Source organism: Pantherophis guttatus, chromosome 6, assembly GCF_059756535.1.
Source record: "Pantherophis guttatus breed Tessera chromosome 6, ASM5975653v1, whole genome shotgun sequence".
Lineage (NCBI taxonomy): Eukaryota > Metazoa > Chordata > Lepidosauria > Squamata > Colubridae > Pantherophis > Pantherophis guttatus.
The window spans coordinates 69,835,213-69,907,301 of record NC_142068.1 but is presented as its reverse complement, the minus strand read 5'-3'; the positions used below and the strand labels follow the sequence as shown (position 1 = coordinate 69,907,301).

General features: G+C 38.0%; 1 protein-coding gene across 6 annotated transcripts; it reads left to right on the top strand.

The window, feature by feature from the left end:
* The first annotated feature begins 24,000 nt into the window (after nucleotides 1-24,000).
* On the top strand, nucleotides 24,001-59,342 carry PCGF5 (polycomb group ring finger 5). Of its 6 annotated transcripts, none has more exons than XM_087871722.1 (10): nucleotides 24,001-24,079; nucleotides 43,994-44,299; nucleotides 45,426-45,522; nucleotides 48,267-48,322; nucleotides 48,424-48,480; nucleotides 48,970-49,118; nucleotides 50,214-50,312; nucleotides 51,483-51,572; nucleotides 55,336-55,395; nucleotides 57,908-59,342. In XM_087871722.1, the coding sequence occupies exons 2-10, from the start codon at nucleotides 44,188-44,190 to the stop codon at nucleotides 57,953-57,955; spliced, it is 768 nt and encodes a 255-aa protein (XP_087727848.1). In that variant the 5' UTR covers nucleotides 24,001-24,079; nucleotides 43,994-44,187; the 3' UTR covers nucleotides 57,956-59,342. The 6 variants fall into 6 exon arrangements, with proteins under 6 accessions (XP_087727848.1, XP_034286275.1, XP_087727849.1 ...); XM_034430384.3 differs by having other exon boundaries at nucleotides 48,421-48,480; XM_087871723.1 differs by lacking the exon at nucleotides 24,001-24,079 and adding an exon at nucleotides 24,470-25,050.
* Nucleotides 59,343-72,089: the final 12,747 nt, after the last annotated feature.

Below are 72,089 nucleotides of genomic sequence, written 5' to 3'. Positions count from 1 at the left end.
CTCCATTCCCACTCCACTCTGGGGCCAGCCAGAAATGGTATTTGCTGGTTCTCCGAACTACTCAAAATTTCTGCTACCGGTTCTCCAGAACTTGTCAGAACCTGCTGGATTTCACCCCTGATTATTACCATAAATTTCCGTACTGTTGTGATTGATGCTGCAATTGTTATAAATGTGAAAAACGGCCATAAGTCTTTTCTTTTTTTAATATAAGTTTCTTTGGACTTTAAACACAGACAATTATTCCCAGTTCATTCTGCCACCATAAATCTGGTTATATAATGTTCCAAGAGTCATTTCTTAAAAGTATTTGTTTGCTCCATACACAGAGAACCTTTCCAAGGAGAAGATGGCCCTATTTAATCCGGATTGCATCAGAACGGGAGTGACTGAAGAAAAAGAGAATTGTTGTTATGGAGAAAATTATGAAGAGACTTCCTGAATAAAAGGTGGAATGCAAATCAAAGAAACAAACATTTCATTACAGCTTTGTTAGGCAAGAAAAACAAAATACACAGGTACAACATATGTGGTACCTTGCCCAATAGTAGTAACTGTGAGAGGGATCGTGGAGTCCTAGTGGACAACCATTTAGATATGAGCCAGCAGTGTGCAGCAGCTGCCAAAAAAGCCAACACAGTTCTAGGCTGCATAAACAGAGGGATAGAATCAAGATCACGTGAAGTGTTAATACCACTTTAAAATGCCTTGGTAAGGCCACACTTGGAATACTGCATCCAGTTTTGGTCGCCACAATGTAAAAAAGATGTTGAGACTCTAGAAAGAGTGCAGAGAAAAGCAACAAAGATCATTAGGGGACTGGAGGCTAAAACATATGAAGAACGGCAGGAACTGGGTATGTCTAGTTTAATGAAAAGGACTAGGGGAGATAGGATAGCAGTGTTCCAATACCTCAGGGGTTGCCACAAAGAAGAGGGAGTCAAGCTGTCCTCCAAAGCACCTGAGGGTAGGACAAGAAGCAATAGGTGGAAACTAATCAAGGAGAGAAGCAACTTACAACTAAGGAGAAATTTCCTGACAGTTAGAACAATTAATCAGTGGAACAACTTGCCTCCAGAAGTTGTGAATGCTCCAACAGTGGAAGTTTTTAAGATAATGTTGGATAACCATTTGTCTGAAGTGGTATAGGGTTTCCTGCCTAAGCAGGGGGTTGGACTAGAAGACCTCCAAGGTCCCTTCCAACTCTGTTATTCTATTCTATTCTATGGGTGTCCTTCCCATTTCCATATTCATAGCATAGGAGCCTTCTCTCTTAGGACAAGGAATTGGTCCTTCACCATATATGGAGAAGGTTTGGTTAAAGCACTGTTTCTCAACTTCAGCACCTTAAAGATGTGTGGACATCTACTCCCAAAATTTCCTAGCAAACTCTGGCTGGGGAATTCTGGGAGCTCGGGTAGGGTTATGTGTAGCCTTTCTGAGCTCCATTTTCGCTGCCAAAGGGTTGCTGGAGGCCATCACAGCCGAAAACGGAGCTCGGGAACCCATTTTCACTGGCAGAGTGCTCAGGCCACCACAGGCGCTCCCAATATGAGTGACGTTGAGTTGGCCATGCCCACCCTGTCCACACCCACCCTGGCCCCCCAAGGTCAAACACAACCCTGATGCACGGCCCTCAATGAAATCGAGTTTGACATCCCTGATGTAAACTAATAAAAAATGTAAACTGTAATGAGAGTCACAAATGTATACTAATATCCACATATTCAAAGAGTCTCTTTCATCAATCAGCAGCCTATAGCACAGCATAGCACTGTAGTGCAGCATAGCAATTGTGTCAGAAGCATCAAACACTTCTGGGTTGAAAGGATTATCCAGTCGCATCACTGTTGCCCAGGGTAATGCCCAATAGGGGTTCCTTTAATGTCCCGGCAGGAGCTGGAGCGAAGGACAGGAACTCAACCCCAACCCACAGAAGCACTTGGGTCTCAAACACAGGCTTGCTAACCTCAAACCCATAACATGACCCACCATGCTGTTTGGCAACCTATAACATAATGAATAATAATAACAGCAAAGAACTGAGCTCTATGAAAAATTATTAAAGCTCATCCCTATAAGGAATCCTTTGCTCTTCAAATTCCTGAGCAACTTATTACTAAAATGTTTTTGGCTTACTACTGCAAAAGTTTTGGCTAGAAAAATGAACAAACAGAATTGCAAGAAAAAATGGCATTGCAACACTTTAAAGAATAGACCACAACCGATCAATTTCTTCATAACTGGCAGATGTCACAGGTCTTTGAAGCCAATATGAAATAATGAGGACATTCATTATTTCTCAATTTCCTCTCACAGACTTTGTGAATGAAAGCTACTCATGGTCATTAAAAAAAAACAATCTGGCAGCATCAATTAAAAACCACATATCCAAATGGAATAAATTTAGTAAGTCACAAAGAAATGTTCATCTTCCTCCTTCTTTCTGCATTCTCGCTATGCTGCTTCCTGTTCTTATCTTTATCTCATGCTCCTGCATTCTACTTCCTGGTTTGTTTGTTTTTTTACAATGTTATTTTATGTTATCTGCATGCTCAAAACTGCATTTACCTATTTTCAAAGTCTCAAAGCAAAGGATTTGCAAAGGATTTTTGCAATACATTTAAAACAAAATGACAAAAACATTTCACCATATTACATAAGTCAGAATTTTGGCAAAATTCACAGGGAAAAAAAATGCAACACTGATTGAGTTGTGTCCTATTCTTTTCTACCAATCTAAGGAAGTATACTTAAAACTCTACCCTCCACAACAAAAATCGGAGAATTTGGCTGAGCTGAAATCTAGCGTTTGGCTCAAAGTCATTTTCTCAGCTTTCATGGCTGGTTCAGATTTGAGTTGAATTCTATTAATAGCAATTGTTGCTGTTCAACCCATAGTTGAATTCTATTAGTAGCAAAAGAAAGTACAGGTAGTCCTTGATTTACGACCACAATTGAGCCCAAATTTCCCTTACTAAGTGAGACATCTGTTAAATGAATTTTGCCCCATTTTACAACCGTTCTTGCCACATTGTGAAGAGAATCATTGCAGTTGTTAATTTAGTCACAGGGTTGTTAAGTGAATCTGGCTTCTCCCTTGACTTTACTTGTCAGAAGATCACAAAAGGGGATCACATGATCCTGGGACACTGCAACTGTCATGAATATGAGTCAGTTGCGAAGCGTCTGAATTTTGATGACATGACCATGGGCCACAACTGTCACAAAAAGTGTGGTAAACACTAAGTCAAGTGCCGGTGTAACTTCGAATGGTCACTAAATGAATTGATGTAAATCAAGGACTACCTGTATCTATTTTATGATGTTTGTGTGTCTATATTTTTCTTGACTGTACACCGCCTTGAGTCCTATGGGAGAAAGGCGGTATAGAAATATAATAAATAAATAAATAAATAAATAAATAAATAAATAAATAAATAAATAAATAAATAAATAAAAAATCTGTGGCTGGGGTTGCATATCATGCTAATCTTAACCCAGGTTTCTGATTTAGCATGTTGGGTGAACCCATCCAAATGAGATGCCTTTAAGAAAGAATGCTTAAATAAGCCATGGTTAATCACAGGCATAGATCCAATCTATTTGTAACCTTGCTGTCTTGCTCTGATAAACTTTGGCTGCTCCGAAGCAGGGGTAAAGAATCAATGGTTATATAGAGATGGTTGAATTGAGGCTCTAAGGATCTCTAAACTTGGGATATCATAGGGCAGGAGGTAATTATTAAGGGGCGTTTTCCAGGAATTTGGGATTATAATTCCCATAATTCTTTGCTAATGCCAAGACGGCTGAAGCTGATTGAGCTGGAATCTATACTATCTGGATAGTCCCATATTGCTTAGTCGCCTGTTAAAATATTCAAGATAAACCAAGTAAGATGGATTCACAAGGTAAAATCAGCATTTATGCCAAGTCCTTTAATAGTTGTGCACGAAATTATCACTATAGAAATACAAATATAATAAATGATATGATTATATTTGATAAATGACATATTACTACAGTAATAGTTGGATAACAACATAAATTAATGATGTGGAAATGCTCTTTGTGATTTTGGTGAAGGAACTGGAGCCCTGATATTATATAAAGATGTCAATATCTCTATTGCCTTCAGAAGTCTTCAAGGATAACCCCATACAGACATTTAAACTCAAAGCGTGAAAGTCTGAAAATCTGGAGAATGGTTTTCAAAAAAGGGATAAAGGCTTTGCTAGAATAGGGAAGAAATCCAAGAACTTTCCAAGTAACTGTGATAAAGAGTTGTAAGAGCCTTGGTGGCGCAGTGGACTAAAGTGCTGTTAAGTAGCACATAGCTGCCAGCTGCCTGCAATTACTGCAAGTTCAAATCTCATCAGGCTCAAGGTTGACTCAGCCTTCCATCCTTCCAAGGTAGGTAAAATGAGGACCCGGATTGTGGGGGCAATAAACTGACTTTGTATAAAAAGAACACCGCTTCGGGGGGGGGCAAAAGTCCTACTAAGCAGGTATATACAAAAGTATGAAGGCTATTGCTTAACGCATTGTAAGCCGCCCTGAGTCTCCGGAGAAGGGCGGCATATAAATTGAACCAATAAATAAATAAATAAAATGGAGATCAGGGTGGATTTGATTTAAATCAAGTCTATTTAAATCATGATTTAAATCACTAGTAAAAGGCTTGATTTAAATCAACTCAATTTAAATAATAATTTTTAAAGAGCAACTGTCATCTCTGTCCCGCAGCAGCTCCTCCTCGGACCTGCTGTTGACTCACTGACAGTCGCAATATTGCAGAATATACAACCTCGTGCTACATAACTAAGCTCCATTTCATGCTGAATAAACAAAATTATTAATGTATCTTAAATAGAAAACTATATTTAGATAGATTTTTGCTCCAAAAGCATTTTATTAAAATAAATTTGATAAAAATAAAAAAATTCCAATTTAAATTTAAAAAATCCATTTATTTATTTATTTATTTTTAAAAAATCATTGATTTTTATCCACCATGTTAGAGATGTTATTAAATACTGCATTTATGAAGAGGCAAAATGTTTAAGTAATCTGATTATTTTCCTGGATTATTCTGGTGTTCATTAAGAAATGGGGAGAAATGAATCTAAGAAAAAAGATCCCCCTACCAGGAGGTAACACTATCATTGCTAATTTTATAATGACTGAAAGGTTTTCCTCTACATGAAACCTGCTGACCTTAATTTAGATTTTTTCCACTTCTGCAGATATGCTTAATGTGCCTCTAAAATCAAAGGGAAAGAAAGCCCTATTGCCGTGATGGCAAACCTATGGCACGTGTGCCACAGGTGGCACGCGGAACCATATCTGTGGGCACGCAAGCGTTGCCCTAGCTCAGCTTCAGCGCGCATGCATGCTCCAGCCAACTGATTTTCGGGCCTTCCAGGCCCGCTGGAAGTCAGGAAACGGGCTGTTTCTGGCATCCAGAGGGCTCCCAGGTGGGTGGGGAAGGCCATTTCTGCCCTCCCCAGGCTCCTAGAAAGCCTTTGGAGCCTGGGGAGGCAAAAAACGGGCCTACTGGGCCCACTGTGCCATCACGTGCCAAAAGTGGGGGGAGAATGGGGGGGGTTGCGCACACATGTATGGGAGGCGGGACACATTGAATTATGGGTGTGGGCACGCACGCACGGAACCCCCCCGCCCTACCCCCTCTTTTGACACACAACGGCAAAAAGGTTAGCCATCTCTGCCCTATTGGTTATGTTGGCATTGAGAATAAGACAGGGAATCACCTGAACACTTCGCCTATTCAAATCTAGGACTCTGGACCAGTGGTGAAATCCAATTTTTTTTATTACCGGTTCTGTGGGCGTGGCCTGGTGAGCATGGTGTGGCCTGGTGGGCGTGGCAGGGGAAGGATACTGCAAAATCCCCATTCCCTCTCCACTCCTGGGGGAAGGATATTGCAAAATCTCCATTCCCACCCCACTCTGGGGCCAGCCAGAGGTGGTATTTGCTGGTTCTCCGAACTACTCAAAATTTCTGCTACTGGTTCTCCAGAACCTGTCAGAACCTACTGGATTTCACCCCTGCTCTGGACAAAATTGTACAGTGGTCACCAGGATACTGATGAATCATTTTACATGAATTGTATATTTGAATCACTCTAGGTGAAAGTGGTGGCCTGTGCAACCACCAATTTTAGAATTCCAGTAGCACAATTTGAAGTGTAGGAATCATCTTTTAGGTTGCACACCGCATAGCATTGAGATAGATCAAATATCATCTTGCCTGTACAGTTTGAAGTAATTGTTTCCCTCTTCCTTCCTGCATTCCACAAAGCAGGAAAAATGGCTTTATTTTATCAATCCTTTGACTCAACTGAATGACAATGTGTAATGTCTTTGGAGATTATCAGTCATCTGGGTCATGGTTGTCTCAAAGGTGCTTTTTCAAAAGACAACTGGACTATGGTGCGTTTTTTTCCTTTGAGGAAAAAAGAAGACATTTTGCTTCTGAAGCTTCATCAGTTCTGGCTGGCTGGTGGGGTGGAGGTGTTGAGGGAATGGAAGGATTATTTCCCACCATCTAGCCAGAAATGATGGAGTTTCTTGGATGAGAAGCGAAACGTCTTCTTCTCCCTCAAGGGGAAAAACATAGTCCAGCTGCCTTTTGAAAAGCACCTTTGAGACAGCCATGTGTAATGGTAAATGGGAATGACCTTGGGAGACCAGGTGAAGAGATGCTTCCTCTGGAATGGTCAGATAAGACAGATGGCCAGATAAGAGACAACATAGCCCCCAGCTTCATAGTGGGCATAGCAAGAGGCCCAGGAGGGACCCTCTCTAAATTATCAGACTGTAAAGGAGGCGGCAGGAAGTTTGTATTTTCAGACTTGCAAGATTCTACTAATGTAGCTTTACAATAAAGTAGAATTAGCTTATCTGATCATGTTTCCTGTCTTGTCTACCTGGTAAGGCTGACACCATGCTCACTCAGTTGGGGCATGTCTGATTAGTTTATTGTTGTTTTTATGTTTGTTCTCGCTTTGCTGCACACCAACCGAAATCATCGTTCGAAGAAGTTTGAAAATCAATCATTCATAATAATTTTTCATATACACACACAAACATTTTCTTTTGCGGAATGAGAGCTGTCAAAGAGTCCTTTTAGTAAACTGCCTCACATTTACCCTCATATTGGTCATAAAGGGAACATATGACTAGGATTGTGGGCAACGACTGAGCATCGTCTTCATCTGTTTGTGAAAGAAAAGAAAAGAAAAGAAAAGGAAAAGAAAAGAAAAGAAAAGAAAAGAAAAGAAAAGAAAAGAAAAGAAAAGCACAGGTTGAAGCACATTTTAAAAGGACAATAATGGACCAATAAAAAGGACAATAAAAAAGACCAATAATGGAAAAGTGTTCTAAAGGCTATGTGCCTGTTAGAAATCACTACATACTTGTGTATGTATATTGATGAAGATATTTCAGGAACCCACATCAGAGTAGTGGACAGCTCAACTTCAGCAGGAAAAAACAGTCATTGAATTTAGGTTAAAAAGAAAAAAGAAAAATATCACTCTAAATCCCAAACTGTAGAAAATGTTGAAGCAAAAATCATTGTTAAATAATGTACTTTATATTAAATTTGAAAGTAACTCTTAAATGGAGAGCGGCAGAAGGAGGAGGGAGCAGAGGTGGGTTCTATTTACTTTACTACCGGTTCGCAACGGGATCGCGCATGCGCAGATCGCTTCTGATGATGTCAGGGTCAGTGGGCGGAGCCTCCCACCAGTTTTACTACTGGTTTTATAGAACTGGTCCGAACCGGGGGCAACCCACCACTGGGAGAAAGGGAGGGAGAGGGAGAGAGAGAGAGATCATTACTATAGGCAGTTGTGTTAAAGGGTTGTTGTATTTTCTTTAATTAATCTTAGTCCAGTCCATTATTTCTCAATCATGGTATCTTTAAGATGGGTAGACATCAAGTCCCTGAATTCCCTAGCCAGCAAGCTAGGGACAACACATAATTTTGTGACTTCTGTTTATTTTCTGTTCTTCACAGAGACCAGGTATTAGTCTTCAGTTATTAGCTCATAGCAATGAAAACAAAGCATGTTTTGCTTTCTATAATGCTTTTTTTTTTCTTACTCAGGTACATTTTCCTCCTCGCCTGCAAATAAAACTGAAAATTTGCCCACGTCTGTTGTGCTTTTTTTGATCTTATAATTGCATCACGACATTTAGACAGGTGTGTAAACCAAAGGCTAAAAGGATTCTAGTTTGGGATTTTAATTTGGGATTTGTGAGCGAAATCGCTTTCTATCAAAATACAAAGCAATATTTTTTTTCCCTCCACCACATCCTTAGTCAAAAGGTGATTTGAAAAAGCTTCCATGCAATCCAATTTGAATAAAAATACGAAGTAGAAAAAAGGAGAGCAGTGACAGGTTTATTTTGAGAGAGACAACAGGTTCTGCCAATTTCATGCTGCTTTCTTAAATACTGATCAGCATGGTGGGGGGGAACATAATTAAATTTCTAGTGCTGCTGTTTTGTTTAACATGCATGCTTCATGTTTTGTACTTTATGTCTGACAGGGAAGTTAAACATATATTTATTTAGTTAGATATTTGATATTTTAACAAAAAAAATATTAATAAAAGGCTGGGCAGCTTATCAAAGCTTTCTTCACCTTGTTTGAACAGGACTTGTGCATATTTATCTTGATTATTGAAGACAAAAGTCAATTAAGACTGGATACATGATATCTAATGTGACAGTAAGACATTGTGCTACGATAGTTAAGGTTGCTAAAAGAACTAACATATTGTGAAACCGGTCAGGATTTTTTTTTTTTTTTTTGAATTTATATACATCCGGGTTGCACAGGGTTTCAAAAAGCAATTCTCGCCAGTAGAAATTTAAGTGAAACACCTTTATCAAATGAAACCCACTTTGTTTCTACCTGCAACAATGATTTCTGTACATAAGCCATGCAGATTCAGCAGTTTCTTTCATACTGTAGCCTTAAAGGTAAAGGTAAAGGTTCCCCTCACACATATGTGCTAGTCGTTCCCGACTCTAGGGGGCCGTGCTCATCTCCGTTTCAAAGCCGAAGAGCCAGCGCTGTCCAAAAAAGTCTCCATGGTCATGTGTCTGGCATGACTAAACGCCAAAGGGGCACGGAACACTGTTACCTTCCCACCAAAAGTGGTCCCTATTTTTCTACTTGCATTTTTTACATGCTTTCTAACTGCTAGGTTGTCAGAAGCTGGGATAAGTAACAGGAGCTCACCCCGTTACGTGGCACTAGGGATTCGAACCGCTGAACTGCCAACCTTTCGATCGACAAGCTCTGCCTCTTAGCCACTGAGCCTTAGCCACAAGTCAATAATTAATTTCATGTTTTATTTTTCCAATTTACATAGCCATCTATCTCACAAAATGAGTGACTATTTATGTTTTTTATTAATGTATTTTTCTACCACCAGTGACAATGTTATCTGTTATATTGCAGATTTGCAACATGTTGCCCTGGGATTCTTCTTTGAAGAAAAAGCTAAAGTACTTGAAATTTAAGGCTGTTCTGATGAACAGGGCTTCCAGGTTATCTACGGGTAGTCCTTGACGTACGACCACAATTGAGCCCAGAATTTATGCCGCTAAGTGAGAAATTGGTTAAGTGGGTTTTGCCACATTTTACGATTTTTCTTGCCACATTTGTTAAGTGAATCACTGCAGTTGCTAAATTAGTAACACGGTTGTTAAGTGTCTTCCCCATTGACTTTGCTTGTCAGAAGATCGCAAAATATGATCACTGCGGGGGACACTGCGTCATAACTATGAATCAGTTGTCAAGCATCTGAATGTAAATCACGTGACCACGGGGATGCTGGAATGGTCATAAGTGTGAAAAATGGTCATAAGTCACTTTTTTCAGTGCCGTTGTAACTGTCACTAAACAAACTGTTGTAAGTTGTAAGTTGAGGATTACTTGTACTTCTTCCTATAATGCAATAATCCATGATCAGATTCTACCATAGGAAAATGCCAAGAATTCTGGCATTAACTGGGTCATTCATTTGCTCAGATTAGTTCTTGTCCACGCTTCAAGTAATCCTCTCCTACAAGTGCTTGACAGATCTCCATCCCTAAATTTTCTGTCTTTCATCCCTCTATTGGCACTACCTATTCTACATAGGGTGGAAGTGAGACAGAGGACTATTCTTTGGGGTGAAAGAGAGTTTTTTTATATCAGAAAGGATATAATGTTTTCTAAGATTATATGGAGCATGAGTAAATAATCTTGAGGGACACCTCGATTTATAGCAGCTCATTTAGTGACCGTTCAAAGCAGTTGCAGGTTTCAAAATTTTTTACTACTGGTTCTGTGGCTTGGCCGACGTGGTGTGGATTGGTGGGCGTGGCAGGGGAAGGATACTGTAAAATCTCCATTCCCTCCCCACTCCAGGGGAAGGTTACTGCAAAATCCCCATTTCCTCCCGATCAGCTGGGACTTGGGAGGCAGAGCATAGATGGGGGCAGGACCAATCAGAATTTTTACTACCGGTTCTCCGAACTACTCAAAATTTCCGCTACCGTTTCTCCAGAACTGGTCAGAACCTGCTGAAACCCACCTCTGGTTCAAAGTTACAACGGCACTGAAAAAAGTGACTTATGACTGTTTTTCACACTTACGACTGTTGCAGCCTCCCTGTGGTCATGTGATCAAAATTCGGATGCTTGGCAACTGGTCCATATGATCCTTGCAGTGTCCCAGGGTCACGTGATCCCCCTTTTGCGGCCTTCTGACAAGCAAAGTGAATGGGGAAGCCAGATTCACTTAACAACTGTGTTACTAAATGAACAATTGCAGTGATTCACTTAACAGCTGGGCAAGAAAGGTCATAAAATGGGGCAAAATTCATTTAAAAATTGTCTCACTTAGCAACATAAATTTTGGGCTCCATTGTAGTCATAAGTCAAGGACTACCTGTACACTCTCAAATATACCACCAAATAATAAACTCTGTAGTTCTTATACCTAAGAAATTTCTTTTTTAACCAATATGTGGACACAAAGCATAAAAGAGGTAAAATAAATTAAGATTAATCAAGAGAGGAATTAATTAGCCTGAGGTGGGTTCTACTTACCTTTACTACTGGTTCACAGCGGGGCCACGTGCGCACGCTCGCTTTGCTCACGCGCTCTTCTACGCAAGCGCAGAAGCTTCTGCACATGTGCAGAAGCGTTTTGATGACTTCGGGGTCAGTGGGTGGAGCCTCCCGCCGGTTTTACTACTGGTTCTATAGAACCGGTGTGAACCGGGGGCAACCCCCCACTGGCCTGAACCTTAAGTATGGAGGAGGGAATTATATTCTTCTCTCATTTATTCAGTTTAGTTCTTTTTCAACAATTCAAGTTTTATTTAAGAAATAGTACTGTAGGTCTGTACAGTCTGTACATTATCTGTATAATGTGGGATACTTTCATTTAGAGGAACTGAACATACTGTTTACTTATTTATGGAATTATTGTTGACTGTGATACGAGAGGTATTCATGTTTTTGTTTTTTTCAGACAGTCTGAAATCTTTTATTTTTCCTTTTCTCCTTTTTAGTCTGTAAAGCTATTAATTGCCTTTCTTCTCTTTCCCCACTCCAAGTTCTCTTACCTTTCTATCTCCTATTCCTTATAAGGAAGACCCCTTCAGTTACTTTAGTAAAATACAAAGAATCTGCCATTTTATGACATTGGTTGCAGAAAAAAATATAGGAAGAAGATGAGGACAGTTACAGTTTGATGGAAGGAGGAAGCCCAGGTAGAGAAGAAGTACAGCCATCATTTCAAGAATAATTTGAGGGAGGAATAAATGAAGGGAGGAGAACTCCATCAAAAGGCACAGATAGTCCTTGAATTACAACAGTCCATTTAGTGACCATTCAAAGTTACAATGGCACTGGAAAAAAGTGACTTATGACCATTTTTCGCAAGGGATCTTGGAGGTCTTCTACTCCAACCCTCTTGCTGAAGCAGGAAACCACTGCAGGACCTCCAGGGTCACATGATCAAAATTCAGATCCTTGACAAGTGACTCATATTTATTTTATTTATTTATTTATTTATGTAATTTATATGCTGCCCTTCTCCTGAAGGACTCAGGGTGGCTTAGAAAGAAAACATTCAACAAAATTCAAAAATTACATAAAATTAAAATCCAATTTAAATTAAATTTAAATTTAAATAAATTTAAATTAAATTTAAATTAAATTTAAATTAAATCAATTGTAAAAATCCCCCAACGGGTCAGCCCATTTGATAAAACTGAAGCCCACGTCTTCAGTTCGCGGTGGAAGGAGAGGAGGTCAGGGGCTGTCCTAAGCCCGGTGGGCAATCCGTTCCAGAGGGTCGGCGCTCCCACAGAGAACGCTCTCCCCCTGGGGGCTGCCAGCCGACATTGTCTGGCTGACGGCACCCTGAGGAGGCCCGTTCTGTGGGAGCGCACAGGACGATGGGAGGATGGCAGGAGATGATCCTGCAAGTACCCCGGGCCTAAACCATGTAGGGCTTTATAGGTGAGCACCAGCACTTTGAAACGGATCCGAAGGACCACCGGCAGCCAGTGCAGCTTGCGCAGGAGAGGTGTCACATGGGAGTAACAAGAAGCCCCCATAACAACCTGCACGGCTGCATTCTGTACTAGCTATAGCCTCTGGGTGCATCCCAAGGGCAGCCCCATATAGAGGGCGTTACAGTAGTCCAACCGAGAAGTGATGGTTGGCCTTTATGACTGTTGCAGTGTCCCAAGATCATGTGACCCCTTTTTGTGATCCTCTGACAAGCAAAGTCAAGGGAGAAGCCAGATTTACTTAACAACCATGTGATTAACTAGTGATTCACTTAACAACTGTGGCAAGAAAAGTCGTAAAAATCGGGGCAAAAGTCATTTAAGACCTGTCTCACTCAGCAACAGAAATCTGGGGCTCAATTTTGCTTGCAAGTAGAGGAATTCCTATACGCCTAAAAATTATTGTCTTTAAATAAATGGGGAGAGGGGAATCAGAATTCAATAAAGAAAGGTTCCTGACGGAACTTGGGCCGTTTCCTGAGACCCTGGCACACAACCCGACCGAAGACCTGGTGGCCGCCGGAGCTTTGGACCGCGTCGTGCCTTTGCGGCCTCTGACCCGATGCCAATCTCAATTGGCTCCTTGGTTCTCAAGGAGCTGAGAGAGATGAAGCGTTGGAAAAGACACCTAGAGAGCATCTGGAGGACTAGTCAATCCGATTCTGACCGGACACTGGTGAGGTCTTATATCAAGACCTACCTAGTGGCAATAAAAGCAGCGAAATCTAACCATTTTTCCGCTCTTATCGCATCTGCAGAGAACCACCCAGCTGCTCTGTTTAGGGTGACCCACTCCCTTCTTCAGGGGGAGTGCGGGAAGATCCCTTGCAGGGTTGAGCTGAGGATTTTGTACAATTCCTGCATGATAAAGTCGCTCGGATTCGGGAAGGCTTGGACTCCAACTGGATGAGTCCAGGGGAGGAGACAAGGGTAGGTCTTGAGAATATTATCTGGGAGGAGGTTGATCCTGTGGCTCCCGAGGATGTGGACAGGGTTCTGGGTAAGAATAGTGCCACCACGTGTTTATTGGACCCGTGTCCCTCCTGGTTGGTACTGGCCTCCCGGGAGGTTACACGAGGCTGGCTCCAGGGGATTATAAGTGCTTCTTTGAGTGAGGGTGCCTTTCCCGCTGCCTTGAAAGAGGTGGTGGTGAGGCCCCTCCTCAAGAAGCCTTCCCTGGACCCGGCTGAATTAGCTAACTACCGTCCGGTCTCCAACCTTCATTTTGTGGCAAAGGTTGTTGAGAGTGTGGTGGCACAACAGCTTCCCTGGCACCTGGATGAAGCTATCTATCTGGACCCTACCAGTCGGGCTTCAGGCAGGGGTACAGCACAGAAACGGCATTGGTCACATTGGTAGATGATCTCTGGAGGGCTCAGGACAGGGGTTGCTCCTCTGTCCTGGTCCTATTAGATCTCTCAGCGGCTTTTGATACCATTGACCATGGTATCATGCTGCAGTGGTTGAGGGGGTTAGGAATAGGGGGCACCGTCCTGCGGTGGTTCTCCTCCTTCCTCTCCGACCGTTCGCAGTTTGTGTTGGCAGGGGGGCAGAGGTCAACCTCGAGGCACCTCGCATGGGGAGTGCCGCAAGGGTCAGTCCTCTCGCCCCTTCTGTTCAACATTTATGTGAAGCTGCTAGGTGAGATCATCCGTGGTTTTGGGGTGAGAGTCCATCAGTATGCTGATGACACTCAGCTGTACATCTCCACCCCAGACCACCCCAATGATGCCCTTGATGTGATGTCTCGCTGCCTGGAGGCCGTGCGGGTCTGGATGGGGAGGAACAGACTTCGACTCAACCCTTCCAAGACCGAGTGGCTGTGGCTTCTGGTGTCCCGATATAGTCAGCTGGTGCCATTGCTGACTATTGAGGGTGAATCTCTGCCCCCCACAGAGAGGGCTCGCAATCTGGGTGTCCTCCTGGATGCACGGCTGTCTTTAGAAGAGCATATGACGGCCGTGGCCAGGGGGGCTTTCTATCAGGTTCGCCTGATTCGCCAGTTGCAGCCCTTTCTGGACCGGGACGCCTTGCGCACGGTCACTCACGCCCTTGTCACCTCCCGGCTGGACTACTGTAATGCTCTCTACATGGGGCTCCCCTTGAAGAGCACTTGGAGGCTCCAACTGGTCCAGAATGTGGCCGCACGGGTGGTTATGGGTGCAACTCGTTGTGCCCACGACACCCCTCCTGCGCGAGCTGCACTGGCTCCCAGTGGTCTTCCGGGTGCGATTCAAGGTGCTGGTCATCACCTTTAAAGCGTTCCATGGCATAGGACCCGGGTACCTTCGAGACTGACTTCTGCCACCAATAGCCTCCCACCGGCCAGTCCGCTCCCACAGAGAGGGTCTGCTCAGGGTGCCATCGGCCAAGTTATGTCGGCTGGCGACACCCAGGGGGAGGGCCTTCTCTGTGGGAGCCCTGTGGAATGAACTACCCCCGGAAATGCGTAAGATCTCCGACCTCCGGGTATTTCGCTGTGCCCTCAAGACCCTGCTGTTCCGCCAGGCCGGGCTATCAATGTAATGATTTTAAATTGGGTGTTTTAAATTTTTGGGGTTTTAAATCTGAGCCGAAATTATTTAATAATTTTAATTATTTTTAATTGATGTCTGTCTTTGTGCTTTTAATAGGCTGTACACCGCCCTGAGTCCTTCGGGAGAAGGGCGGTATAGAAATAAAATTATTTATTTATTTATTTATGTTGCAAAAATCTAAAAGAAAGGAAAGGGACGGGAAGGACAGGAGTGAAAAGTTAGATAAATGAACTGAAGGAAGATTAATCAACAATGGACCGAGTAAGAACGAAAGAGGAAGATGGTTGACGAAACTACTTGAGTGTAAAAGACAGCAATGACACACACAGAATCATTCAAAAAAAAAGAAAGAAAGAAAGAAAATCTGGACAACAGAGAGAGATGGCAGCAGATCCAAAAATTTGCAAATAGGCTAGCTTGATTGCAAGAGTTAATCTGATAACTCCTCACTAGGTTAGGTTGGATTTCTGGAAAAGGCAATTTGAAAAAAATCACAACTTTCTGCTTGAGTTTGCACTTGAATTATGTTTTGTAGTAAGACGGTTCTCCATGGAGGTGAAGGCAGCATATCAATCCTTTCTTCAACTTTTCACTTTCACTTTTTTGAGCAAATCACTTCATTTTGAGGTTTCCTCTATTGAACTCAAAATAACTTGACTTTGTGCATAACAAATATATGTGTGTATATATATGTAACATACATATTTGATGAGACACTGCACACCATTTGAAAAAAAAATTAAGTTGCATGTTACACCAAAATAATATCACATAAATCTTAGAATTGCCGCCTTATTGTTAGCTCTTTAACCATGTTCTCTGTTTGGCAGCCGAGTCTACTTCCAGCTCAGTCACAGTTCAACAGTATTTGCACTAGAGCCAGGTTTCAAACATGTATCTTCAATGGAGAACTGTTTCTTTTTTTCTTTTGCAGCTCCAAAGGCCAAATATAGTATCCCATTAAGATTGTGGATAAAGAATGGGTGCTGGCTTTTGGGTCCACATATTGGTTAATTGAAGATTAAATTGGAGGATATATTCATGACCTCATTGGGTGTTCTGTACACTTTGAGGTTCATGTTGATTAAGACAGTTGTGAGTCAGTCTAAAACTATTTCCAAAGGCATGACAAACTAAAATTGTGAAAGTCCTGTAGCAAATGAGTGGTTTCTTTGATTTTGGCTTAGCATGTGCATGAACCAGGGGTGAAATCCAGCAGGTTCTCAGAAGTTCTGGAGAACCAGTAGCAGAAATTTTGAGTAGTTCGGAGAACTGGCAAATGCCACCTCTGGCTGGCCCCAGAGTGGGGTGGGAATGGAGATTTTGCAATATCTTCCACCAGGAATGTGGAGAGAATGGAGATTTTGCAATATCCTTCCCCCAGGAGTGGGGAGGGAATGGGGATTTTGCAGTATCCTTCCCCTGCCATGTCCACCAAGCCACATCCACAGAACCGGTAGGGAAAAATTTTAGATTTCACCCCTGGCATGAACCTAACCATTGTAGTTTATAAACCATTGTTTATGGTTTAGCTGTTTTATTTCTTCCTTAGGAATTCTGAAGGGGAGTTTGTTCCTCTCAATTGGCCTAGTTCATCCATTGTACTTGATTGCTCGGTACACATTCTGAATATTCCCTTCTCTCAATCATATTGTAACATACTGTATACTTAGCATTAAACTAGAGAGATGCCAAATGCCTTGCACTTTAGGCTCTAGGCTAGGGGAAATGTTGCCAGTCACAATTTCCATGGCTGCAAAGTCAAGTTAGCTTTGCCATGGATGACTCTTAGTTCTCTATTACAGAAGTGTGTGAGAACAGTAATCTGTTTAGAGAGAATTTAAATACATTCAAATACTTAAAAATAAATAAATAAAGGAGAATTGGAAGCTTTGAAACTGAATATCAGTACTTAGTATTTGGATCAGTGGTGGGTTCCTCCCAGTTCGGCCCGGTTCGGCCGAGCCGGTAGCGGTGACGATATGACATCACCGAACCAGTTCTCTGCCGTAACCTCCCCCTGACCCCCCGCATTATTCTTTCCTTTTATTTGGCCCCACCCCAAATCTATTGCTGCCTCCTGAGTCCCAGCTGATTGGCTAGAAGGAAAAAAACTGTTTAAACTCTTGCCGCGGGACTTCAAAGGGCCGCCCTACAGCTGATCAGTGTTAAAAGGCAGTGTGGTGGTAGAGCGGTGCCTCCAAAAACAAATTAGTAGACCGGTGCCTGCAAAAATAAACGGGTAGACCTGTGCCTGCAAAAATAAATGGGTAGACCAGTTCACCTTTGCAAGCAGTTAAAAGCCTGGTAGACCAGTACCTCTGCTAAATCCTAAAGAATTATCACATGACCATCAAGCCACGCCCACAGAACCGGTAGTAAAAAAATTTAGAACCCACCCCTGATTTGGATAGTAGATGAATGGACAAACAGATCCTGGGCTGTAATTTTTCTCAAATTGCTATGATGTATAGAACTTGGCTTGGTGTTAGCCAATTTAACACATTTCTACCCCACTGCAATCAAAATGATTTTTGGCCGCTTATGTGCAATGTATAATTTAAAACATCCCCGGTCACATATAAAACAAACAAAAAGTAACAAACAACAGTAAAATCAAGAATCAGTCACAAAACAAGATGATGCAATAAAAATGAAAGCAAAAAGTTCCCATCCATATAAATTTAGGGGGAAACCATCCAAAACAATTTGATTTAGATGATACAGTAATTCTTACTTTAAAATGTGCATCGATTATGATATTTACACATTATCATAGGAACATTTTACATATCCTTCCTTGTTGATAAATGGCTGTTCTGGATTTGTATTTATTTATTTATTATTTATTTATAGGAAATTTATATTGCAACCTATTCGCACATGGCGACTCAAGGCGGCTTACAGAGAATGTAAGAATAATACAAGAATTGATCATCTCAGGATTAGCTAGTGCAGGAGAGGTTAGCTGTCATTTCATAGGCATACAAATATATGAAAATTGTGATAAAAGGGAAGGGAAATTTTCAGCTGTGAATCAGATTCAGCCCCAAAATGATCCCCGCTAAGCCCATGAATAATTTGAGAAAATGTCTTCCCCTCTCCTTTGTCTGGTTCTGTTTGGAGTCACCTCAGTCTTGGTCTGAAATAAGATTAAGATTCTCAGATTAAGAGAAACTACATAAATGTTCAAAGTTGCAGCAGAATTGCAATGAGTGATCAAAAAGTCCACCAGAAGAATGGAGAACTTCAGATGCTGTTCAGTATGCAGTTCTAAAGGCAGGTGGCTAGATTTAGGATACAGCCAGAGGTGGGTTTCAGCAAGTTCTGACCAGTTCTGGAGAACCGGTAGCAGAAACTTTGAGTAGTTTGGAGAATCGGTAGTAAAAATTCTGACTGGCCCTGCCCCCATCTATGCTCTGCCTCCTGAGTCCCAGCTGATCGGGAGGAAATGGGGATTTTGCAGTATCCTTCCCCTGGAGTGGGGAGGGAATGAAGATTTTATAGTATCCTTCCCTTGGACTGAGGAGGGAATGGAGATTTTACAGTATCCTTCCCCTGGAGTGGGGTGGGAATGGAGATTTTGCAGTATCCTTCCCCTGCCACGCCCACCAAGCCACACCACAGAACTGGCAGTAAAAATTTTTGAAACCCATCACTGGATACAGCCATTATATAGAAGACTATTGGGTAGAAATATTCAACACTTAATATAGTGATTGTCCAAGACAACCCCATATGCCCAATTAAAGGAAGAAAACAAATACTGCAAATTTAATGTTTAATCTATATCAGTGTTTCTCAACCTTGGAAACTTTAAGATATATGGACTTCAATCTCCACAGTTCCCCAGCCATTAAGATAGATAGGGAATTCTGGAAATTGAAGTTAACATCTATTAAAGTTATTAAGGCTGAGAAAAATTGGTCTATATGTTCTTCATAATCTATCTAGTAGTAAGAAGGCAATAGGAAACTAAAACAAAATTAAAGTTTCAGCAACTATGCTCCACAGTCTTATCTAAGAATTACAAAACTTGAGCAATCAAATCAGCATTATTTTACCAAACAGCAACTTTATTTATTGCATTATGTATTATTGGTAAAATCTCTATCATACAATACTCATGTATCAGTGAAAGTCTTCTAATAAATATTTACTTAAACAGCAATATAACAAATTCAGGTAGTTCTTTCCACCTGAAATAATTATAGATTCTTTTTACATTTAAGTTTTTTTAAAAAAAATAACAGTAAACCACCCATGAAGGAAATGAAACTATTGTAATCATAAAAATAATGATCTCGCCAGATGAACTCTTCTGTGCTTTGTGCACCATGGAAATCTATATGGAGCCACAATGTAGTGTTTCCCCGAAAATAAGACCCTGTCTTATATTTTTTTGAACCCCAAAATAAGCGCTTGGCCTTATTTTCAGGGAGGTCTTATTATTTTGAGGCACGTGGAGCAAGATGGGGCTCTTCTTGCCATCTTACCTGATTTCCAGCTCTGCATTTAAATATTTTTGGGGAGGCTTATTTTCAGGGGGAGGCTTATTTTAGCGCATGTGCTCCAAAGCCTGATTGGGCTTATTATCAGGGGATGTCTTATTTTTGGGGAAACAGAGTATCAACATTTTAGTGTCCAGGATTCATAGAAAAATATTATCTGAAAATAAATGACAAGTCTAGGAACGAAATGTTTATTTGATTAAATAAATGAAGTGTGGTCATAAATATAACTTCCCTTTAGTCCCGTGCAAAAAAAAAAACAAACCTTCATTTAAAAATGTTGCAATAAACATTACTTTTCATAAAAACATTTCAAGTTCTCTCTGTATTTAGAGGTATCTCACACAAAAGAAGATGGATACTAAACAGTAAATACTTTAAAATATTTTGGAGTTCACAATTGAAACTTTATTTTCATTTCAACCTTTATGGGAGAATTTGGATGCTGAAAAGAGGAAGAAAGCAGTCTTTTCATCATAAAATAAATACAATTCGTGAAAGGAGGAAAGTCGCCTAAAAATTTAGCATTTGGCTTTGTCCACTTCAATGGGAAAAAGTTAAGTGCGTGCGTAATTTTCCCATTTAGTTAATGGGATTTAAAGGTGTTAATTCTGGCTAGAGTGTATCTGTAGCTAAACACAAGGTAAACAAACTGCTTAAACATCTCCCCTTGGAGTATTTATCCAAAAGCTCAAACACCTTAGGAATGTTTCAGAAGCTGTTGATTTAAGAGTTTTTGTGAATTAACAGCACTGTTTATAAAGGACATGAATTCCATGCTGTTTCAACCATGTACTCTTAGACCCTTCCCAGATGTTTTGAAAGCAAACCTGGCTTTTCCTTTAAGAGCTATTTGGATTGGCAACTCTGTTGGCCCGGCTCATACGGCTTTTAGAAGCTGCCGTGCAGAAATTAAACAAGTTCTGGTTTTTCAGCTGCTTTTTTCCCAGTCTAGGAAAAGCTTCTCTCACTTAATTCTTGCACGCCAAGTTCTCTTGAAAAGCACTGGATAAACAACAATTTTTAATAGCAATAGTACTTAAGACTTATATACTGCTTCACAGTGCTTTTACAGTCCTAAGCGGTTTACAGAGTCAGCATATTGCCCCCAACAATCTGGGTCCTCATAAAGTTTGCTTTTTTAAAGAAAACAATTTTAATCAATCACATGAGTATTAAGTAGGTAAGATAGTGTACTAGTATGCTTTGATTGCAACATGAGAAGGAATGCTTTATTATGAAATACAGCATTTTTTTTAAGAAATAAGAGGGGAAGTGTATTCTCATTCATAAAATATCTACTCAGAAATCTCGCTGAGCTCAATAGGAGTTACCACTAAATAGGCATGCATAAGATTTTTCAGTGGAGGATAATGGACTTCTAGATAGCATGGACTGCAACTTTCACCATGCCTTATTCTATATTCTCTCTCTCTCCCTTCCTTCCTCTCTCCCTCCCTCCCCCCCCTCTCTCTCTATATATGTGTGTGACAATAGAACTTAGACTTATATACCCCATAGTGCATTACAGCACTCTCTGGGAAGTTTACAATGCCAAAATATTTCCCCCAACAATCTAGGATGGTTATCATTTTACCAACCTCAGAAGGATGGAAGGCTGAATTAACTTTGAGCTCCGCCAGGATTGAATTCCAGGCTGGGGTCAATCAGCCTGCAATACTGCATTCTAATCACTGCATCATCAGGGCTCCTAATATATAGCTCTATGGCTGGAGACCAACATGATTTTGAGTACCACATTGTCCTTCAGCCATAGAAAGATGGAGAACAGTCAATCCCCAAAAGCCAGCAAACCCAAATAAATGCTAAAACAGAATATTCAATCCTACATTCAAAACATGGCACGAGGCTAATTAAAGATAAAAGCAGAATGGTGAATTATGCTATGTTAACTACTGATAGTGATATCCACAGCAATAGAGTTAGATTCCATTCCTGGACAAAAATTACATGCCAACCATAAACATTGCTGATTTCCTTGCAATAATACATCTCTGTGATTGGGAATTATTCGTCTTTCTTGGTTATGTGGGGTGGATGGGTGTAAAAATAGAGGAAGAAATTCCAAAAGTGGCACCCTCTAAATATGATGGCATGTCAGATCCAAAAAAGAAAGAGCCTTGGTAGTACAGTGGTCTAAGGCACCCTGTTATTAAGCTGGTTATTAAGACCAGCTGCCTGCAATTACTGCAGGTTCGAATCTCGCCAAGGCTCAAGGTTGACTCAGCCTTCCATCCTTTCTAAGGTAGGTAAATTGAGGACCCAGTTGTGGGGGCAATAAACTGACTTTGTATAAATATACAAAAGAATGAAGGCTATTGCTTAGCGCATTGTAAGCCGCCCTGAGTCTCCAGAGAAGGGCGGCATATAAATCAAATTAAAAAAAAAAAAAGAGTTGTATTCCCAAGCTATCTGAATGGCAAAAGATTGGAGAAGGTTGGGTTGAGACCAGCAACATAGGAAAACCAAATGAAAATAGTTTGCTAAAAATCAGGATTAGCCAGAAGAGCATTATGTCTGACTCTGTTCATTAGATAGTTGTACTGAATGATGAAACAGACTGTTGATGGTTGAAATATCTTTGAACAGACTGTTGATGGATTGCTTGATGGCAGTCTGTGGGATAAAGGTATTATTTATCAAAAGACATAGGAGCAATATTTGGTAAACAAATAATAGAAAAATCTACATTTCCATGCAGCAATGGAAAACAAAGGTTCAGTTAAATGTGAAATGAGGAGGCATGAATGCCATTCTTTGTCTTTTAATAGATATGCTTTTCCAACCCGAGCGATAGCAACTGAAGGAAGGGAAATGGTGGGGTGGGAAAAATGATAGGCAAGTTACAGAGAAAAAAATGTGCCCTGTCATTTGTTTCAATCTCGATTTGCTCCTTGACAGTTTCTATTTACAAAAATAAAAGAAAAGAATTCACAAAACTGTAAGATTGAAAATACAGATATAAAATCTTGCATCAATCCAGGAATATAAGGACTGGCTAAGCCATCAAGGAGCTTTGGAGACATTTTTACTGAGAAATTATCTTGTTAAAACTTGGACATCAAATCTTACCACCACTTTGAATATGCGTTTGGCTTATCTTGGACTCATGTTTAGATATTGAAACAATCAATTTTCTTTCAGTTTTATAGAATATGCTGTGTAATTAAAAGCCCTTTGGGGAAGCTAATTTGCCCAGTCAATTTCTGTCACTTGACATCCTTAGGTCTAGCTTGTCAGTCACAAATTATTTTGTGGCCAAATCCACCTTCTTTACTACCATAATAGTAGTTAAAGGCTCCGTTTGATTATGCCATTATATCTATGGGATTACATGGATTCAGGTCTCTCATCTTAAAAGTCAATTTACTAAATGCTAAGCAATCTCCAGAGAATTTATTTCACAGCCTCCAATGAGTCTTTCCTGCAGATCATCAGGTACATACAGGTTTAGGACTTGAACACACCAATTTTTAACAATACCCCGCCTGCCCCAAACTAGCATCTAGCACAAGCTATTGCATTAGGTTATATAAAGGATGAATTTCCAATTACTGATTCATTTTGAATCAAATTGCCCCCAGATGGGCAAGATCCATCTCAGGGACACACAGAGAGACACAGACAAATAGTATACCATCTCTCATATTTTGGCTCCTGGCTGCATTTCTCCAGATAGACCTCAGTGACAAAATCATCCACAATAAGCTTCCTTTCTATTGATGGGGCAAGAGGCACTTTGTGTTGTGGTTAAGTCATCAGGTTAGAAACCAGGAGATCCCGAGTTCTAGTCCCACTTTAGGCACAAAACCAGCTTGGGTGACCTTGAGCTAGTCATGTTCTCCCAGACCTAGGAAGCAGGCAATGCAAGCCACTTCCAAAATCTTGCCAAGAAAATTGCAGGGACCAGTCCGTCCAGTCTCCAGGAGCCAACACTGACGCGAACACACACATACCTCCCTAAACTCCCTATTGCTGAGCACATTGTAAGCCGCCCTGAGTCTTCGGAGAAGGGCGGCATATAAATCAAATTAAAAAAAAAAAAAAACTCCACACACTCCTACTTTGATCAGTGTACTTCGAGTTGACTCTCTAGAGTCCTCTGTACATTCACTGCTCTGCGGGGACTTTAATGCTCTACTTTCCCATGGGTAAGAAGACTACAACGATAGAGTTATCGTCCTAGCTTTTCCTTCTTAGGAACCCAACACCTTCCCACAGTTCTTGAAACGTTCGGAGCTGCAGAACTAAAGAACACCGATAAAAAAAAAAAAGGACATCTAAGGGCAGTAGTAGCGTCACCGCGCCTTCATCGAGCTTTAGGGAGCATGCGTCGGGAGCTACGCACATGCTCCTTGCTCCAGCGTCCTGGTAGCGTGTGCACGGCTGGACCAGGAAGGGTAAAAAAAAAAAAAAAAGGAGGGGGGGAGAATGCCTCGCGGGCGGAGTGGAGTGGGGGGGGAAGAGTTGAGCTTGGACCAGCGGTGGCGCGCGAACGCGCGCGTGCGCAAGGGGATGCGTTCGCTCGCGGGCCCGCTGGATACCATTGGCTCTTCGCGGCTGGTGCGCAAAAAAAAAAAAAAAAAAAAAGGGAGCTTTGCCACCTCGGGGAGCCGTAGTCCCTTCAGCGGGGCAAAAGTTGCCAGTTGTAAAGGGTTTGAGGGGGAGGGGGAGGGGGGGCTCCGAGCGGCGGCCGCACCATAGCCGTGCGAGACGAGAGGGCGGGCAGCGAAAGGCTGTGCCCCAGTTTTGTGTCCAATCAGAGAATGAATTGTGTTGTGCACCGAGCAGGGCAGCAATGCGTAAACAACAAGCTCTGGGAAAGTCCTCCGCTTTCTCTTCCCCCCCCCTCCCACCTCCCTTCCCCACACCTCCCCGCGCACCGCTCCCTCACTCCACTCCGCGGCGCGAGCCTTCCTCCTCACAGACTCTCGACGTCCTCCTCCTCCTCCTCCTCCCTCCCTCCTCCGCTCGCTCCTTCCACCCCCCCCCACCACCACCACTCCTTCCCCGGCAGGAACTCCTGTCAGCTGAACGGCAGCACCTCTCGCTCCCCCGGCACCATCCACAGGAGTCCGGCGCTGCTGCTGCTGCTGCTGCTCTCGGGGGGCCAGTTCGGGGAGGAAGGGGGGGGGAGAAGAAAGGTAAGGGACCCTTCTGCCCCGGCTCTGTGAGGGAAAGTGGAGGGGGGAGAGGAAGGCGCCTGGCGAAGGGCAAGAGGGGAACGGCTATCCACCCCCCACCCCCCCACCAACAACCCCCTGTCAGAACAAGTTGTGGGAAGGCAGCGCCTCTGCTCCGGCCACTTCGCGCCTTGTGTCCCGAGAACAGCCGCTCGTCCGCCGCCTTTGCCAAAGGACCGGCAAAGAGAGTTAATAACTTCTTTATTTGCCCCCCCTCCTCCTTTCTTCCTTCTCCTCCTGCCCCCCCCCCCGCTTAATTCGGAGTCGCTCCCAAACGGGCTGACATGTGTGTGTGTGGGGGGGGGGGTTTAGGAAACCCGAAGAGAGAGAGACCTTTGGGAGAGGTTGGCTTTTAAGCTCCGCAAAAGGGAACCGAGGGCGGCCAAGCAAACCACCCCACCCCCGTGGGGGCCGAGGGCGGCCTGGGGGTTGCTGCGTCGCTTCTTCCATTCCGGATTTTTCTAGCCCAGCAAGCAAGACAGCCGCCCGCTCGCCGGCGTCACTCGGGTTTTATTTTTTATTTTATTTTATTTTTCCAAAAGAGCGAATGAGGGGTGGCAGCATCTGCTGCTCCTCTCCGTCCCGAAGGCGCCTTTTTGCTTGCCTTCCGCTTTTGGTTTTTGCTGGGAAGCCAGCCCGTGTTGTTATGTAAGGTGGTCACAAGAGGAGGGACGCCGCAAGTTGTGACTGGGGCGAAGAGGGAAAGAGACAGACTCTCTCCCTCTCTCTCTCTCTCTCCTGTCTTTCTCGGGTGCGATGTTTCTGGCCCTGCTCAGCCGGAGGAAACCTCTGCACACGCGCAGTCAAAAATTCCCAAAAGTGAAACTGAGCAGACGATTGTTCGTGCACCTGACTCGGCAGGTGCCCGAGTCCAAAGGGAGGGTTTTTGGTTGTTTTTTTTTTTTTAAAGGCTCGGGATGGAAACGTCACCTACGGAGTGAGGTGTATTACCACCTGTCTTTTTGGGGGGCACGTGGGTTTTTTACCCTACCTCCCTCTTCCCCCCCTCCTCCCCGCCCGGTGCTTTCGTCATGGAGGAAAATAAGAGGCAAATCGATATCGGGAGCCGTGGGTGGAGTTAAAAGAACTCAGGGGCGTAATCGAATCCCGCCGATTCTGGGTAAAAGGATTTGTGGATTAGAACCCACGTGTGTTTTGCTTGTTAATTCGGCCTCGAAAAGGATGACTTGAATGGATGAATCATCAGTTCCCTGGAAGAGTGACTCACTTCTGCTACGCGCGCCCGCGAGCATGCATGCTTTAGATTAGCTTTTCCAATCTCGGATCGAAGTAGTAGAGGGTTAGCAGAGGAGAAACTAATTATATATATTTTTAAAAAGCTGCTCTTTTGGTGTTCTATTCCAACAAATTTCATTGGGAGCCGAACTGCCCTTTTGGATTTTGTCTCGGCATGTTAAATTATCTTAAGTCTCTGATTAAATGAGTATCTTGTGTCAAGATGACATTCGTGTAGTTTGCAATTAGTAGACGCTTTGAAGCTTATTCAAGAACATAGGATGTTCTTTTTTGTGCCTTAGGGAAAAGGAGAGCAATAAGAAATGATGAAATTTATTTCTCTAACATATTATGTGTCTCCTTGACAGAAGTTAACTGTTGTGATGGATTTTAAGACATTGTGGCATTTGAGCTTGTTGAAATTACATAATGTACATTTAGTTTAAATACAAAGCAACAGCTAAGCAAAGCCCCTTCATCAAGTTCTGTTATCCTGATCTTTTAGAAGAGATTCACAATAACAATTTTAGTATGAAGGTGCCGCCATACTAAACAGTATGGACTGCAGAAGAACATAATAGAATAGCCAGTTTTTATGCTTAGATATTCAGGGTTTTGAAACATTTATAGTAAGAGGATATGCAATCATTTAAGGTTGTATTAAAAATGTTTTCTTGATATGCATGAGTGCAGTGTACTTCATTGTACAAACAAAATCATTTTCTTCATTTATTGTTTGGTTCAGAGCCTTAATGTTGAAATCATTGGCAATAAGCCAGAGTGGTTTAATGGACTGAAGTAAGATCATCAGCTGTGTTGATGGACTCATCCCAATGAAATTTAAGTTACAATTACAATCCTAAACATTGTGCTATTGGAGGAAATCATCCTGAATTCAGTGAAATTTAGCTGTATAGCCATTTCCACACTATTGATTTATAATATCTTATAGCATTGTCTAGTTAGCTGCAGAGATTGGCTGGATGTCCACTATAAAACAATATAAATCATTGGTGTGAAAATAATTTAAATAAACATGCACATGTTAAGCCCCACGGAGATTTCTGAGGAAAGTTAGTCACAAATAGCTAAGTCAGCACTAATTTTAGTAAAGTACTAAGTTTAATTTGCTACAGATTGCTGCTCTTAGTATACCGTAGCTACTAGAAAATATGAGCTACAGAATTTGGTGCGGTTTGGTTTTTTTGACTTAATATGGAGTTATATAATGAGTTTATAATTTTATAACTTCATTAATCTTGGTGAAGTTCAACAATTTAGGAATTTGCATTGAATATTTCAGAAAGAATTTGTTAGAATGTATGAGAATAATGTCATTACTTGCTTGAACCAAATAAGTCTGGATCTTGTACATTACCAGGACAGAAGATTATTTGGGAATCCCCTGTTTCATTGTGGAAGAAAATGAAGTGTAGATGAGATAAGCCAATTTAATTGAATAATAGTTACTTAGTCCCAAGAATATATTGCAAGTACAACAAAAAAATTGGATTTTTAGGGTTGGTGCCTTTTGTTTCTAATGAAAATAGGAAAATTAACTTTTCTGTACTCTGAATTTACTGCAGAGCATAATAAACCAGTGATCAATCGGAGTAAATCCTGCAGGGATCTTTCTCTAGGAACTTTTGTTGTCTGTTTCTGTCTGTTATTTTATCTCTGAGAGTACACTCTAATGAAATGCCTGGCATGCCTTTGCAAAGTGTTACTGTGCAAAAGTGTTAGGCAGTTGTGCAAAATTGTTGCACATTAAGAATGCTTTCAGAAATAAAAGTGTTGATAGTTTATTTTTATCAATTAACAAAATGGAAAGTAAACAAAAAGAAGAGAAATCCAAATCAAATCAATATTTGGTGTTGCCACCCTTTGCCTTCAAAACAGCACCAATTCTATAAAGTCAGGAATTTTATAGAATTAGAGTCAGGTGCTAATTGGTCAGATTGGTCAGATTAACCAATTATACCAAGCAGGTGCTAATGATAATTAATTTCCTACGGAAGTTGAAACCAATCATAAACAGAAACAGATGCCTAGGAGCTAGGATGCTTAAAACTGGTGGAGGAACAGCCAAACCCTGCTACTAGGGTGAGGTTGTGGAACTCAGTTTCATGTCACAGGTCACACACCATGACAAAACTGAGGACGGAAACAAGGCACAAAGTAATTATACAGCATCAGCAAGGTCTCTCTTGGGTAAAGATTTCAAAGTAGACTGGGGTTTCAAGATGTGCTGTTCAAACTCTTTTGAAGAAGCACAAAAAAACAGGCAACGTTGAGGACTGTAGATGGAGGGGTCAATCAAGGAAACCATGCAGCAGATGAAAGACACATCATGCTTACTTCCCTTTGACATTGGAAGATGTCCAGCAGTGCCATCAGCATGGAACTGGCAGAAACCAGTGAGACCCAGGTATACCCATCTACTGTCCTGAGAAGTATGCCCAGAAGTGGTCTTCATGGAAGAATTGCGACAAAAAAGCCATACTTCTTGATGCAGAAACAAGGCTAAGCGATTCACTATGCATGAAAACATAGGAACTGATGTGCAGAAAAATGGCAGCAGGTGCTCTGGATTTGATGGGTCATAATTTGAAATATTTGGCTATAGCAGGAAGGACTTTGCTCACCCAAGGGCTGGAGAACGGTATAATAATGAGTCTGTAGGCAACAATGAAGCATGGGGGAGGTTTCTTGCAAGTTTTGGGCTGCATTTCTGCAAATGGACTTGGAGATTTGGTCAGGATCAAAAGTGTTCTCAATGCTGAAAAAAAAAAGGCAGATATTTATCCACCATTCCATACCTTCAGGGAGGCATGTGATTGGCCCCAAATACATTCTGCAGCAGGACAATGGTCCCAAACATACAGCCAATGTCATTAAGATACACTCTGCTAGAGAGAAGTTCCCTGAAGTTCTCTCTAGCATGGACTCTAGCATGAGTCTAAAAACTCAGAAGACTAAACCTCTGGTCCAGGTGACCAACCCAGATTGGATCCTTGGAACATAATTTGCCTTCATTAATCATTAAGAACTACCTTCAGTGTAAAAAATAACAAAAAGGTCCTGGAAATGATGGTTTGGCCCCCACAGAGCCCTGATAACAGCATCACATCTGTTTGGATTACATGAAGAGACAGAAGGATTTGAGGCAGCCTATATCCACAGAACATCTGTGGTTAGTTCCCCAAGATGTTTAGAACAACCTTGAAGGAACCTTGTCAAGTTCTTTCAAAAACTGTGTGCAACGGTCCTAGAAGAATTGATGCTATTTTGAAGGCAAAAGGCGAGCACCCCAAATATTGATTTGATTTGGATTTCTCTTCTGTTCGTTTACTTTCCATTTTGTTAATTTATAAAAATAAAGTATTAACACTTCTATTTCTGAAAGCATTATTAATTTACATCATTTTTGCACAACATCCTAACACTTTTGCACAATGCTTTAGGTGTGCTGTGATGTACTACAATTTTTGATAAACATTTGATGGCCGAGCCACAGTTAATACTGTAGGGCTGAGAACGGCAAAGTATGCATGTAGGTGTAGCAGCGTTTTGACTGGGGGCTTTGGGGTACATTCTTTATTTCTAAATTATGATAGAATGTTTCCCACTTCAAAATAGCAATGTTTCAGCAAAGATCCAGGAGCTGTAGAGGGCTAAAAAGGTGAACAAGAATATCCATACATATGTATCCAGCATGCCTTTCCCTTTCATTAAACAAAGCAAGAAAGAATAAGAAGTAGTAGGCTAAATAAATTGAAGGCAAGAGATCAGAGGAAATTTAATTCAAATATAATTTCTACTGGTACATTTTATTAAACTTTACCATGACTTTCTAACCTTACAAATCAACCTACTTCAACCATATTCATATACTGTATCATATGTTGCCTTTTCTCGTTAAATTTCTTACCTATCTTTATGACAACCTCAAAAACTCTTATCCTTGTACAAGCTGGTTAAAGCATCAACTCTAATACAATAGATTCAGATCTTATTCAGATCCTATAAGAACTTCTGAGATACAGTATCTAATGAGTTTTGTGATTTAGAAAGCATTTACGCAACATAAATACTGATTTTTTTTCTGTAATTACAACTATAACACTTTTTTATCCATGCTCATTCTCACTATAGGATTAAGTGTGGATAGATAAAATGTTACTGTAACTTTGAACTACAGTAACTAATTTGCATATCTGTAGCTTTCTTGGCTTCTGAACTAATCATCAGGATGTTTGTTTCTGCCATTTGCAGGGGAAGTTGTAGCACAAAATATAGAATACAGAAATATAAGTAGCAGTAGTTGGTTCTTTCAGGCTTAGATATAAATTCATCATGTGAAAATATTACTAACTATGCAAAACTTTGAAGACTTCCACCAAGTTACATATTGGCTATTATCATCTTTCTCGTATTCTCATTTCTCATCTTCTCATCTTTCCTACTATCTTCTCGTATTGGTATCCTATGATTTATTACTTGTAGTTTGTATCTTATGATTAATGATTGTAACTATGATTTATGACCTATCACTTTGTTGTTGTATGTTGTATGTACACTGAGAACTTATGCACCAGATTTATGATTTATCACTTTGTTGCTTGCATGCACACTGAGAGTGTATGCACCAGAGACAAATTTGTTGTGTATCTATTCCATTCCATTCCATTCCATTCCATTCCATTCCATTCCATTCCATTCCATTCCATTCCATTCCATTCTATTCTATTCTATTCTATTCTATTCTTGTCTTTTTAATTAAATTTATTTATTTATTGCTGCAATTTATATTCCATCGATTCTGAAAAGGCTCTAAATGGCTTATAAATAATACAAATTATACAAAATAAAATGGATAAATTAAAAATTGACAAACTTCCCAACCAATAACAATATTAAATCTTCCTGTTCACTAAGACACCAAGGAAAATAGTCATGACAACAATTTGCCTACCAGAAGAAGAAGACAATAGCATATTTATCAATCCTCAGAGGCTTTCCTGAATACCAGCAATTGGTGGGATTTTTCATTATCCTATGAGAGTGAGAATGCCTGGAGGGTTACTCTTGTGGGAAAAAAGTTTTATGAAAAGTAACAGGAATATGACTCGAAGTATTTAGTTATAGGAACTAGGAAAGCATTAACCAAGCAAGAGGATAGACATTGGGTGAAATCTGTGGCTGCTGCATATAAAGAATCATTACATGCAGGAAAAGAGGAAGTTGTAAAAACAGTTGGGGAGAGAACAGAGGAAAATAATGTTCACTCATGAACTGTGAGCATGAACAAAAAAGGTGTGCAGAATATTTTCCTAGCTATACTACTGTATGGCAAAGACAAAAGGAAATTGAGATAAAGGCTACAATGTTCAGAGAAATATTACAAAATTGGAGGAAAACTAGAGGGTATTAAAACATAAAAGCCCCAGGAAAAGTCCTTATCCCTTGGTAGGTGTTCCATCAAGACAAGTTGACTCTTAAGTATTTTCAAAGTTTGTTCCTATAAATTATCATTTTCAATTTATAGGAGTAACTATACCTTAATAAAATGCAAGCCATTGACTATGAGTGGTCTCTGGAAGCTTCTGTTCCTAGATCATCAAAATTCCTAATGTTATATTTTGTGCAATTTTAGATTATTGTATGCCATAATAATTTAGTGCTTATGAAAGAAAAAATAGAATATATATTGTATTGTGCCAGTATTTAGGATATGCATCTGAATGTGAATTTATTTACAGTTAGTCCTCGATTTATGACCACAATTCAGCTCAAAATTTCTGATGCTAAGTGAAACAGTTCTTAAGTGAATTTTGCCCCATTGTACAACCTTTCTTGACACAGTTGTGAATCGCTGCAATTGTCAAGTTAGTAACATAGTTGTTAACTTTATTTGTCAGAAGGTCACAAAAGGAGATCACATGATCCTGGGGCACTGCAATGGTCATAAATATGAGACAGTTACCAAGTGTTTGGATTTTGATCACATGACCCTGGGGTTAGGGTTGAGCAGGGGATTGCTGCTAGAACCATGATGGCGAACCTGCTGCTAGAACCATGATGGCGAACCTGTGGCATGTAGAGCCATATCTGTGGGCACGCAAGCGTTGCCCTAGCTCAGCTCCAGCGCACATGTGCATGCCGGCCAGCTGATTTTCGGGCCTTCTAGGCTCACCGGAAGCCGGAAAACAGACTGTTTCCAGCCTCCGGAGGGCCTCCGGGGGTTGGGGAAGGCTGTTTTCACCATCCCCAGGCTCCAAGAAAGCCTCTGGAGCCTGGGGAAGACGAAAAACAGGCCTACTGGGCCCACCGTGCCATCGTGTGCCAAAAATGGGGAGTGCAGGGGGGTCACGCACACATGCGGGTCACCCTGAATTATGGGTATGGGCACGTGCGCATGCAAGCCCCCCGCGACCCCCCGCTTTTGGCACGCGACGGCAAAAAGGTTAGCCATCACTGGACTAGAAGATCTCCAAGGTAACTTCCAAATCTGATATTCTGTTAAAAATTTAGTTAACTTTGAATGGTTACTAAATGAATTGTTATAACTTGAGGACTACTTGTATTCATTCATTCATTTAAAATATAGGCATTCATCTTATATTAAACTCTGGGTGGCTCTCAATCAACAATATCCGACTTATATTGCAGTTCTTAACCTGAAATAAGGAATTGTCCAAAAGCTTGTTTTCCTATACGTTTCTTAAACTGGGTTGCAGCAATTTCATCAGTAAATAATTTTTGAGAAGTAGATGAAGGCAATGTCCACCTATAAACATGCACATTTTATGTTTCTTTGTCTACCTGTTTTAAAAATGTAAAGGCAGATCTTTTTTTTAAAGAATGGCACCTTTAATTTTTTTAAAACAAAGTGCTTTAATCACAAAGGTCAAAAGCGGCAAGGAAAAAAGATAGAAGAAATGTAATCATTCCAAATAATCCACATCCAGCCTTTTATTCTCACAATGATTTCAAGATCCTACAGAAAACTCATAAGCAGGTCACAAATGTAGCATCTTCTGTAATTGACATCAAGAAACCAGATGCCTCCAACAATGCTATTATCCACAAGTAACCTTAATCTACATGACTTGAACCTCTCTTAAGCAGTTTAAATTGGTGGTTTGATTTATTCTGGTAGTACCAAAAATAAATTATGCAGTGTGAAGAACAGTTTTTTAAATTTGAATTTTTACAATTTCAATTCAGTGGATGATCTGAGATTCTTAATTATTTTTCTATATGTACATATATTTGTACATATATGTACTGTACATATTTTAATCACACAACCTTTTTTTGGAAGAACTGTCCATCTGGGTTCAGTTCCAAGTGGGAAAAAAGACACCAGAAACATGAAGACTGCTTCGAAAGATGGTTTAATGGTGGACAGGACCACATGGTTTGAGGTCCTGGGCAAAAAGAGCACATGGGTGAGAAAGGAAAAGAGTTTTATACCCTCTGTTGGGCTTTGAACTTGCTATTCCTGTGGCAAGAAATGTAACCTGATTGGTTGTCAGACTCCCATGGAGCCATGCAGGGGTAACTTTGTAGGTTGTCTTGAGTCCCAGGCTTGGTTGAATCTTGCTGGGTGTTGTATTCTTCTCAGGTGTCATGTGTTAAGATGGGTAGAGGGCTAATCCTATTATGTCCTGAGGGTGAAGGTCTTTTGTGTTGTAGATAAGCTGGCCCAGCCTTTCTGTGGCTATTATAAAAGGTGGGGGCTTCTTTCCAAGAGCATGTTTCTCCTTTTCTCATCCAGGGAGGTGGTATATTCTGCCTTTTTAATATTTCCTAGAGTATTTCATTCTTCTAGGAGAGGGTGGGTGCTAACTTCCTACACCTTATTTGTCTTTTTTTCTTCAAAGTTAAAGCTTCCTAATCATTGTAGTCTTCACCATTATAATGAGAATTGCTGAAGCTGTTTGATCACTGAATGAATTTTTCTGCCTTTTTTTAGCTCTTCAGTGTGTTTTGATATTTAATGATCAGAATTTTTCACAGTTTTAAGTACAGCTATAATCACTCCCATAAGTGTATTGTCTTGTCTCTGAGGCATTATTATACTGTGTCTTTACATCCTTGGATACATCATACTACAAAATAAGAGAATATACCGTAGTTATTTCAGTGTGCCCCAGAGCATACTGGATTATTTAGGACAGTGATGGCGAACCTTTTCGGCACTGAGTGCCGAAAAGGGAGCACACGCATGTGTGCTCATCTGGGCCACAATCCGAAATAGGAACTGCCCAGGGCGCATGCATGCGTCCGGCCAGCTAGTCTTCCAGTTACTGTCGCTTATGTGCACATGACAGTCAGCAGGCCAGCGTGCATGCTCACGCAATAAAACGGAAGGCCAGGTCTTCCAGTTTCTGGCACTGCCAAACACACAAAGGCCAGCTGATTGTCGTGCGCGCATGTGTGCCAGAAACCCAGAAGAGGAACAGTGCCAGGCAACATGGCTCCGTGTGCCACTTTGGGCACACGTGCCATTGGTTCACCATCACAGATTTAGGAGAAAATACAACACTTAAATATACAAGTGTGTTTAAAATGTATGGATGTGACAGCTTTTATCAAATTTCTATGTTGAACAAAACAAGTTTGAATTATAAAAGGGTCCCATTTTAGAAGAAGCAAAAAGTTGGAAATCAGTGTGCTAGTCCTGTTGAATTACATTTTTATATACCATTGTCACTTTTGCTGTAATAAACAGGTTATCACAAATCCCCCCCCCCCGTCACCCCAAAAGTTGACTGAAAGAATGAAATTTTTCAGGAAAAAAGTGTTTCTCTTTCCCATTACACATGCTGGTCATTAATATATATATGAACTGATTTCTTAAAATTGAAAAGTACTTGAGTATCTAATATACATTCCTCTTAAAACATTCTACCATTATCTTGTAAAGGCTTAGTTTCAATTCTTGATGTAGTCTATACCTGTACAGAAAAAAAGAAAGATCACAAGAGAGCTGCACATATAGTAAATCCAAGAACATGTCTAGATATCACCTTAAGACAAAGAATGAAATTGAAATAGAAAGGATACTGTAGATAATGGAATGAGGCAGGATGAGGCAGAGCTAACAATCCTAATAACTCCAGGTTGCCGACAAGCAGCCCCTTCCATAGAAGTTCCTTCAGTTTTATTCCAGCAGATTAACTTGATGCCAGGTCTCAAATGGTACTGTCTTAAAAATGTCTTTAAAATGGAACTATACATAGCAGTGTCATTTACATATTGAGTTCTCTTATTTTTAAAAATATTTTTCATTATCTCTTTTTGATTCTTAAGGGGATGAGAATGAAAACGGAGAAGTTTCTTGTTGACCATTGCTGGATTTGTGACAAAAAATATTCAAGATGCAATAAAAAACATAAATACAGCTTGGATTTGCTCTAGAATCTAGATGGACAAAAATTCAATATTTTATTGTGAAAGTGTTCTGTGATCCAGAGTGTGACTAAAATCTTAAATAAAATTGCATCTAGATTTTTAAAAATGCTAAAGATATCTATAACACAAACCTTTTCATTATTTTAGTCAGGAAAGTAGTTTTGATTCTTTTGTCATTATGTCTATTTTAATTGCCATACTTAATTTAATTAATGAGTTTTTGGATTGGCATGGATTTTCAGTGCAATAAATAAACAACATGTACAGAAATCTCCACGACTAGGACAGTAAGTTACTGTTTCTTGCTTATAGAGAGGAGATGAGAAAAGGAAGGTCAGATTTATTTCAAAACATTTTGTTATCTTTAATGTTCCCAGAATCATTAATCTGATTTACCCATAGATTTGCTAATTCCTCCCAATGGCCATATCTGGGTTCCATGTTAATTTTTATATCAGATAATAAAATTGTATCACCAGTGAAGGTCAAAAGAAATCATTCAGCAAAAGGCAAATTCCAAAATCGGGCCTAATTGAAATAGAAATAACATATTGTAGACTGGCCAGGATATGTATGTGGAAGGTGTACAATTAGTAAGTATGAACAAAATATTATAAATGCTTAGCAAAATAATACCATCTCTGGTCTCTGCCTTAAGTGTAGATCCTAGTCACTCCATAAATAAAACATGATGCACAAGTTTTTGTCTTTATGATTTTTATGGACTTTCAAAGAAGTTGTTTTTGTAAGACAGAAAAAAATAGGTTAAATAGGTTTTCTTAGATTAAAGATTCATACACTACGGTATTTCTGCTACCTACAACAGCTTCAAATACCTGAGACAGGAAGGCTCAGAACTATTATTCATTAATGGTAAAAACTACAGTACTGTGGAGATTCCACCCACTTGATTAGAAACAAGGGATGCATCATTGAAGCACATCTTGAACCTTTTTAATACTGTGTGAAATGTAACCTGGTACATTTTCACATGTTTGAGCAAGCAGAATTTTTCCAAGAAGTCTTTTGCTTTAGGTATGAGATGCAGCTTACATTGTCAATTGTATGCCAAAAAAATGCCTATGTAATTCAGGAATATTAATTCACACCAGGAATAGTTTGCAGAGAGAGTTCAGGTTCCATTTTATATCTGTATGCATGTGATTCCAGAATAAGTATGTTTTTGAAAAGTGAGGTGCGTCAAAAAATAAAACGGGGGGGGGAATTATCACTACTGTACAGCAACAGTTTGGGCTGGGTTTGTTCAAAGTAAAACATATTTGCATGCTTGCAGTAATACTCTGCAGATGTATCTCAATCATACTAGGATGATGAAGTGAAGATGATCTATTCTAGTATAAGTTCAACAGGTTTCCTGTATAATGCAACTGGTATTATGTTATTCTAAGCACTCCAAGAGAACCAGTTTGGTGTGGTGATTAAGGCATCATTCTGAAAACTGGAAAATAGTGAGTTCTAGTCCCACTTGAAGCACAAAACCCACTGGATGACCTTGGGCATGACATTTTCTCTCAACCTTAAAAAGGAGGCAATGGCAAACCACTTATGAAAAACCTTGCCAAGAAAACTGCAGGGACTTTTCCAGAGAGTCTCTGAAAATCAGACATGATTGAACGGAAGGAAAAAAACCCACACCAGGTAATACCTAATCAGAGTAATAGCTGGTTATATATGGATGAGTTCAACGTTTATTCAAGACCTCCGGTTATATAAAGCACTAGAGAAATGCTCTTAATGATGGGGTATGAGTGTGTATTGGTGCATTTAAACAATGTTTTTAAAGACTGAAGCTCAACAACAAGATAAATCTGCTTTTCCTAAGAACATTTTCTTTGAGCAGTCAAACTCCTCTTTTCAAAGTAGCGAGATATCTACATCATATAACTGTCCCCAAACTCCGAAGGGCACTAATTTTAGCACACTGCAGTGCACTTCCCACACCTGTTTTACAGGACCAGTATAAAAAAATTCCATTCGAGTTGACACTGCACCCCTGTGGACAAGGGGCTATTGGAATTACAGTTCACATCCTACTATACTGTAACTTCTATAAGGACTCTGATAAAATACCCAGGAAACATTGATTTTTTTTAATGTACAATTGCTATTATCAGAGCACTATGAAGAAGTTTCTTTGAATGTAGCTAAATTTTGTTATACTGTTTACAAAATTAGACAGATTTTGACTATTATCAACAATCCACCACTAATTGTAACGTTTTATTATTATTTGATGTCTCTTATTTGTAATGCTGTTCTGTGACATAATCAAAATTATTATTAAGCACTTTTAAAAGTGTAGGATACTGTTCCTAAATCCATAGACTGTTATTTGCATGTAACTGGAACTGAAATACCCTATTATATTTGGAAACAATGTATGAGTTGCTTTACTGTGACTGTATGAGAGGATGCATTTATTTTATTCTACTGTAGCATATATAATTATTCAGATTCACTTTCCCCATTGTGTTAAAATAGTTAATAAAATGGCATTTGAATGTCATTATTAAACATTCAGGTATTGTTGTTTGTAGAATTTCTGTTTGTTTTCCTTCTCCTGCATACTAGTATTTCATCCAGAGCTGTGGAGTATCTTATGGTGCTACATGCTATATCTAGAATACCTATGGATTGTTTAGTGCGAAAGACAAGGCTAAAGACATCACTTTAATTGAAGTGTTTGAGCCAACTTCTAATTTCTGGATTTAGACACAGTTAACTTAAACTTGGATGCAAAAATATAGAACATTAAATAGCAGGAAAAGATTTTCTGTATATGCTGGCTGCTATTCATTTTGTTAACATCCAAATATGGGAGCTCTACCTGAGAAGAAAAGAAAGAAGCTGCACTTTCTAGAGTTGTCCCCAGTAAAGGAAGGTGAGACAAGGGTGAGCACCAAACCCTTGTTCACCAAAAGAGCCTTGCCATCCCTCTCAGGCAACGTGGAGGACCCTTGGATGGTGGCACAGGCTGCCCAGAGCCCTGGGCAGTGGAGGGCAAGTGCCCAGCCCTGCCCAGTTTCCAGAGTGGCCCCCTGGGCCAGATCTAACTACCTCACAGACTGGATCCAGTCCACGGCCCTTGAGTTTGACACCTCTGAAGTAGATCCTGTAACATTTTACTAGTCAAAGTAAATAAGATGCTTTATGTTTTACTTTCCATTTTCATTTCTCTACCAAAACAAAGATTTCACTTGTATTTTGGGACCACAAAACTCACAGCTGTTGCAGTTTGTTCCACCACTGTAAATATAGTAAAATAGCTGCTTGTGTAAATTTTGCTTTTTATCTGTTCTGTTGTAATCTATTCAGGCACCATTTTTTTCTGTGAAAAAAGAAAAAAAAAGGCCACAACAATATTTCATTCATCTCAAACACACAAGGAAATGACTCAGCAATTTGGCTCAAAATTCTGTAAAGCTTAAAAGTTGATGCTGAAGTCGCCTAACTTTAAAAATTACCTTGAAACCTGTACCACGTGCAGAAAATCTTACACGTTGACCATTACAAATATGTTTAAAATATGGAACACTGCTTCTTTCCATTCTGTGAGCAGCCTTTTAGCATCACAGTTTCTTTCAAGCAGTTGTATGATCATATGATATGAGCCACGGTGACGCAATGGTTACAATGCAGTACTGCAGGCTACTTCTGCTGACTGCCGGCTGCCTGCAATTTGGCAGTTCAAATCTCACTAGGCTCAAGGTTGACTCAGCCTTCCATCCTTCCAAGGTGGGTAAAATGAGGACCCAAATTGTTGAGGGCAATATGCTGACTGTGTAAATCGCTTAGGACTGTAAAGCACTGTAAAGCGGTATATAAGTCTAAGTGCTATGCTATTATGAAATGTAGTAAGCAATCAAATACCCTCTAAATCAGTGTTTCTCAAGTTCTGCAACTTTAAGATGTATAGACTTCAACTTCTAGAAGGCTGGTTGGGGAATTCTGGGTGTTGAAGTCCAGATATCTTAAAAATTATTGAGCTTGAGAAAAACTGCTGTAGATGTTTGGAATTTCAAGTCTCATCATCTCAGCACAGAAAATAAGTAAATCTTGATATGTCATCCATTTACATTCCGAAAACATCTGTTCTATGTAGTGCTTTATGAGGTAATCGCCAAAGTGGCACTTTATCAGCTAATCTTCTTTTATACTTCCACCACACACGTGCAATCAATTGCCTAATAACATGAATCTTAAAGCCAGGATTAACTTTTACTTTGCCATACCACAGATAGGCATGCCACCCAAATCTCAAATAAAGAACTTCGAGGTCTAACAGCCTTGAATTTTTTAAAGTTATCCAATCTTTTAACCATATCAGACAACAAGCATCATAATATAATCTAAGATCCAGCAAATCCAGACCTCCTCTATCTTTAGAATCTTGTAGCAGCTTATATTTAATTCTTATTTTTTTATTTTGCCAAATAACTTTAGATATATCTATCTGCCACTGTTTGAAAGTATAATTTTTAATCAATATCGATATTGTTTGAAATAGAAATAACATTCTAGCAAGTACATTCATTTTAATTACTGAATGTAATTCTCATTAATGACAAATTATTTTTGCCATCTATTTAAATCCAATTTGATCTCCTTCCATATTTTACCGTAATTATTTTTGTAAAGCTTAGAATTTTCTTCAGTAAGAGTCACCTCCAAGTAAGATACCTTTTTCATGACTTTAAAACCAGTTTTAAATTCCAGTTTCTTCTAATCTTCCACCTTTATGTTCTTAGTATTGTCCTCTTTGATTTATTTATTCTTAAACCTGCCATTTCTCCAAACATTTTAATCTTCCTCATAACATGTTCAATGTTCTCTAATGGGTCTTGCACAATCAATACCAAATTGTCGGCAAATGCACTTAATTTGTAATCATGCACTTTAATTTATAGTACTTTTTCTCTGTTAGCCTGTCTAATATCTCTATTTAATAGTTCCAACACTAAAATAAATAATAAAGGGGATAAAGGACATCCCCCCTGCCTTGTTCCCTTCTATATTTCAACTAGTTTTGTAAAGTCTCCATTCACCATGATTCGAATCCTAGATAACCCCTAGCTAACAGGAGGAAAAAAACTTTCCAAAGTTAATCTGTATGTCTCTAGTCATTTGGTGATTTATAACTAGTAAGAAGTTTACACTGTACACTTATGTGTTGAATTCTATAAAGAACATTAGTATTCAAAAGTAATAAATATACGTAGAAAAAAACCTTTTCAGTTACATATAGTTATGTTTATGCTAGATTATAAAACTAAGTATCTGGTTATATTTTGTTTTTTAACTGAAAGTAAATATTTAGAAATCCCAATTAGGAAAGTACAGAGTATTAAGAAAAGTCCTTTGCAATCCACAGGAGCATAAACAAAGCACCTTTCTTGGAATCATTAAAGCAGCTGTGTCTTATGCCAGACTCACACAGCTAATTCCAAAGCTGCTTCCTCTAGTTATGAATGTTATGAATTCCTCTGAACGTTATGAAGCATTTCTTTCAAATATTTGTATCAAATGCATTACCACAAAATGACAATTTTCAGCCCAGAATTGAAAAAGCTAAGAAAGTAATCCTCCAAAAATCTGGTTTTTATAGTTACACAGCAACTGCTTTTGCAAAATACTCTTAATAGTTGCTTTAATTTTTTATTGCCAAAAATATAACATTAGAAATAAAAACTAGGGAAATATAAGGAGTAGGCAATTTTGTGGAATGACTGTACCTATGATTCCTACTGAACAAAATGTTTTCATATTACTGTTGTGGTAAAACCAGATGTTTTGATCAGAAGTGGCATAATTTCAACTTTGATTTGGGGAATGAATAAATATACATTAAAGCCTTATCTTCCTTAAAATGAAAGAAAAAAATATCCTCCCTTAATTTCTTAATAGCAAATTATTGTAAACCTAAGGAGGAGCAGTGTTCTCAGACGAGCCTACCGAACAAAGTTGTTGGGGGAAATAGGAGGAGGGAATACTATGTGCATCACTTTGAGATACTGACAAAAAGGGAAATTCTGTTTCAAATGAATAATTATTCTGTATAGTTTAGTCACCGGTTGATTTTCAGCAATTAAAATTGTGTTTAACAGAAGTTTGATTGATATGCCATCAAGCCCTTTTTAACCTCTATCAACTGCATAGATAGATTTTCTCCATGATGATCTAATCTGTTCTTTCAAGTCTCCCAAGGATGCCTGAGTGAATCTAGACTGCTCCTCCTCTTCTCTTTCCTTCCATCTCCTTTCCCCTTATTAGAGCATTGTGCAGAGACCTTTGTATAATATGTTCTAAGTAGAATAATTTGAGCCTAGTCATTTGTGCCTCGAGTGAGAATACTGGGTTGATTTGTTCAATGAACGAACATATACACTACCTGACTCTGTGGTTTCTTCCCCAAACCTTAAACTGTCTACTGTTGACTTCAAAACTTTAACCTTAAGCTCTCTACTATTGACTTCACCCCATTCCTAAGAGGTCTGTAAGGGGCATGCATAAGTGCACCAACGTGCCTACCGTCCTGTCCTAATGTCCCCTTTTATTCATATCCATTTCATGTATTAATAATCATGTTTATACTTATATATGTTATCTAATACATGCTTGACAAAACATAAATAAATATAAATATAAATAATTATCTTTAAATAAGCATTTGGGGCTGATTTATGGAATGATTGCTTATTTTGTCAGAAGAGCTACCAGTCTCCTCTCCTATAAAAGCACCCTGTCTCCTTTGCTGCTCTCTTTTAACTGTCCATTGCTTTCATCTATTTCAACTCTTTTTCTATGTCCAAATTATCTTAGCTTTTTTGCTGCTTTCTGGATAAGGAAGATCTTTTACCGGAATGACAAATGGGATTGTTTGCATCCCTTTTGCAGCTAATGGACACCCTTTTTAACAAAAGGGGCAATCTGAAGCAAAGAGGGCAGGACTAAGTAACTGTCATTGTGCCATGGCTTGTGTGTCTGGATTATAATGGCATATATTTAAGGCCATTGTTAATATGATATTAGTTAAGATGTTAAAGGCAATTTTGTTGCCTCAAATCTGCTTTGGGCTGCTAATTAGTTCAGCTCCCATTCTTCAGATGCTGCCATATTTATCATTGTCACCCATCTTAATGACAGCATAATAAAAATAAAATTAATCTTACAAAAAGTTTTAGTATTCCTGGTGGCACTTCCTATGTATCTAAAACCCTACTTATGTTTTGATATGCATTTTTGCATATCCCTCTACCAACTCCTTGCCAGATCAACTTTCCAAGAACTTGGAAAGTATTTTATTGAGTCACAGTTCCCAATTAGGTGGTCTTCCCATACCTTAGAGCAACTCCCATATGTCCCAGCTGACCTTGCCAGGGTAAGAAATAATAGCAGCTGAAAGACAACCTCTGGTGGTCTGAGTCTACATATTCAGCATTCGTTTATCACAATTATGTACATTCAGGACTGGTGGATGGAGTTGAAAGAACCTTGAAATTAAGGGGATGGAAACAGGCCTGTTCTGCTGAGGTTTGGTTTGGGGGGGGGGGCTGCCTCTCTGCCAAAGAAGGCTCGGAAGGGGGGAGGTTGCATGTCCTCTTCTTCCCCTACCAAAACTGGTGATAACTGCCAGGCAGGGTGGATAAAAATCAATGATTTTTTTGATTTAAATCGCATTTTTTTTTATTTAAATCAGATTTTTTTGATTTTTATCGAATTTATTTTAATAAAAAACCTTTGGGGTAAAAATCTATCGTAAAATAGTTTTCTATTTAAGATACATAAATAATTTAGTTTATTCAGCATGAAATGGAGCTTAGTTATGTAGCATGAGGCTGTATATTCTGCAACACTGGGACTATCGGTGAGTCAACAGTGGGTCAAAGGAGTAGCAGAGATGACAGTTGCTCTTTAAAAATTATGATTTAAATCGAGTTGATTTAAATCAAGCCTTTTTACTAGTGATTTAAATCATGATTTAAATTGTGATTTAAATCATGATTTAAATTGTGATTTAAATCAACTCGATTTAAATCAAATCCACCCTGCTGCCAGGAGCCCGGTCACATTCCTGGTTCAGAGTTTTGTACCATAAATGACTGTGGAAGATATGAACTCCCCCATAGGAGCTATGTATGAATGGCTCAAGAAGGGAACGTACAACCTCTCCCTCCAGGATCTCTTGCAAACTCCTCTCCTTTGGTGCTGTGGTTTTCAGCAGTCTGGGATAAGGAAAGAGGTAAGCAAGACTGCAATGTGGGCTTGCCTCTATGTTATTTTTTCCAATTTCTCCTCCACCTTTCACTACAAACTCTTGCAGGCAACATTCTTCTTGTTTTAATGAGCAGGAAAAGGTTGGGGAAGGGGTGGGAGGAAGCATAATCAATTCCTCTGTGATATGTGTCTCTCATTTCCTGGAATTTATTTGTTTCCTTGGCTTGTTTGTTTCAGGGCTGAAAGATGTCTAACTCTAAAAAGAAAATGGGGTTTAGCATTGTCACCCCTTGAGAATCCAGATCCTGCTCCAATGCTGGGAGACGCCCAGCTGCAGCCAGCAGCACCTCAGCTCCTGTGATCCCAAATCTTTTGCCTTCCAAATCCACGTCTCAAGTCTGATCACTTTATTCTGCCTGCTAGTACCACAAATGGCTACTCAGAGAAAGCACTCTGTGAAAGATTTCAACCCATATATCACCTGCTGCATCTGTAAAGGGTATTTGATCAAGCCAACTACCGTCACCGAGTGCCTCCATACTTGTAAGTAAGGATTTGTGAGACATCCTTTCCCCCCCTATTTTAATTAATGCTTATTAATGCTTTTGCAGTTGTTAGATTAAGGCTCATGGTTTAGAAGCATTGATGTTTAATATTTACTAGAACGGGGTCTCCAACCTTGGCAGCTTTAAGCTTGGAGGACTTCAACTCCCATTAAAGCTGGCTGGGGAATTCTGAGAGTTGAAGTCCACCAGGCTTAAAGTTGCCAAGATTGGAGACCCCTGTACTAGAACATATTTCAGTATAAATTGCCTGTCACATACAAGAGATGCTTGAATTATTAATTAATAGTAAGGAGTTGGAAACCATGAAGGGAGTTTTAATAGTAGGACCATAGTTTTGTTTTATTTATTTTTATTCTACATTTATTTATTTATTTTGTTGTTTATTATAGTTTTATCCCATCTTTATTACTTTATAAGTAATATAAAGCAGTGAACATACATAATGCTGCTTCCTGTTCTTATTTTCCCCACACAACAGTGCTGTGGGGTGGGGTGGGCTGAGAGATTGGCCCAAAGTCACCACAGCTGGCTGTCATGGTTTTCATACCTGGTTTTTATCCTGGTACTTTAACCAGTAGAACAAACATATATGACAGCAAGAGACATAGAGTATCTGCCTGGATCCAGATGTTCTAGGAATCAGAACATCTTTCAGCAGAAAAGGGAATGTGGGAGACATACGGTAAATGAAAAGAGTACATTTGCAATTATTTAGAAAAATATCTCTCCCTCACATATTAACAACAGCCATTGTAAGACATACAGGTGTCCAGAGTACCTCCTTCTCCTCCAAGGATATTAGATGAAAACATGAGATACAATATTTAACTCTATAAAAATAGACATAATAATCACATAAACTGTACAGTGCTAAATCGGGCATAATTCTTTCATAACTTGATTTGACAATCTTCAATACTTTAAAACTTCATTGCCAGAATGGTCTTGAATCTCCAAGCTCAAGTATTTGGGTTATCAAATAAAGTGGAAAATCAGGATATATTTCTAGTAGATCTTGGGATATTAGACTTCCTTAAAAAAATCAGTAGTTTGCAGTAATTATTTACATATTTTCCTAAAACACATCTTATCTGATTTTGCAGTCTGCAAGAGTTGTATTGTGCAACACTTTGAAGACAGCAATGATTGCCCAAGATGTGGCAATCAAGTACATGAGACCAATCCATTAGAAATGTTACGGTAAGGGGTTATTTAACAAATTTAATAAATTATTTAATAAATTATTTCAAAAGAAAACAGTTCATTAACAGTGTAATGAAATGGTATAAGAAAATATATATATCTAGTGCTGGAATTCCAAATTACCAACGTTAGATAATTGAGAATAATAGAATTGTTCTTGTCACTTTAACAAAACGTTAGTCATTCAATCTTTATAATTAAAGTTTACAAGACACATTTTAAATTAGTTTCAAATATTACAAAAGGATCTGCCTTGTTTCAATCAACTCAGTTTCAGTTTTACAGGTCATAAATCATTAATTTCCCAAGTTTAAATATTGCCAACCAATTTTCAATTATACTGGGAAAATTCCTTTCTTTACACCATCTAAATATTTTTGCACATTTGCTTTGCAACTATAGTAAGATACGGTTCCATAATATGATACATACCCAACTTTTTCACCTTCTCTTCTTGCTCAACTCTGAAGCTACTTCCCACCTCTCTAGTCTTTTGGTGGCTTTTTTTCTTTATATGAGCTTAAACATTACTGGTATCAGCACATATAATAAAAGAATTTCCCTTTCTTCCCATCCACCATGCTTCAGATGTCCAAATGTCATGAGCAGCAGGAAAGCAAATACCTTCCTACACTCTCTAGCAGTCTACTAAGCAAGTGACTGACACACTTATAGTGCAGGGTTCCCCAGAAATATGGTTCGCTGACAGGGAACTATAGCTCCTGCAACAAGACATACAATCTTTTTTAAGGCAAACAAAATTTAGTGGTAGGAATCATGGACAGCAAATACAAAGGTTCTAAACAACATGCTCATTATGGAAAAGAATGAAGTTTCTAGGAAGAGAGTAGATAGTGATGTGGAATGATGGGAAACTACAATAACATGGTAATGGCTGCTGTTCTGTGTTTTTCCTTGGTTGAAGGGGTTAAAGAAAAAAAGAATTGATGTTTGTTTTTTAGAAAAACAATTTAATCTCTCAAAATAGCAAACACAATGCAAGGAAACACTAAGTATAAAACCAGTTGGCAACAAATTAATGCGTTAAAGCTTTACTAGATAATTTGTGCCCCATTTCTGCTAGCTGAATGAGTGCAGGAACCGGAAGGAGGCAGGAAAGGCTGGGCATACAGCCCTCCCATCTTCCGTTGCACCACATAACCTACAGGTTTCTGGGAAGTGTCGTCAGAAGGAGTGGTGGAGCTGAAGTGGCCATAACTTTCCCCAATTTCATTCCCACAAGTCATGGGTCACATCATTCTGTAAATTAATCCATTTGAATTATCTTGATTCAATAATTGTTGTCCTATACCTTCAATTTCACCCAATTGAGTTCCAGGAAGATAGATAGATAGATAGATAGATAGATAGATAGATAGATAGATAGATAGATAGATAGATAGATAGATTTCTGTATCAATAATTGTAGCTAATTTTTAATTAAACTAAGAATTGTATCTTTTGAGATATTATGGATTTCCAAAAATACAAATGAATGTTTTCTTGTTGAAGAATTATGCTAGTCTAAGATGTAAGGAATTTTGTGTGTGTGTTTGTGAGTATGCACATGTGTATAATTTTATTCAGAAAAGATAAGTATTAAAAATGGAAAAATTACATATAAAATTATATACTTGGTTTTGCAATTATATGCTGCATCAAAGCATATAATCTACCTGATCTTTTCCTTTGTTTATATATTCATATCCTACTATTACTATTTTCTCTCTGCCTGAGAAAAATTAATAACTTGTGTTATGCATGGCTATCTATGCGAAATAGCCATGGAGTCAGATATATTAATATCTTCTCAAAATCTCTGTATCTTCTTATTTTAAATCTCTTGGTATCTTATTATTTTTCTAGTTCAAAGTGATGGCAGTAGCACAACAAGGAAAGAAGTGTTAGAGTATAAACTGATGGCTTGAATCAGGGATTCATTCATTAAGAACTTGTTTATGAATTAATTTATAAACTTGTTCTGTACATAGCTAGCATGTACTCTGTATCCTATTTTTACATTTTGATTCCCATTTATTCTTCAGTAATTTTAAGAATATAGATACTCTTGGCATTAATTTAAATAGTTGTGGATCAAAAATTATAATATACACCTAGATGTCTCCTCATCGTACTTCTAAGCATATTTATAAATAGCTAATATCATTACCCAACTGTGGATGCAATTTAGTGTCATTACAATAAACGGCAATTCAAACAATTTCATGGGCTTCAGATTCTGATAATATGTTAAAGCAAGTCTATTGGTTCTAACCTAGTAAGATAACAAGACAGATATTTTTCTGGATGGGGTCTTTATGCATGTGTATATGTAGACTACTTCTCTTCAGTAGAATATTTAAGTTCTTTCTGATTTTACGTTTTGGCCAAAAGAAAATCTCGCAATCAATTTCATAGTCCTCAAAAGAGTTAGTCCTAAGGATTAATTTAGAGTTAATTTAAGATTGTTGCCATTCAAAATTACAGAGCAAACAATAGAGCCCCATTAGCTTTATGGAACCAAAAATCAAATTCTTATGGAGTACATCTCTTCCCTACAGAACAGTCATGGAGTTTGTAATCATTCTCAGAACATTTGCTCAAAAAGAAATTGAAAATAGATTTAGAATAGCTCTGTTATTTCCCATTGAAATTCTATAATGTATGCCTGTAATGTATGTTAACATATGAATATATACATATTAAGTATTTTGAGTTGTTGATTTTTTTTTCTTTTCCAGGCTGGATAATACTTTAGAAGAAATTATATTTAAGCTGGTTCCAGGACTTCGGGAGGGTATGTTTTTGCTCCTCTTAACAAGATTATTTACTTTGGTAATCCTGTTGCATTATTAATTTGAATTACAAATTTGTTTTTTTGTTACTGAAAACTAGAAGAATTGCATCGTGAAGCTGAATTCTGGAAGAAAAACAAACCTATAGAAAATGGAAGAGGTATTTACATTTATTTCACAATGTAACATTTTAACTTCCAACTTATCAAAATGTCAGAAACTGTAGTCTTATTTTTCACTTGAATTTGTTAAGAAATGCAAATATGTACATCTTACTGAAGGAACAAACCATCCATCATCAGTGCCTCTATTTTATATAATTTAAACTTTAAATAATTAGATGTCATAAACTGCATTACTGATTTCAAGTACTTCTTCAGAACATTTTCTGCCTCACCTAAGTTTGAAAAGCAGAAGTAGAACTTCTCTGCTTATTGATGACACCTTCTCCCACCTTTTTTAACCAGAGAAGCTTCTTGTAGAAGTTGCACAGCAAGAGGAATAAAAACAGCTGCTCCAAACAGAATGGAACTCTCTTGGCACTGCTTCAATTGAGATACATGAAATTGGTTTCAAGAAAACTTGACCTAGATTGCAGTCTTAGCTTGTTACTTTCTACATTGCTATCTGTGCACTTTTTTTGTTTCAGAAGAAAATGCAAATTCTGAAAATCCTAAAGATGGTGAAAATGGAGATGAAAACCAAGAAGACAAAGATTATCATAGAAGTGACCCACAGATTGCTATTTGTCTGGATTGTTTACGTAACAATGGGCAGTCTGGTGATAATGTAGTAAAAGTGAGTTTTGAACTCTTTATATATGTCTATGGAGATTCTCAGTCATCCAGATCATGGTTGTCTCAAAGGTGCTTTTTCAAGAAGCAACTGGACTTTCTCATTTTTCTTTGAAGATGTTTCGCTTCTCAACTGAAGAAGCTTGTTGGATGAGAAGTGAACCATCTTCAAAGAAAAAACAGAAAGTCCAGTTGCCTCTTGAAAAAGCAACTTTGGAACAACTCTTTATACAGTATTAATTAGTAGAATGATGCAGAGTAAATAGGTATGATATAAACAAGATTTGTTACTTGAGAGGTGATTTTCTATAATTCAAGGAAATCCGAACTAATTTCTTAAATTTTTTCTGCAGTTACCATACCTGAGTCTTCATTCCACTGTCTAAGTGAGCTAATTTTAAAGTTCTAAATGTAATTAAAAGTTAAGAAACTCTGATTCTCTGTCACCGTAGCCAGTGCTGTTGAACATTATAATACAATAATATTTGCAGGACCTCAAATTCCGCACCTCTGGATTAAAAGAAAAATATATTTGATTAACAGAGGAAGAATCAGTATCTTGCTCCCAACTGATTTTTCTATGTTACTTAAGAGATTAATGGGATGTATATTTTGTCATATAACAAATATTAAATAGTTTTGATTAGAAATTAAATAATAAATAATATATCAAAGAAGTCATTACATTCAATAAATTTAATTCGTATAAAATCATTCTTGCATGTCAGCAGAAGATATTATATATTCTAGCATTGGCTAGAATTCAAGCCAGTTTAGTCAAATGGTTAAGGCACCAGGCTAGAAATTGGGAGACCATGAGTTCTAGTCCCGCTTTAGCCATGAAAATTGGCTGGTGGTGGGCCAGTCATCCTCTTTCAGCCCAACATACCTCACTCACAGCTTTGTTGTGAGGAAAGTAAGTGGAGGAAGGTATGTTGGATATTTCACAGTCTTGAGAAGTTTGTAAAAAAATAATAAAGACAAGGTATATATAATTAAATAAAATTGGTATGTTATCAGATTAGGTAGGTAATATTTGGAGTGCAAGCAATTGAGATTTTAATATCTAAGTTTACAGTTTTTGTCTCTTTTTCTTTAGGGGTTGATGAAGAAATTCATCCGGTGTTCTACACGAGTAACTGTAGGAACCATCAAGAAATTTCTAAGTTTAAAATTAAAGCTTCCAAGTTCTTATGAGGTATGATGTTCTATCACCCAAAGTAGTATCACCCGTCCTTTGACTAAGTGAATTTAAACAATCACAACTTTAACTACCTAAACCATTTTTCCTTGCATTGCAAATATGGAATGTCATATAGTACATTAACAATCTTTCCTTAGTGAAGTGTTCACTAGACCTATTCCAATATAAATTGGCATTCAGTTGCACTTTTAAATGTCATAATCCAATTTAAAGTCTCTATTTTATTGAAGGTGGTCAATCACCAAGAAAGAAAAGGAGTAGACTATTAGGAGAACATTTTTTAAATGGCTTCCATCTGAAAATTTTTCATCTGAAAAATTGTGTAGTATTTTATAATCCAAACAGAATATAAAATCATACTATATGGCATGTAACTCTGAAATTAGATGTAGATTTATTTTAAAACAATTAAATGCGTAAAGCAATTTTCTTATGTTGTATATATATCAGTATTTATGACTGTATTATTTGGATCACAATTTACTTTAGTATATATACTTTGTATGCTAATGACCTTAGATTCTGTCCTTGGAAAAAATGCTTAAAAATAATTTTGCATCTTATGTTAAAGGCCATGCTTGAACCCCTGGAAAATTATTGCTACAGTGCTGAACTGGATAGCTAAAATAATGTAACATCATTTTTTAAAATTTTCTTATGCCAAATAAGACTTTAGTTTTTCTCCTTCCCTCATACAGAAGATATACTGCATATAAAACAGCACAAGATAATTTCCTAATTTGCATATTCATCTTGCCATAAAAAATACAAGTATATAACTCTTCTATCCATTTAAAAACATCTAGTGATTTAATATAAAGACCAAATGAATCCCAAAATAAATATTGGGGGATGGGGGGAAACCAGGCAAATGTACTTAACAGCTGTAATGGATGTTCTATGATTTAAACACTTTATTTTAAGCAGCTTGTTTAGATGGAGAATACAGTTTGCATTTGGGAATAATAATTAAAATCTATGTAAGTAGCTAAAAATAATTTTGTCTGCATTCTTCTTGTTCATTAAATAACTATCTTGCATAAGAATAATCAAGCTAATATCTTTTTCCTCTTATATATGAATGATTCTCTTTTAGGAAAGATGAACATAGCTCTAAGAATGGTTTTATAATACTTCTTCAAGTAACTGTTTTTTGTTTTAAAGCTGGATGTACTATGCAATGGGGAAATCATGGGGAAGGATCATACTATGGAATTCATCTACATGACAAGATGGAGACTACGAGGCGAAAATGTAAATGAAATAAGTTTTTATTGCTTTTAGTTTATATATAAATATTTATATTAATTATAGGGCTTTTAGTTATGTATTATATTAAATTATATTCCTTTTAAATAGCAATAGACTTATATACACCGCTTCATAGTGCTTTACAGCCCTCTCTAAGCAGTTTACAGAGTCGTCATATTGCCCCCAACAATCTGGGTCCTCATTTTACTGACCTTGGAAGGATAGAAGGCTGAATCAACCTTGAGCTGGTGAGACTCAAACTCCTGGAATGAGCAGTGAGTTAGCCCTGCACTACTACATTCTAACCACTCCGCACCATGGCTCTTAAAAAGCTTTTGTGCTTATATGTATGTATGTGTGTGTGAGAGAGAGAGAGTGAGACAGAGACAGAGACAGACTGTGTCTTTCTCAATCTTGGGTCATTTCTAGCACCACAGTCTTCTGGACACAGAGCTCTGATGGTACTAGGTTCTGCTGGAGCCACTGTCCCAGCTTAGAGATCACAGCCCTGAGTGCTTCTTCTACCACTGGGACCTCTTTGGCCTTTACTTTTCCATATCCTCTCCAGTTCCTCCTTTAGGCCTTTGGAACTTCTCCAGTTTCTCATACACTGTCTTCCTGATGTTGCTATAACTTGGCACTGCTACATCTAAAAACAGGACTTCTTGCCGTTTTTTAAAGTATTTGCACTTAACAAAGTACATCTTGTAACAAATGGTGAGCTCCTTCTTCTGTTTGTCCTCCTTGTGAAGCAGGAGTGTGGCCTGGGATTTAAAGGAGATAAATTGCTATTTAAGCATCTTTAGATAAGGGTTAGGCCAACTTACTTCAACTTCCCTCCATCTTCAATACTGCTATTAAATAGCCCTTTCTAAGCAGTATGGGCACGTGGAATGAATTCTTGCTTACAGGCAAAATAAATCCTTACCTGTTTGTGAGTCCGCTGCTAGAATTCATTGAAAGAATGCCAAAAAGGTAGTAAGGTGTGCAAAAAACAAATAAAATAGTATAGCAGATATACTGGAGTCATTAAGGTCCTGATTCAACAGCCTCTAGATTCATTCAGAGAATTATCCAGAGAAATTATTCAGGAAAAAGGAAAATCTTAGCAGGAATATCAGCAATAACCAGAAACAGACTACCAAAAAGCACAAAGTGCTTTTATCAAGACTTTGATAAGCAAAAAAATTGACCAAACACTTCGTGGTTTTTTAGTGGTCTGTTTCTGGTTATTGCTGATATTCCCATTAGATTTCCTGTTACCAGCAGGCAACAGTTCAGATAGATAGATGAAATGGTCAGTAATTGCCAGAATTTTCCTAGGGTGGTGAGAATTACGAAGAAAGAGGGCTTGTCAAACAACTTAGTCTATTTTCATAAAGGGAAGTTGGCAGATACATAACTAAAATTCTACCAAATTCAGAGATCTCTAGGCCAGACAAGGTTAGGATTTGTCATGCCTCTGTTAACTGAAGTCTGGAAAATCTTGACTTTAAACAGGTGGGTATAGTATATAATATTCTTAGCAGGTTTAATATAAATATAAAAGGATTTAGAGGAAGGGCACTGACCTTAGTGACATCTCCAATTAAAGATCATAGAGCAAGTAGTGGACCAACTCTGTTTGAGACTCAGGAGAGTTGATAGAAGAGGCAATGCCAGTCTAGCTGAGCAATAGTTTAATTTTGTTAGTTTTTAGTTTTATCGTTTGATAGTTCCTCCAAGACAAGTGGAAAATGTTAAAATATTTTGATATACACTTCTAACCTGCTATGCCATCATGGTATGGTATAGTAACATGGTATATATGTGAAAGTTAATTGAAACCATCATGCCTGACACAGCATGATTAAAGAAGCCATTAGTGTCATATTGTAATTGTTATTTCTTGCTGAAAAAGAAGACAGAAATGAAAACCTGTTGAAGATTTTTGCTTTTCAAGACTTTGATGGGTAACTGTTCTGCCTGATATCAGTTCAGATAGACAGAAGTGGAGTCAGTAACGGCCAGAATTTTCCTAAGGCAGTGAGAATCACAAAGAAATCCTCAACCTTCAAGCCTAGAAATGATGTGTCTTTGAACAGCAAGGAAGCAATAATAAAAGTTTGATACTAAGCTTTTACAGAAACAAAAACTGGAAAAAAAAATTGGAGGGGGAGATGTGCTAAAAGAGAGAAGGAATTATTTCAAATTCCATGTGGTGTTCCAACCACGTTGTCCTTCCGCACTGGAAGTATTCTTAAAAACCTCAATTTTTGAGAGGAAAACTGCCATTTCAAGCTTGAAATGAGGTAATCTCAAAATAAGAACAGACAAGGGCAGAATGATATAAGAAAACTCTTGGTGCGGTTGTAATGGCCTGTTTCCAACTCAAAACAATCTAAATTTGAAATGTGGGGCATATCTCTACTAAATAACATTTATTTTTCCAAAAACCTAGTTATTTAGATAGCATCCAAGAGCATGAAATTCACAAATGTACAGTTTCAAAAATATGAATTGTAGATAGCACATTGGCATGTGCTATGAAGAAACTGCATATGTTTTTTTGGTAAATGACCCACATAAATTGAAAAAAATTAAATAACAATAATCCAATTAACCTTGGGGTATAAAAAGCGACTTCTCAGATTTCTGAAAATGTCATTTTAAAACAGTATGATAACTATAGATATATAGTCAAAACAATTGTGACTAGGAAGATAAAATACTCAGGTATAAAAAAAATATTGTCTAGTCTAGTGTTTCATGACAGCAGTTCTCTAGTATGGATATATGTAGGACAGTTACATATTTCTATATCTGCTAACTTATTTTCTCTTTTAATTAAACCTATAGTTTAACTGTCTTCAATGCATTTTGCATGCTTAATAACTATTTACATTTTATCCATGCTTTTGAATATTTAAATGAATCTAAGCAAGTTGGACAGTATACAAAATAATAATTCCCATTATCTAGCATGGGGTAGGAGTAGTCTTTGGAACTCCAAATGTTGTTATTACTGAAAATCATTTAAAAATACATCTCTTTAAAAGTTGCATAATTCGGCATTTTAACAATTGTTATCATTAACTAAAAATAGACGATTACCATTTTTATGAGACCTATTCTTTTACTGAATTCACAATTGGTATAATTAATGTTAATGTTAATTAAATTTGTTTGCATAGTTTTTGTCTGCAAAATTCCTGGCATTATAGAGATTCAATTTTTTTTGCAAATCTTATTGCTAACCCCTTAATGTTTCTCTTTCCCTCACTGCTGTTCTTATTTTTATTGTGTTGTGTTTTTTAATGACACCTTGCTGCCTTAAAGCATTCATATAAGTCAGGGATACTTTAATTCAAATGAGATTTCCAATATCCACCCTGCCATCTGCCTCCAATTATATCTTGAAGATTATTGTTTTTTAGAGCATCCATGGGTTTTTTTTGTAGTCAGAATTGGGAGAACAAGAAAGCTGCACATTGGGGAGATGGGTGTGTGGTATGTGTGTGTGTGTGTGTAATTTTATACATACATACATACATACAGTACATATATACATACATACATAATGTTATAGATTCTTAAACATTGTAACTAATGTTATATGTATAATTAATGTTATAGATTCTTTAAAAAAAATTCTGGCAGCCATATAGCTCATCTCTTACGGGTTAGAAAATTACATTCTTGAATATGCAACTATTTTTAAATGACTGATGATCAATGTTCAGTTGTGGATGCCTCTTATCTGATCAGAAAATCATCTCCTTCGCAGTTTCGGTGTCAGAACTGCTCCTCATCACAAGTCTGCTCACAGGATGGCTCTTTTTATCAGGTAAGAGGCACTCCTCGACTGTACACATTGTAGTCATTAAGACATTATCCTTTGAAATTCAGTTTAGGTGGGAGCTGAATGGGTCTTTCATTTTCTTTTGGACTAAGTTCTTTAGACTAAATGTAATTATAAAGACTGAAGCCTTGGTTTTTTGTCTGAATGTTTACCTATATTTTTTTTTAAAAAATGCATGGGGCAAGCTATTTATTAATTTATATCTTGTGTAGCATGCTATAGGGTCTTCATGGGCTCCCAAATTATAAAACCAATTTCGTAAATCAGTTTGAAATAAAGATGAGTATGTTGTAATATTACAATAATTTAGTTCAGATTTTCTATGCTGTTGATTAATTGTAGCCTTACAGTAAGGTATGATAGGATACCATGTGCAGGAATATTAACCCAGGTTAATTGCAAGTTGACAATCTTATTTTTTGTAAACTAATCAGGTTTAATGCTATAAAGTATTGCCTTCTTTGAAGCTTTGCTAACTTCAGCAATATTCTATGTAACTCCATTTATATTATCATGACATCATAATGCAGCAATAGGATAATCTGAAAATATTTTGTGTCTACAACCATGGGACATTAGGATTCATGAATAGTGCTATAGATATTTTGGGAAATGAATATTAATAGAAAATTAGTGTAATCATTATGGCTTAACCATAGTGTAACCGTTATGGCTACACTACCTTAGTTGAATGATTGGGTGTTATGAATATTTGGTTTCATAGTTTGGAGCTTCAGGGGATAAGAAGCTTAGGATTTTAAAGTTATTTTTATAAAATGTTAGAATTATACTGCAAAAATATTGTGTTTTATATAGCAACCGTACTTTCAAAGAAGGAGGGTTAGTCCACAATGCCATAGGGTATTAACCTTTGTCATAATGGGCTTCCAATCTTAAGCGTTCATAGTATGCTTCAATTTTATGCTGCCCTTCCTTTATAAAATGGAAGCTCCATTTTACTTTGCTCCCCTATTTTATATAACCAAGTGTATATATAGTAAGTCACCGTTCCATGGGAGAAATTGAAAAAGCATTATGATCTCTTTATGGTGAGACCGTAAAATACAGTGTTATATCCAGCATTAGAATAAATTTGTTTGAGCAAGATCCGTTACACATTGCCATTGAGTTAGTCATGTAAGTATTTTCTAGTAGAGAAAATAATAGAGTCCTTTGCTGTTAGGTGCAGGAAGTACAGCCATAATTCATGTAAATGGACAGTTGCATTCAGGAAAATGCATATCACTGCGTTGCCATGTCCCTGTATTTTCAGATTATATCCCTAAGGAATGGGAGATTGTCATAAAGCAGGTATGACTATGCAAATGTTGTTACAGAACATTTCTCATCATCCCTCAACATTGTCAACAGTGGCTGGAGATGGTGAGAATTGGATGTTAGCAACAGGTTGCACATACCTGACATTAGGATGAAAAAGATCAGGCCCCAGTACATGGTTAACAAACACTGTTCAGGAATTAATTTTCTACGGCAGTGTTTTTCAACCTTGGCCACTTGAAGATGTGTGGACTTCAACTCCCAGAATTCCACAGCCAGCAAGAGTTGTAGTCCACACATCTTCAAGGGGCCAGGTTGAAAACCACTGTAATCGAAGGTATTTTTTAAAAATTTCCTTGGCTTTCTGGGATGTAGCCTATTTGCAGCTATGTAATAGGCATCTGCAAGGGAAGGTAAATCAAAGACATCTCACACAGCCACATACTTTACATGCTTATGTCTGATACTGAGAGGCAAGTACTATGGGGTTTGTATCATGATAGTTCCTGACATTATCTTTGCATCATCACAGTGTATAACAGGTGAATTATGGTCTGCTTGGGAATTTTAAAGAGAGCACCCTTAAATGAAGATTAGGCCCAATCAGAACAACTGGTGAAGATTACTTTTTTTTTAATGCAATCGAGTACAACACTAACCTCAGTGCTCAGCATACTGTTACTGTGAGGACAGTTATTAGCAGCAGTAGGTTCTTACAGTCCTGGATACTACTTCTTAGCTACCTTGTATATATTCTTTTGTTTAATTTTTTAAATTGCTAGTTTCTTCCTATTTAATGATGGTACTCTATGTATCCATAGAGAGAATTAAAATGACTTCAATACTGAAAACAACTGGTTCAGGAACAACTTCCCCTCCATCTTCATAGGGGGCGATTGCTTTCATTAGCCTGTCCAGCAATCCTTCTGTAGGTAATGAGGAATTGCTTAGGAAGAAAAGTTCTAGTGAATTCAGATTGTTGAGAACACGGCCAATTTATTTTTCATCTTGAGAATATTGATTAGTTTATTGATGAGCCAGGTGGACATGAGAATTTAAGTTATACAACTCTTACCCTTGTATTATTTTGTTCCTCTTAACATTGATGAGGAAGGACTTACTAACTAAATTCTGTTGAATCGTTAAGTCATTACACTGCTTGTTTATTTATGTTCTACCTGCTATTATTGTTTCTGTTCTGTTTTCATTATGGTTTTAGTCTTATCCCATGGTACTCCAGTATCGACCCAGAATTGACTTCAGTTAAACCAAAGGGCCAGATTCTACTGAGATTAAACCTGCACTATGTTGTTTACCCATCGACAGATTGCACAATGAATGGATGTGCCTGGATTGGGGGGGAGGGGGGAAACCACTCGAATTTCAACCTGCGAATATGGACTTCTCTTCAGCTGATCAATTACTTTGTCCCTGCTGTTAGAGTAAACCAAGTGCCATTCTGCAACTGAAACATTCATGATATATTTGTGGCATCAAAAGACTGTAAATTATAGCCAAATCATTAAATGTATAGTCAAGAATCAATCTCTTGAATATTTGCTTTGCCTGATAGAAAACTTAAATGGTTCCATAACACCGATTACATTAGAAAAAATAGCTGTCCTCTATTTCTCTTGTGGTATTATTGTTTTTTTCCCCCACATGTACTGTTTTACTGAAGAAAAAGTTGTTTAAAAGTACTGTATAAAAGGTTAAAAACTATACCTTTAAATATTTTGTATATAATAGATGTTTCAGAAAAGTGGTTATTTTACCACTACTTTTACTCGTTCAGCTTCTCATAGAATCTGATGTAGTTCACTCATTAATATGCAGTGATCATTTAGCAGTATCTGAACAGTCAGATTTTGTATCAAAGAAGTTGAAAACATCCAGACTGAATTGAACTTGACTGGTACAATATCAAATGATCTCCTTTCAATGATACACAAAACTTATTTAAAGTTTTGATTTGGAGTAATAGCACATTGGTACATGTGCAGCAGGTAAAATAAGAGTTTTTAAAAGAAGAGATATTTTAAATTATATTGTAATTTAACTAAAAAGAAAAACTATTGTGAAAACTTTATTCTCAAAGTGTTGGTTATATTTTTAATTGTTGCTTTCCCTTTGAAATTTGGTAATAATACTAGAAAGTTGTGGGTTGAAATTGGTGGTCTTAAATGTGTTGGATTACAGCCACTGGAATGGCATCTGCTTCTGTATTCTTTAAACATATTCAGTAATATGCATCAGTACATTATAAAATGAGCCAGTTTAATTGCATCACAGGCACGGTCTAGGTTTACCAGGAATCTTACTGTTGTTATGAAATGGGTTGTCAAGTGTGAAACTCAAGTAAATTTGAATGGTTACAAAGCTATCTGACCAAAACTACTGGCTGTTCAGGGTGTTTGGGTTTGTTTTTTTTCATAACAGTAGTGTTCAAAAATATTAATGGTTGCCTTAGGTATTATATGTGAATTCTTTCTTGTTCAATAATGTTGTGCTATGGATATTACTACAGAAATCACAATGTATTGTATACTGTTTTTTCTCGTCTTCCATTACTTTTTTGCAGTTAAAAACAAAGGTAACAGTCAAATTTAACGATTTGTACAATTTTTAATAAACAACATTCTTTATATAGTAAATTACATACCATAAGACAAGTAATTCACTCTAGAAAACTACTGAGTTTTGGAAACTAAGCTCGAATACTGTATGCCTTCCTTGTAATACAGGGGTCTTGTAAGTAAGAATATGTAAAGTAGATCATTATTTCTAGAGGAAAAACGTGCTATTTGCACCAGGTCAAATCCCACGCTAATAGACTTGGTTCTAAGGTTCTAGTCCAGAGTAATCAGCTGTAGATTACAATATTGTACAATTCTTGTTATGCTTGGGGCCAGCACTTTCTGACGAATGTATTCTCAGTTAAATGTTAAATCATCTGTTAACTGTTCTTAGCTCATTGAAAAAGTATCATTTGTACATGCTTCTTTTGTTAGATGCAATAGGTTGGATCCAAATGCCAGTTTCAGCTCTTGTCTAGGGGAGTTTTCTTTTCTTTTCTTTTTTGCCTAGTTAAATGTGCCCCTTGGCATATCAAAAAAATATTTTTGCCGTTCCCTTCTATTTTCAAAGCAGCTGATACGTTGCTTTTGAAACTACTTTTACATATACAAAACTTTGGGCCCATGAAACTCATTCTGTGAATTTTAGTCAGAATTTTGTATATTCTGATTGGGTTTACCCATTGTGCGTTGTCATCACAAAGTTTGTTTGGTTTTGGCTTAGCTTACGCTGTGAACCCATGTGGGGTTGTAAACTATGATTGATGACTTTGAAGACACATTAACCCAGCCAGTTTTGATTTATCCAATGAATCAATCATGCCATAATACCGAAGAAGTCGGATCTAGTTGGGGACCTGATTACATAAAGTTGTACATAAAGCTCTTTCAGTCTTCAGTTTAACTTGTATATAATGACAACAGATTTCTTAATGCATTCAGTGTCTTAAGAGTGGCTTTGAATATTCCCTTCAAGCAAGGGGGTAAAAGATATATATGTGATTTGTGGGTTTTGTTCCATAATTCTGGATAACACCCAAAGCTGCAATTCCCATATTCCTGGAATAAATGACTATGAACCTAGAAATATGTATGGCTCCCCATGGAGAGAATACATAGGGCATTACTTTCTACTTTATCCCAAACCCTAGGAAATGGATGCATAGTTCAAATTTTCAGGGCTTTTGGGTGAATCTAAATTTACCTCCTCCTAAGACATCTTATCAATACAGATCAGTCCTACATAATGCCTTTATCACTTCTTTCTAATATTTTTTGCAATTAATTGAAAGATCTTCCACTACTGTTGAGCTAACATGGCTAATTCATCAGCAATGAGACTTATCTGTCCCAATACTAATAGGAAGCATCTAGTGTTTTTCTCATGTCAGCACTCTTTCAGGCTGAGCATTGTTAAAATTAAACATCCATGCAACTGTAAAAGCATTCTTGATTTTACAATTAAGTATGTGCACAATTTCTGTTTCAGGTTTTCCTCTGAGGAATGAGTAATTATTGCTTTATCTTGTCTCATTAGAAGAAATGTATTATTCCGTAGGTTAATTCCAACTGGTCTGTGTTACATTTCCAATCTCCTATTTCTTATTATATTGTAGTGGACTGAAGTATTTTGTCCAAAATACTTTCCAAAATATTTTCTGCTGTAATATTTTGCCAAAATATTTTCTGCTGTACCTAGCAGGGATTTTGCCTTTTGCTATACAAAAGGACCATATGAAAACAAATGTTTTGGGCTCTGAGAAAAAAAAAAACCTTTCAACAACAATTCAATGAATTTCCAGATTTCAGAACTAGCTTATTTCATTTTTGTAATATGATTTAACCGTGATTAGTAAGAGATTTTCCAATTGAGTTGGGGGGGGGAAGCATAAAAGTCCAAGATATGACTTCTCAGCTGTGAAAGTAAAAGCCTTAAAATATTTCTTGCACATCTAACCTCCTTGTGGCCTACAAATTTGCATTTCTGATACAGGTGCATTGTACCTCTACACTGTAGATGCTTATTGTCAAAATTCACAACATGTTAATATAGTGTTAGAGAATCTGAGCATTTCCTTGTAAAACATGAAGAGAGGCTTTTATATAGCCACTGAACCAAAAATCCTTTTACTCTACAATAATTTTCCACAAGCGACACAAAGGAAATGGAATTATCCATTAAAAGCAATAAAAAAAAAATTAGTTGGGGAGTAGGTTCCCTTTTCATCAGTATCCTATTCACTTTAGATGCTTATGAATGTGGCACCATGTGCTCAGGCTTATTTCAAAATACGTCCTTTTCTCTGAACAAGAGGAAACTGCAGGAGGGTCTACAGCAGGGGTGTCAAACTTGTGGCCCACCGGCTGGATGCATCATGCGCTGATCACGCCAACGCCCGGTTTAGCAAAGGGGGGGAAAGTCGTGATATGTCACGTGATGCCGCCATGATGACGCGAGTTTGACACCCCTGGTCTACAGGGTTTCCATGACTTGTGTGCCATGATGACATGATCATGAGGTGACTTTACCTACTTGCATCATATGCCATGAGGCCATTGATATAAGTTGTATGACCACAACATTTGTCCAGTGATGTTTAGCTGTTGCTGTGACTCATATACACAGTACATTGCTGCTAGGAAGTACCACAGTTCAGGGGAGAAGCTAAATCTTTTTAAGTAGAAAAGTCTTGAAATAAATGGCATCTTCAGTTAAAAAAATGAATTCTATTTAGAAGTATAGATAATTCCCCTACATTATGTGGAGATAGTACTGAGTTGATAGAAAGCACTACTGTAAAACATTTTAATATACTGTATTTTGAAAGAGAATGTGCTTGCTATATTGAAGCAAATGTCTTTATTTAAATGTTACGGTTTAGATTTATCTGTCTGCACAAACACAAAGGTAATACTTTTTTTTTGTTTGTTGCTTTTGTTAATGAAATTTTAGCTAGCTAGCTGTAATACACTTTCCAGTTACCTTTATGACAAGTGACCTGCCATTTTTAATGGAAGCTCATCTCAAATTCTTACATGGTGCAATTATGTTAAATAAACTATGGAAATCTATAGAGTATTAAAATATTCAGTTCTCCAAGAGAGAAAGCTGATGCTTGCCATTATTTACATGGAAAGTATGATGAGTGCCGTGTAGGAAGAAAAATATTCTGATTATTTTTGAGTTACTAAAACAAAATAGATTGAATATGCAGGGGGGTCCATTGATTTTGTATGTGTGATAAGAAGATTGTAATAATAGAAAAGAAAAATTTGCAAAATGTCTAACATTTTTTTAAAAAATTACCAAAAGTTACTTGCTTCAAAAATATTTTCCTTCCTTCCTTCCTTCCTTCCTTCCTTCCTTCCTTCCTTCCTTCCTTCCTTCTTGTTCTTGTTCTTTCCCGTTCTTTCTCTCTTACTCTCTCTCTGTCTTTCTCACTTTCTTTCTCTTTCTTTCTTTCACATTTTTACTTCCTGAATTGTTGGGTTGAAATTTAAGTTTCCTTAGAATTGATCTTGCTAATCTTTTTTTTAAGCCTAATTTTATAGAAATAACTTATATTTTTATTAAAATATTTATATGAATTGAAAGTAAATGCTCTGTTAGAATCTTCCTAAACTGCAAAACATGCTAGTTGTAAATACTGGAGTTACAACCCATAATATCATGAAAACACTAGATTTCAGAAGGTTGATTATTAATTACCCTCTGGTTCTCAGTGATGTTTTCTAGCTTGGGGGAGGCAGGTGCAGAGAAGCCATTTTCAAAGTAATTCTGAGTAACACTGTCCCTGCCCCCCGCCTGCCCAGGATTCAGGAAGTACAAATTTCAGATTTCTGTTTTTATTGTTGTTGGCTGTAATTTATTTAGCCAAAAATCCAATACGCTCTTACTCTACAAAGCACAAAAATGAACAAATTGGTAGCCTTTTTAAATAATTATGGTTTCACAATAACCTATTTAACACAAGTGATAAAATATTAGCATTTGCTTTACAAATTTTTACTATATTTTACATTAAAACTGATTTCATTAACACCTGTCCTATTTACAGGTAAAACAATGTTGGGTATTAATTTTCCCCCAAAATAATTTAATGGAAAACCTTAAAGGACGCTGTTTTTTAAAATATTTTCTTCTAAAAGTATCTAAAAAGTATACTTTGCTAGAATTGAGAACTATAAAATATCAATAGGCCTTTTCATTTTTAACAATCAGCCAAAATGAAGAAATGATGCTATTCTTTAAAAAAAACATATTCCAGATAACTTCTGGAAAATAAAATTGGAAATAAAACATGCATAACTTCGTGGGGCTAAAAAACATACCTAAGACTGTCTTTTTAAGTTCCAAAAAATGACAAAAAACATGTAGTAATTCTCTTTGTACTTCTTTCTGATTATCACTATAAAAACTCTTGCAATATATAGACAATGTACAATATTCCATTGCTATATCTTTTTTTTAAAGTTGGAAATATTTTTCAGAGGGTTTTTTTGGTCAAAATTAGTAATACCTTAAGAAATCTTTTTGTGGTTGTAAAGGTTAGATTATGAATATTCAAATTGAAGTGAAAAGGGGTCATTATTAATGACTTGGTGTCTCCTACTTGTTACAATATGTATTTTTGTAAAAGAAATGCACTTGTAAATATTCAATCAACCTATGTTTTGTTTTGGAAAAAAAATGTTGCTGCTTAGGGAATTACCTAGAAACGGTATTGCTTTGTATTCATGACAAATTCATTCTGTTCCTGTTTAAATAGTTACAGCAGAGCTAGATGCATTTTATATATGGACTTAACCCAAATATGTCTTGAGCATGCCACAAGAGTTTCTCATTAAATTCACCTGAAGGCAGAATATTACATTGGTGCCGTGTTTTCATCTTCTGTATTAGCTTGGTGGTGTCTTATATTTTCTATTTTTGTCATTGTGACATAACAAGTTTGTTATGAGAGCTGCAATCCAGAATAATCGCAGCAAAGGATATTTTCAGTGTGCAAAGTCTAAAAGGGCTGTCAGATTTTGAAATGAAAAACACTAGCAGTGCAAGCACAGAAGAAGGACTTGGAACAGTCACAGTAAAAAAAGAAAATCAAGGAGATTGGTCACCAAAATGTTATCACCGATGCCCCGAATTCTATCACCAATAGACAAGCCCTCTATGTGGGGTACTTGTGCAACTGAACACTAAGCAAATATAGATATGGGCCTTTTCTAGAGCCCAATTTCATGCCTTCAGTTCTACTAGAGAGGAGATTTCATGGGACTCCTCATTCACAGAGACTTTGCAATGATTTTAATTAGTTATGCTGTTTTATTGTCCTATTTTTTCTTCTTCTCCAGTAACTAATTGCTATATTAAACTATTTCTCTTTTTACTGTACTCTTTTATTTAAAAGCTGGTTTATTTAAAAGCTGAGTAACTCTTAATTAGCATGGTTGATCCATTGCCCAGCCATTCATAAGTCTACTATTATGGTTCATTGCACAGTCAGCAAGATATTCAGAGTGAATTTGGCATTTTTGTCCACCTATCAAGTTCTAACCAAGGATCTGCTATTAATTATATTATATTCATTATATACTGATTATCAAGCTGCTGTCCTTCAGACTGCATTGATTGCTAATATCAAGAATATCTATATCATAAGCTGCTGACAGAAATCCCAGCCTGTACATCCTATATGCTGCAACATGCTTCTAGCTCATTGGATAAAACTTATAAAAATTAAGTCAGGCAAATTGTAAAAATAATTTGCTGTTTAGCATCATATTGCTACTTTTTGAAAGCAATATATGTGTTATGATACCTAACCTGCAGCCTATGACAAACATTTTTCTGGCCCTTTTATTTTCTGTATATTTTGTGCTAAATTATTCAGATCATGTGTAAAAAATCTCATTTGTAATGGCTTTAAAGGAATAGGTATGTTGGGAACAGGTATATGAAGATATCTTCATATGAACCGTAGAAACTCAAAAATACTTCAGTCTCAGAATTGTAATTTTTCATGCACCACTGATTATAATTTAATTTGATTTCATTTAATCTTTGCCCATTCTTATTTTTTCTGAAGTTGAATATTTAGGTCTGAATGCAAAAGGCCACATGGGCTTTTCAGAACTTTCTTCTACAGAGCCCTGGAGGCTATGTCCCTACTGAGGGTTAGAAACAAGAAAGCACAAATGCAAGGACTACCAAGCCAATGAGTTATGTGTGGTTATTTGATTAGTCTTCGTAGTCTATTTTATGTGATGCCTTTAATAACTTAGTAGGTAATTTTTTTTCCAGTTATGGAATTCTATTATTTTAGAAATGCAGATTTTGAGGCTTAAATCTAAAAACAGAAAGGAGAAACAGAAGCAGTTAAAGAATTGACAAATGAGCCATTAGACAAAACACACTTTGATTTAGCAATGTAAAGAGATGTAAACATGATTATATGAGACAACCAGCGAAGGTAACAGAAGTGGCTGTAGTTCATAAGAATTGAACTTAGTGTAGAGTTCATGAAAAATGGTTAGTACCTAAAAGGGAAGTCACTGTTAAATTAAGCTCAACATCTGGTGATTTTATGGACATTTCCAGGCAGCTTTTGAGGCCAAAATATAGAATACTGCAATTCACTGTAGCAGTGTACAGTAAGTACATGATTATATGAAAAACATTCAAACATGTATTGTTCTGATTCACAGATTATTGTTATCTGGTTTATGTCCTTCATCCAGGAGCTCAAAATAAAGTACAGGGAACCTTCCTGATTTTTTTCAACAATAACCCTGTGAGGTATGATGGGCTGGGAGAGAGTGACTGACATGAAGTCACCGAAGGATCTTCTGTGACGGAGGCTGAAGTAGAAGTTTCCTTTTTCCTTCTTAGTCTAACACCACACTGGCTGTCCAGCATTTTCTTATTGAGCATTAATGTTTTTCCAAATCATGTCACAAAATCAGTAAAATCAATTTTCTTTCCTGCATTTTCATCCACATTCTTCTTGATTTGCCCAGCTGATTGATCTTGGCTGTAACATCTACCAAATAATGTATCATGAAGAAACCAAGCCCTTTTAGGCAAAATGCTCCATCTGCTGGCCTATTTATTAATGCTTAACTCGTTTTTCAGTTCTATCTTGATGTAATTTCTACCGAAGGAAAGTTTGGTTTTTAATATTTTTGAGGCTGTAACCTTTAAGAAACCACTGCAGGGCTTCTGCAGCCCACGGAGGTGTTTTGTTTCCTGTGGGGATAGCTTCTGACAACATCAGTCTTTCGATTCTTGAGCTCAGCTTCAGCACTTTAGTTTATTCTGAAAGCAGGGCTTGCACAATACCTGAAATTTACATGCACATATAGACATGCACAGGATTCAGGATTTGGAATTTCCCGTTTTATGAGGTATCCATTTACACACAAGTTTTCACCTTGTCCGTCCATTCTGCTTAGGCTTCTGGATGTAGGCTCAGCCTCCTGTCAGCATGATGGGACAACTGGAGAAGGATTTTGAGTGCATGTTTACCCACAATAGGGGCACAGCTGCCATGTGGAAAAGCTCTTGATTGAAGATTTACATTCCAGCATGTTCACAGCCATATCAGCTCAAGTTTACCGCATGTCATTAACTATCCTATCCAGGGAAATTCATCAACGTTTTTACAACCAATCATTCCAGGAGAAATGAGGGAAGAATGCTGCCAAGTTATAACAGTTTGAAAGGTAAGCATAGATCTGAAGAATTTCACATTCATTTAAATATGGTTTGCGTGCCAAAGATTGGAAATCTATGCTCTGAAAAGCTTCTTGGTATGAACCCTATATATTTATTAATAAAGCTATGGATATGTGTGTGTGTGTGTGTGTGTGTGTGTGTCTACAAGTCTAATTTGTGCAATAATTCTGTGTTCCACAACATTTTCATATTTCCTTTATCAATCGTCCTAACATTAACTCAAGCTAGAGTGAACTTACCGTCATCTTGTTAGATAAGCCACCCAATTGTTAAGTCTGGAAAATACACAGGGCTCTTCTTTTCCACATGAAACAGGGCTTCCCTGTTTCTACTTAGCTTCCAGTTAGTGAAAATTTGACATTAGACAAAATGTAGGAGAAATCATAAGCAGTCCTCCCACATACCTATATATTTCCAAAACTCTTGTCTGTTTGATACTTTGTAAGCTTCAATTGGGCAAAATACTGTATCATAGGGCAAAACCTTATCAACAGAGATAATTCAAATGGGCTAACTTACAGAATACCAGGACCCATTACTCTCTGGGAAATGAAATTTGGGTTGTTTTTTTTTTTGCTGGTTTAGCACTGCTGTGCTGCTGCTGGGGAGGGAGGGAGGGAGGGAGGGAGGAAGGAAGGAAGGAAGGAAGGAAGGAAGGAAGGAAGGAAGGAAGGAAGGAAGGAAGGAAGGAAGGATTCTAACATTGACTGTCACTAGTGAATCTTTCCCCACAGCTCTAATTTTACATATTGTTATTACATGTTTTAATTGAGAGAATAAGAGCCCTCTTGTATAAATAATTCTGAAAAGCTGAGGAGGAACATTTTTGTATATTAGGCTATTTCCTCTGTTATTTTAATGGGACTGGTACCAATCTTTTTATGAATTATGAGTGCAGAAGAATCCTTTCCAAATGACATCACTGAAAGCTTGCCATTACAATGAGGCATTCATAATACAGCATGCCAGCACATGTACAAGTCAGAATGAAATTATGAAATCATATTTTTTCCCATAAAAAGGAACATTCCATGCCAGAACAGAAAGTATACAGCTATTGCTCAGGCCAATATTATCATTCATTCATAACAGAAAAGAGAAAATAAATAAAAGACTATAAAAAGTTTGTGCTTTTTAAAAAGAGAATATTTGGGAAAATAGTAAAAACAAGGGTGCCGTCGGCCAAACAGTGTCGACTGGCGGCCCCCAGGGGGAGAGCCTTCTCTGTGGGGGCACCTACCATCTGGAACGAGCTCCCCCCAGAGATACGGAAGATCCCAGACCTGCGCACGTTTCGCCGTGCTCTCAAAACTTTTCTATTTCAGCAAGCTGGCCAGGCCTAACTCCCCTCTTTTAAATTATTTTTTAAATTTTTTAATTCGTGATTTTATAAATTGGGTGTTTTAATCTGTGTTTCGGCCAAAATATTTAATAATTTTAAGGGATTTTTAATATTTGTATTATCTGTATTTTATCTTGGCTGTTCACCGCCCTGAGTCCTTCGGGAGTAGGGCGGTATAGAAATTTGATTAAATAAATAAATAAATAAACAAATAAATAAATAAATACAATTACATCTCTTGGGACCTTTCTCATCAACTGCTATCATCATCTCTTAATTGGACATGCAAAAAATAAATCTTGGATCATCAATTTGGAAATACAAGGTTTATCTATTGCTATAAGCAATCCTATCTATTGCTCTGTGACCTATAGTCAGGTACCCTGATATTTTTGGACTATAATTCCCATTGTCCTATACTTGCTTAGGCCCATAGGGGATTCTGAGAGCTGAAGTCCACAAATCTTAAAAGTTGCCACAGTTGAATACCCCTACTCTCCAAATTTCACCAGGAATTTTATAAAAAATCGATGCCTAGCTTCTGTGTTCTCAGATCACGTAGAGGTAGTGTTGCTTGTTGCTTCTTCTAAATTAACCAATATATGAAGAAATACAGCTTTTTATTCAATAGGATCATTTCCAGGAAAGTGTATGGAATTGTTGCCTTCAGAAAAGTCCCACTCATTCCAAGGCAAGATCCATATGTCATATTAATCCATAACACAATTCATTCAGATTCATCTTGGGATGTGAAAGCCAACTTATTGTCATTTATTTTATAAACCCTGGTTAAAGTAATCCCTGGTTTAGCTAAATCATGAATTCTACCATTGTGGTTTCTGAACCATGGGTCTTCTTATAATTACTTATGAACTATGACTAGCTAAGGAAGCCATGATTAAAACACAGCTTCTTGAAAAGCATAAACCTGGCTAACGTTTCTTTTAAAAACATTGAAAAGGTAGTTGAAAAGACAAATAAAAATAACTATCGGGAAAATGAATCAGGGCTTGAGCTGAAGTTCTAAATTTTAAAGAGAAGTAGCCCATCATACCTTAACTGTTTTAAGGAAGCTTTGTTGAGGTATTTCGCACATAAATTCCAAAGAGCAGCAGTATATTATCGAATAGCAGATTTTTAGAGGAAAAAAAATGCTGAAGTTCCACTTGTCAGTCTCTACACTTCAGTCCAACACACATAATCACAGAATAGTGGAGAACATATGGAGAGACATATGCACATGGCTGAAAAAAACCTGGAGCTGTAAATCTTAAGGCTTCTGTTCTGCAGCTGATACATAAAGTAATGTCCATCATTGCTCTCTGTTGAGTTGAGAGATGGGTGTTAGAACTGTTTGGCAGAGATAGGAAAACAATGCAAAATTGTTTGCAATTATCTACTTAATGATGCCAGTGATTAATGATTGAGAAGCCATCTGAAATGATCTGTATTGATAATCAACACACAAGTTACTATGGTCCAATTAGAGTTAGGAGCAAAAGCCCATCACTCTGAAAAATGTGTGGTATTTATTACAATGGATCTATTAGATGGCAGTTAAGCCCTAAAGAATGGATAGATTTACATATGGAGAAAAACAACCTCAGAGAGTAATTACAGCTTCTTGTGGACAGAGTGATGTTATCTAGTAGCCAGGAATCTCTTTTAAACAAGGGGACAGTAGAATTAATAGCATGCATCCTTCTGATTTAGCAATATCATTTCAGTTAAAGGAAAATGGGTTCTCTGAATTATTAACAAAATCATGGGAAACCTATCTCCTACGGGGCAAGACTGAAGAAATGAATGAACAATAAAGTTCTAAATTTTTCCCCTTGGTACACATGCTTAAAGAGCTTGGGGGTTCTATCACTTAAACCATGTTACTACTACGTTCATGTCGGAAGCACCTATCAAGGGCTTCCGGGTTGAAAGGATTAGCCAGTGACATCACTGTTGCCCAGTGATTGTCATGTTCCTGTTATTTCATGTCCCTGTTATTTTCCCACTGAAGTGGCATCTCTTTATCTACTTGCATTTGCACATTTTCGAACTGCAGGTGGCAGGAGCTGGGACAAATTGACTGGAGTTCATTCCATCATGTGGCTTGTGCTCTCAGGTTTGACCTCTCAATGGTTTTCTGACTCAGAGTTCTAACCAGTGGTGGGTTTCAAAAATTTTCGCTACTGGTTTGATGGGCGTGGCTAGGTGGGGGGGGTATGTGACAGTGGGCATGACAACTTGATGTCACTCACACCCACATCCACTCAGTCACATGACCCCCCCACCTAGCCATGCCCACAGGGAAAGGTAGGAAAATTTTTGAAATTTCCACCTATCTACCCTCACCCTCCCTTTGCCAGTCAGCCCCGTTTCCCCTCCTTTAGCAGCCCCAGTCCTAGCCCCACTTCCTCCCCCACCACCACCTCTTTGTTCAGGCTGTTTACCTTCCACAGCGGCTGGTCCACAGTCCGGAAAGCAAGCTGACCGGAGTTTTCTGTGACCCCGAGCCAGCCACCGCTGCTGGAAAGTGACTGGCCAAGAAGCCTCATTGAGAGCCACTTTGTGGTTGTGGTGGCTGGCCGCGGGCCACCAAAAAGTACCAGAGGTCACGGAAAAAGCTGCTGCCATCACCGCCATGTTCTTCGCGCATGCGCATCCCATTGGACTTGCAAGGCAATGGGATGCGCATGTGCAAAGAATATGGCGGGCAGGGCGAGCAAGCGGTGACAGAGGGACCAGTTCATGGGCATGGCCAGCCAGCCGTCGTTACCGGTTCAGCGATCTTGGCCAAATTTCTGCCAACGGTTCGCGCAAACCGGTGCGAACTGGCTGAATACCACCTCTGGTTCTAACCACCTGAGCTAATGTGGCCCCAACTCATGTTCTTCAGTAGTGGTTCCAATGACTTAGCCTTCTTTTCCCCAGCCAATTTCATCCAACTTCACAAGATGGGAACAGAGGAAGTGCTAGAATGTGATGCTGTATTGTAGTTCTAAGACTACTCAAGCTATCAAAATCTGGTTTCCTGACAATTCCATGTCAAATGTTGACTGTGTTCATATACCACACTAAGCTTCCTTAGGTTTTAATCTTAGTTAGTTTTTGAGGTTAAGGCTTTTCAGTGGTGTGAACTGAGCCTTATAATTCACTATTCAAAAAATAGTGAATTATAGGTTCATTGAATAATCTGTGGTTCAGGTAAACATGGATAAGTTTATTGTGTGAATGCATCTTTGCAACAGAGAAATAAATTGATGTCTGTCTTCATTCAGTCATGTCAATTTGAGTCTTTCCTACTTTACATTTTCTTTTCAGGCACAAACATGCTTTCCCATTTTGGAGGATTATTCTATCTGCTCTCGCATGATTGGTAACTGTACAGTCACACTAATATGTTTGTATGCATTGATTAAACCATGACACCTTCCCATTCCTAATTGTCATTAGGGTATGGGACAGATAACCGGGACATGTGTAATAATAGCAATTATTCAGTTCTAAGGGGGGGGGAATTAAGTCTCCATTGAGCCCTAATTTTCTCTTAATCCTAAAGAGAATAAGTACAACTTCATAGTTGTTCCTCATTTCAGCTCCCTGATACATGAGATTTGGCCACATTCAGTAAAATGGTCTAATCCAAGATGAGATTATAAGAAATAAAGCATTGGTTTTGTTGCTGCTATCAGTTTCCCCAGTTTTAGCCACTTTGAGAGGATAAATATGCTGTATAATTTGGAAATGACAG

What these genes read in the sequence shown, in the direction of transcription:
- PCGF5 (XM_034430384.3), top strand. Translation starts at nt 44,188, where the DNA reads ATGGCTACTCAGAGAAAGCACTCTGTGAAAGATTTCAACCCATATATC. An exon ending in AGCTTCCAAGTTCTTATGAG is followed by an intron (nt 50,313 to 51,482) that starts GTATGATGTTCT and finishes TTTGTTTTAAAG; the next exon opens with CTGGATGTACTATGCAATGG. An exon ending in GGAGACTACGAGGCGAAAAT is followed by an intron (nt 51,573 to 55,335) that starts GTAAATGAAATA and finishes TCTCCTTCGCAG; the next exon opens with TTTCGGTGTCAGAACTGCTC.